This window comes from Thalia democratica, chromosome 7 (genome assembly GCF_965202585.1).
Source record: "Thalia democratica chromosome 7, ktThaDemo2.hap1.1, whole genome shotgun sequence".
NCBI classification, from domain to species: domain Eukaryota; kingdom Metazoa; phylum Chordata; class Thaliacea; order Salpida; family Salpidae; genus Thalia; species Thalia democratica.
In genome coordinates, this window is record NC_139171.1 from 32,460,101 (window position 1) to 32,532,189 (window position 72,089).

Consider the following 72,089-nt stretch of genomic DNA (forward strand, 5'->3'; position numbering starts at 1 on the left):
TAGAACGTGAATATAAAACAAAACTTCACTCGCTTTTTATAAAAGTAAAGAATTCTATTTAAATTTATTTGAAACGAGCCGTACAAACTACTTAAAAGAATTTATTGAGCTTGGAAACATCTTATTAATTAGTTTAATATTAAACATTATATATTAAATAATTTGAGGTTGTCAAACCGAATTGAAAACAGATATAAAATAGTATTTCAACTTTTTGCATATACTACGAAGTTTGATATGACTACGCTAAAAATTCTCTTAAACTGTTTAAAACAAGTTAAAATTACTTTTTCTGCTTTAAATACTATTAACTAAATAAAATAATGAATATAATTAAAGTAACAAGTAGCAAACTGTTTCATTGTATTACATAGAAAAACTAGTTCTGCCTCTAGCTTACTGCAATGATTTAACTAATATATTGATAGATGTAATTGTTCGAGAAAGTTTAAATACATTTACAAATAGTATCTAAGCTCATTTGACAAGACTTGTTTGCAAAACAAAAAAGTTTTTGCGTCTTAAAGTTCTTTAAATTTTATGTCTGGAATGATTAAAAAAGAGATTGTATTTATTTTAAAATAAAGCTAATTACTACAGTAAAGTAATAAAAATGTTTGAATACCGAATAAGAATAAGATTGAATAAAAATGCAAATCTATACAAAAAGATTTCAAAGATTAAAAATTAAACTATTAGTTTTTGATTTTCAGTTTACAAAAAATATACTTTTTTCCTAAGCTTTAAATTTGAATACTGCAAATATAATTTAAAGTGTTTAATAAATGTTGATAAATGGTATAGTATTAGGATTTATGGAATAGTAACACAGTTATAGTTATAGAAAAGAACCTTGTACACTAAAGTTTTGATAATATTTAAGTGAAAAAAAATATTTTATATATATGGAATCTTCTCCTATTAATTAAAATTTTATAGCACTTAGACAGAGATTGGCTCAAAACGCGTATACATTTGGCGCGCTTTACTCGTCGTCTGAACAAAACTTTACAAACTTTTTGCAACAGAGTATTCTAAAGCCGAACTTATAAAATAAAAATCTTTAATAAATACTGAAAGTTAATCTTAAAATATTATTTATAAAAGTAGATAAACAAAAAATAAAAAAACAAAAACTTTAAGAGTTTTAAAGAGAGATTACTTAACCAAATTTCAAAAAAAATGATATCTTTTAGAGTTTCACATTGTTATAAAACAAAATTTTTTATAATACCGACAGTTTACAATTTAAGTGGCTACGCAACATGTACAATAACTAAAAATAAAAAAAAGAATGAAAAAGGACAAGTTTTGTTAAGTTAGAAATTATGTTTTTTTTATCTCTTTGTACTTAAAAATTGTTTGAAATGGTTGTTAAACAAGATTTTGTCTAAAAAAGTACGTTTGTTCAGGTAAATATCAAATTATGTTGTATTTTTCGAAAACGTTATAATTTAAGTATACAGACTTAAACCTTTAACAAAATATGAAATATTTAAAAGCAATAAGCATTAAAGCAATAAGCAGTATGTTTAAAACTATAAGTAATTAAAAATGAATCAAAGCAAAAACTTGTGTTTAGATTCTTACAACATATACATTTTTTTTTTTATTACACAGGTTTTTTACATTTTTAACACAAACCTTTAATTTATATACTGTTTACATTTTCTTCCAATGCTAACAGCTATCTCTGACTATCTTGAGGTATTCAAATAAGTGCTACTTTTTAGATACAGCAAAAAAGAATTTAACAAAAGCTCAAGCAAATAAACAGTTTATGTAAATGCAGATTTAAGAAAAGTTATTTAGGCCTGATGAACATAGCTAACACAGTTTTCGCTCAAAGACTTTAAACTGTCTTGTTATAAATTAATTTGTAAAAAAATATTTTCTTTCGTTATTGATTATTGAAATTTCATGCCAACTTGTTTATATTTGCTTGATGAAATCAAGTTTTATAATAGTTAGGTATTGACTAGGTTTTATAAAGATTAAAAAGCTGTAAAACTTTATTTAAAACTTACTATATTATTTGTAAACTATTTTAGTTATGTTACTATAATATTAGCAAACAACTATCTCACTATTTTAATAAAGTTTAAAGTATTTCAAAACATTTTAAACTAAAAATAAGTTTTCTCAAAATTTTTTTGGTAATTGAATTTGAATTTTTAAACATAAAAAAACTAAAGATAAATAATTTACAAAAGTTAAGTAAAACTAGCAACAGTCAGTAAAATTTTTATTGGAAAGGAAACTTTTATATTGTAACAAAGTTATATTAGTATATTATTTTTACTATTTGATTTATTTATTGGACAAAAACGTATGACGTAAAAACATAGAAAAATGAAATAAGTATAAATTATTGTAAACATATCAAAAAAAGTTTTTAAATATAAAAAACGTATACAAATAAAGAATACATACTAGTCGGTTAAACTGTACTTATCTTTTTAACTTAATTAGTTTTTTTACTTATTACTATTTTTTTTACTATTTAAAATTAAATAACAAGTTACATTTAGTTTCACAAAAATATATTTAACAAATTTTAAAGACTTTGTCTAAAACATGTTCGACCTTAATGGAGCTTTTTTTCGTCAGTAAGAACTGAGGTTTATAAAAAAATAGCGAATTTCAACAACTTTTAAAAACATCAAAACTAAACTTGAAATTTGTTTGCTGCGAAATTTCTACGAAAAGTAAAAGTTCTAACGAGTAATGAAATGTAAACTCTTGTATTTTTACTTACGAATATGTATAGTTTATTTGATATGTAGAAAATGACATGTTTAAGAAAAAAACAAATTTCTAATATGTCCCGATGACACTTATTAAATTTTGAAGCTTTTATCTTGGAAAATTTAAAAAAAAGTTTAAAGAGCAGAGTGGGAAAATACTAACACACCGTGTATTCATATATATGCAAAATTAATATATTTCGAGGTAATTCAACCTACGTGTAAACAAGACGAATATCAGAGCCAAGTAATACCAGATACTAGCTTGACCTTAATTAAAAATTTTGTAACATTTTGGCAAAAAAGTATATTGTTTATAAACAATACCAGTATCAAAAAGAAAAAATATATTTTTTTTTTGTTTCCTACTGCATTTGAAAGGTTATTTTTTAAGTTTTCTTGAGAAAAAATTATATAAAATCGTAACTTATAGTTTCTGTATCAAATAAAGACTGATATTTACAAAAAATTAGTGTTTTTAGATAAATTTTAAAATAAAATATAAAGCTTTTCAATGAATTTCTGCCCTTTTAATTTAGTAAGCGCTAAAACAGATAGTTTTTGCACCATTTTAGGCAATTTCTATAATTTTCTATACTTTTAGTATATGTTTTAAAGTGGTAAAATAGAACAGTTTTTAAGTTAGAATTTTAAATAGATAAACTTAAAAACTATAATAACATAAAAAAATATTTCAAATTAGAAATGAAAATAAAAATTGACTATAGAAGTACTGAAGTCTGTTTTTAATTTTATTCTTTGGACGATAAACACCAAAAACGACTAATAAAAGGTTTAATATAAACATTACGTTTAAAAAGAAATATAGTTAGTAGTGTATATTTAGTCACTAAACTTAATTAGATATAAATTTTAGGAGTAATTAACAAAGACGTTTTTTAGATTGTACCGTACACTACTATAACACTTTATTGAATTGGTTAACGGTTTTATTTTATTTTTTAACTTTTATATACTTTTTTAGTTTTTACACGATTTTAGGATAAAACATCCTTAACGAAAAATAAATATTTTAACACTGGTATATTATTTACAAGACTATTAGTAAAAATTTATTAAAGCACTTAATCAAACTTATATGTTTATTATATTTTTTGTCTTAGATTCAACGAAAGCAAATTTTTATGATTATTTAATAATTAAAATGTTATTATTTCAAAGAAATTAAAATCAAAGTTTACCTTCAAAAAGATATTATTTCGTTCTTATGCGAAGAAAAACTATAATAAATATGACTTAAGCTTGATTAATATAATGTTACCTCATACATTTTCTGCAAACACCTGTTGACAGTAACGTAACGTCATTTAAAAATTAAATTTTGTTGTTTTAATATCGTTAACATGCGTTTGGGAATTTTCGAAACGTTTTAACGTTTAATTAAACGTCAAAACGTATTAAAAAATTAATGGAAGTTTTTCAATCTGATTTAAAAGACAACTTATTAGATCAAGAAAATTGAATAATCATCGTTATTAGACACTATTTAAAAAACAACTTTTAAAGGGAATTTATTTTATTGATCTAAAAATAAGTAAAAACTACTTTTTTAGCTGAAGTTGATGAACAAATACTAACCAAACTTATACAAATGGAAATAACTTCATGGTAAAACCATCGTAACATGAGCGGTAAAAAGAAATATAATATTTTTAGTTTTATTAAAATAGTTTTTAAAACTAAAAACTGGAGTTTTTACCACTTTTGAACGTTGGTGTTTGATATAAACTAACATAAAATATATTATAAACTATTTAATTTCATCATTTTACATATAATATTAAATTCGATACAGTATTCAAATTTTATGACTTTTGGAGTTGTTTTAGTTCTTAACTTAAAACACTTTTTTTTTATGCAAAAAATTATCTTAGTAGTTTATGAGGTTAAATTAATTAAGTTTGTCTGAAAAACAAAAGCTAAATTTTAAATTGCTACACATTGTTTTATTTAAGCTTTTAAAATTTTGATAACATAGTTAAGTAGTAACAATTTGATAACTACTTTTAAAAGAAAATATACTTTAACAATTGAAAGTTGATTTAAAAGAACTTTTAGTTACCTAAAGGTAGTCTATGACAAATTTTATTTTAATTGTATTTTATGCTGTAGCACCTATTTTTTGAAATGAACAATTTCTGACATATCCAATATACTTTATTTCAAAACTAAATAATCTTATGTCAACACATAAGTTTTTTTCAATAAAGTTTTGATTATGTTCAGCAATGTATAAGAATTTTGAACTTTTTAAAAACATGGATATGTAAGAAACTTCTTGGAATTTTCTAAACAGATGTTGACCTTAAATGTTTTCCTAGAATTTTTTGAAGTTGTAGTTTTTTGAAAGCATAAAGTTTTAAGTGGTGCGATGTAAGCTAGAGTTTTGATAAAAACGGACTGTTATACTTTCAAAGTGTATTGAATTATAGACCTTATAACTAAACACTAATGTCTTCTATTAGTATACTTTAAATAAAACCTTTTTAACAACTATCTTTCCTTTAACATATTTTATTTATTAAAGTAATTTGATTGATAATTATAAGATTAAAAACCGATGTACATCAATTGAAATGTTTTTATCGTAACTTCGACAACTAAACTGAATGTAATTTTTTTACTTTAAGATTCTAATAAGTTAATAAAATTTATACTCTAAAAAAAGTTTTAGTACTTTTACTTACTTCTGTTGGTGTTTTATAAGATATTAAATTACAAAAGATGTAATTTTTTAGCTGGACAACTAACTTAGTCTATTAAAAATAACTTCACTTCGAAATAAACTTTCATATTTTTAGTATTAAGGTCGTTTATAAATTATCACGTACATGTAATGTTTGAGTTGTTTTACAATTAAGTTTATATTTGTATGACTTGTAATAAAATTTAATATAGTTTTTTATTAATTATAACACATGGCTATAAATTTTCCGTTCAATTTAGTTATTTTTTATGTTACGTTAAGCAGCATAAAAACCTAATGCTGTATTCAAGTAATAAAATTGAGATTTACCATCAGTCTAAAAAACATATCTCTTATTGAAAACAGATAATGAAAAATATAAAAGTAGTAAAATTTTGTTCTTTTGACATAGTTCACACATGATAGTTTTTATCAACAATGTTGAATAAGGTGAAACTTTATAGATATAATGGATTTTAGAGTACGATTAATTTAATTTAAAATTCGACTAAAAACTAGTTTTAAAGTTAATACGGCCTTTTTATAAAAATAAATCTAGATAGTCTAAAATACGTTGAGATGTTTAGTTTTAGTCATTACTAGTCATCAAAAAACAACAAAGTATTGTTGTTTTTGTCGCTTTAGCATTTCCTTTGTTATTTTTAACAATGAAGTCTTTCTTTCTTTCTTAAAGTAGTTTTAAACATTAATTAGTTTATTTAAAACAATGTTTTAAAAAAAAATTGAAATAAGCTAAATAAGTAGGTCTAAATATTGTAATAACTAATAATAAAAAAACAATATTAAATATTACTTAGTTTAGTGAATAAACAATTTCTCAAGTAATATTGGTCTATATTTAGTGTTATATATTAGATAGTTTTATAGTTGAAAAATTAAAGCTTGATTACTATACCGTTAAAAGAAGAACAACTAAAAAATTAACTAGTTATTTTATGTAAGTGTGTTTAGTGTGTATTTTTGTATGTTAACCAAAACATTAAACACATTTTGAAAATATGGCTTTTATTAAACTTCGATATAACAAACAACGATAAATGTGATTATTAAACTTTTTATCTGACTACGTGTGCAGTGAATATTTAAAATGGTTGTTTTATATTTTTAATAAAAAGCTATTTAATCTGGCAGCTCTGAAGTCATTCCGATATGCTAATAGTTATTTTGAAAATATTGAAAAAACTAAAAATTTTACACTTGCTACCTTCATGCTTACTAAAGTAACTTTTCTTTTTAGACTTTGCTTAGTTCATAATTTTTGACAACCATTGCTGTAAAAGTATTTTTAAAGTGTAGACATACAACAAACTTTTAATTTTAGTTAAGTAGTTTAAAAATATGAAAAAAAAATTATGTTTGATAGTATTAATGAAAAAAAATTAAATAAAATTTTTCATTCTTCTGATAGTTGAAAAAATATTTTTCCGAAAAAATAAGTCAAATAATTCTAATTGAAAATATTTTTAAATACTAATATTAAAATAAACCACATCTCATTCATCTCAGTAAGCGATCATCCTCCTAGTGGTGGGGAAACTCTTCCTGATGCTCATGCACTTCTCCTGATCGATGAACAGCGAGTTGGCCTTCACCTTCAGCTCGTGCTCCAGCATGGACTTCTGGTTGACCAGACCCTGCAAAGTGTCCAGCGCCTCGTTCAACCGACCGCTCAGCACCTTGATCGTCTCGTCGATCATGTTCACTTCCTGAACCAACCTGTATTTTTTCGGTGTTAAAATGTTAGTGTGCGAGAAGACTCGCGTTTTGAGTCTTAAAACAATAGTTCTCATTAAAAACACATACATCGTAGACTTTAAAGTGATGTATTTATAAAATTGAGTTAAACTTTAAAGCCAAGTTTAACCAAAATACTTTTTAAGTCGTAGGTTGTTTGTACGGCAATTTTACTTTACAAGTTTTTAACTTAAAAATTTAATTTAATGTAAATTTCACTTTAGTTATTTTTATTTAGGAAATTACCAAGTAAATAGAAATCTAAAACAGTTGGTTTGTTCCACTAGAATAAACTTTCTAACCTGAGTTGAGTGGGGTCCCTGCAAAGCTCCACGTTGGGCCTCCTCGTTCTCTCGTCCAGCCTCGTTTGCGCCACCCTGAGCGGCATGTCCTTCTGGTTGATAGCTCGCTTGATGTCCGCCACCATCTGCTCAGTCTCAAATATCTCCTGCAGAGTCTGTCAGAAAATATTTGAATTTAAGAAACACAAATAAAAAGAGAATCTAAGTTAGTTAGTACTTTAGTTAGATGTATTTGTAGTTTGTGTTTGCTTTCGGATATTTCTGCTATTCTCGTTGTGAAAGCGATGTTAACTGCATTGAACTGTGACCACATTTCATTACTGTTTTTTAAAGTTTTAGTTATCTATGATTAATTTTAATTAATAAAAATTTTAATCGATAGCAAGAATCTCGATTGCTTTTTTTAAGTTTAAATTACTTAAAATTACTTTTAATCGATTGACTACTACATGTGATTTTCAGTTTCAATTTTAAAGAACAGACAGGCTTAAATTTAATAGTTGAATAAGTTGATGACTTCTTAGAAAGTATTTAACAGTAGTATTGATTTGTAATTAAACTATTTTTTCTCTAAAAACCTTACTTTTAATGAAAATCCTTCAGTTAAGATCTGTTAATTTATCATTCATTTAATAATAGGTGTCTACATTAGATAAGTCAGTTTTTCAAACTAATGCAAATAAAGTGCGTAAGAGGAAATACTTTAAAAATTACTAGTTTTTTTAAGTTACTTGTATAGTAGAACAAGTCGTAAATAATTCAATACTTGGTTCTAAAGTTATTTCAAATGTTCTTATAAAATCATTAAGTAATAAAAAAAAATTTATTTGTGTAGTTTAAAATTGTTTAAAAGTAAAATACCTTAAAAATTCAAAAAAAAAAACTAAATGTGTATTGATGTACCAGTAAATTATCACAAACATAATTGATTTCATTAAAATAGTATCAAATTATTTTACCACATAACTTTTGAAAAATTGAAAGTAAAACAAATCGTAAACTAAGTGAAATTATTCATTGCAACTACAAAAAAGGTCACCTTATTGAGGTCAGCAACTTTTCAATGTCGTCTCTCAGCTTGGATGAATGAGCTCTCTCGCTTTGCGACTTGATGAGATTGTTGTCGCTGAATTTCGCCCAAGTCTCCGGTATTGTTATCCTGCAAAAGTACAAAGGTCCAGACATTTTCTGTGTGCGCACAAAACAAAGGGACAAATGATGTTTTGTTTAGATAAAGAAAACAATGAAACAGTTACAAAAAAATCAAACTGCAGTTGTCATTAAAGCACACACAAAAGGTTACATTTTGAAATTGGTTTTAAACTCGTTAATTTTTATTTAAAAAATTTCCATCGCTTAAAATGTATTGTTCTGGACCTTACAAATCAAGATTTCTCAGATAACTCAAATTTTTTGGAATTAATTCTTTTGTTATTTTTTTATGAAAAATAAAGTTTTTAAAAGTAAGTTTGAGATATTTAAAAAACTTTTATATACTTTCAAAAAAGTTTTAAGCTCGTCAAATAAACTTAAAGGTAAAAATTATTTAATTATTCAAAATCAAATCAATTAGACAAATTTTGGAGGTAGTTTACAAGTAATATTAATAAAATTTTCAACAAACTTACGTAGCATCGATGTTTTCCACTCCTCTGAAGTTGTGGATGCCGTCAGACGCGTTGTTCAGCGACCTGCAAGTGTTGTCAATTCTCCACGCTGAAAATTTGTCGCCGTGATCGCTTTCCAACTGGTGCTGGGCTGACCTGCTCTCACTGATGACAAAAAAATCGTGTTTAAGTGTTTAAAAAAAAAAACAATCACTTGTAAGTTAACTAAAAGATAATACAAAACATTGTTTTTGAGTGGTCTCTTTAATAGTGTTTTGACAAAAAGCTAGATAAATTTTTAAACAGTGTAGTTTAATAAACTTGATCTTAATATTTCTATGCTTTTAAATAAGATAAAATCAAATTAATTTAAATTTCTATTATATTTATTGATTAATTATACAAAAAAATAAGATCTTAAAAAAAAATACAAAAATTTTTTTTTGAAGTTTTAGAAGTCTCATACTATCTATTGTACGTTTTGTATCAATACTTTAAAACAAAAGTTTAGGCTTTTTACTTTTTGAACTGTAAAAACTATAAATACACTTCAAAGATTTAAGGAAAAAATTATAAATTTTAGTAAATTTGTGAGTATGCATTTTTACGACCAGCCCATACTCGTAAACATTCAAAGTTTAAAAGATTTGTTTAAACTAAAACCGCTAAACCAATAGTTAGATTACAAGTTGTCATGGTGTTTATTCTTTCTCTAGATAAATTGCTTTTATTGTCTTAGTTTACTTAAAAAAAAACTTCAAGTTTTGTTCAATTGATGTTTCATTAGAAAAAAATAGTCGATACTTATTATTAAGTTTTAAACAACAAATGAATTAATAACTTTTTAAGCTAAACTCATAAAATTAGTTAATTTATAAAACTTTGCTGCCAAAAAATAAATAACAAGTACATAAAACACAAAGATTACCAGGTTTATAAAGCAAATTGTATTTTTGTTCATAATGTATTGAAAACTCACTTAAGTTGTTGTTTTGCTTTTTCAATAAAGTTTTTGATGCGATCTTGACACGAATTGATCAAATCAACTTCCTGTGTTGTTTTAAAAATTATAAAGTAGATAAATTATTTCTTGATAATTTGTTTTTATATATTATTTATTTATTTTAAACATTCAGCATAAATGGTAACATTTATTTCTATGTTAACTTTCTTATTTTTGACTACGATTAAGTATTTCTCTAAAAAGTTTCGATTAAATCAGTTTAGATTTTTTTCATTATAGTACATTGTGTAAAAGATAAAGTTTTAAATTGTGAACTGCTAACTAATTAAGTACACATTGTATTTACATACAGATTTACCTGAATAAGTTTTTTTTCAACATCATCATGAACAAGGTCGTTACCAGTTCTGTTTTCTCTGTGGTACAGGCACTCCTTAGCCACCTACATATTTTTTCGTTGTTTAAAATAAAATAAAAGCAGACTAACTTTCTAAGAACTATTTTTGCTTGTGTGTACAAAAAAATCACTTTTGCGGTATGGAAGTCTCAGTAAAGATAAACTTATCGTTTAAATTTTAATTTAGCTTGTTTTAAGCAACTATAGTTCAGAAATTACAAAATTACAATTAAAAAAACATTAAAAGCTAATATTCAAACAACTGAACTCAGTTAAACCAAAAGAAGATTTTTTTCAATAAAAAATGAAAAAATAAAACTTAAACTTGATTTTTTTAACAATGATGAAAATTACATACAAAAATTAAAATTACCAATCATTTTTATTGTAGAAAAATTACTAACTATCCGTACTAAAAACACAAAAAACATGCAAATGAGCTTCGGTTTTTAGGCAAACATATAAAATTGTTATTCTTTTATTGTACAAGTGATCAAAAAGTTTCATACAAACATTAAGTTTGTTAAAATGTTCGAATAAAATTAATAAGTATTTTCGAACACCTCTTAGATTATATCAAATACACAACAAACATTCAATGGAGCTTCGGTTTCGTCGAGGAACTGTTCCAACTTCTTCTTTAAACCCTTTAACGCGTTGATCTCAGCCACCTGATTGGACGTTTCGTGCTGAAGCTCACTCTTCCAGAACGCGATGTTCGACACCCTCTCGCCCAGGTTCTTGTCGGTCTCCCTTTGCACCTTAAAAGGATTGTTTAATTTTCCTATTTTATGTATATATAGTTTATGTAGTTTAATTGAAAACAATTTGTGTTAAAACTTTTTATTAATATATATTTTTTGTAATCTCTCCTTCAACTGTTACATTTATCAATTAAAAATAGAATAAATTTCAGTTTAAAAGAAAAACTAAAGAAAGTACATTTATCTTGTTTTATTTTTAATCAGATTTATGAGTTCAGTTAAAATCGTATCAGTTAAAAAAAATATGTTACATAATAGAGTATACCCTCTCAGTCAGCTGGTCTTTTTCCTGCACCAGCCGCTTGGTGTCCTCCCTCAGCCTCTCCGCCTCCCGCCGCGACGACTCCGCCCCCTTGTAGGTGCTCACGTTCGACTTGAACCAATCGGAGGGCGTGTACCGCGAGAACAGCGACGTCCTGTTGGTTTGCTGAATGGGCGGCATCCTGGTCTGGTGGCCCACCTCGTAAGTTCCGAGTCGGGGGTTTACCCGCCTGGACGTCCGGTAGTAGGTGTCGGGTCGCCACGGGAGCGTGGTTGCGGTGTACGAGTAGGAGGCGGCCTGCCTGGGCGGAACGTGGTTGGTGTAGGTGGCCCGGTTGGTGCTCACCGAAGGGAAAAACCCCACACCGGAACTGTTGCCATGACGACCGGTTGCGAAAGTTGAAGTTTGAACTTTCATGCGCGTTAGTTTTCTGAAAAAAAAAGTGGGTAGAGTTAAAATATGCGTGGTTAAAGTCATATATTTTATATTTTGGCATAATGCAGTGTTTAAGGTGTTTTTTGTAATTTGATAACATTAAACAAAACACAAAAACTTTTTACACTTTGAAAAATATATTTTACAGTGGGCTTTATTTATTTTCTTCACACTTACAATAGTTTTAAAACTTTTTAAATAAAGTAGGTTTGGATAACTAAAAACTTTAATTAGATTGTTAATAAATGAAAATATTGTCTTTGAATAGAAAAGTCATAGTTTCAATTATTTAATCTCAAAAAACAATCTAAGAAAAGTTCTTTTATTAAAACCTTTTAACTTTAACTCTTTTTTTCTCTTCTAAAGTTTGCTTATAGAATTGCTTTCATAAAAAATAACTGTTTATATCGTTTTTAGAATTTTATATTTTTATTTTAAGTTATTTAACTTTTAAAAAAGTATTTGAAATATCAAATATTACAAAAAAGTTAAATAATATAGTTGTTTTTTTTTTTGAAATAACTTAATTTTGCAATCAATTAAAAAAATTCTAGAACTATTTTATAACTCACAAAATTTATTTAAATACAAAATTATAAAAGAAAGGAATTTATAAATTTAAAACAAAGTAATATAAAAAATCATTAACAGTAATACAGCTGTTTCTTTTGACAATAATTTTTAGTTTTTTGAAAAATGTATACAAAGCTTATTTTATACGTAAGAAAATTACTTTATCACTAAACTAATATACATGAACAAAAGAGCAAATAATGTATTTTTACGCCTTACTTAAATAAATGAGTAAAATAAAGTGACACACTCAAAGTTTAAGTTTACTTTTTTTTAACTATGTTGTTACTAAACTTATCATTTCTTAGATTTAACAGAGAAGTTAATTATAAATCAAAAAGGACTAAACTAAAGTGACTGTGAAAGTTTAAGAACTTTGTAGCAGTATTCGGAAACTTTTTTCTTTTTTTACAGTAGCAATTAACATTGAACAAAAAAGAAATTTTCGTAACTAAGGACGCCAAGCATTGTCAAGAAAAGTTTACACAAAGAAAGGAAAAAAGTTGTAACTTAATTTTCGCCGCTAAACGTGAGGGTAAAGAGAATTTCAAAGCAAACATTCGACAATTGCCTGCGACACACTTAAAGTGTGGGCAGAAAATTTTAAAGCATTGTTTCCAGATTTATCTTGTTTTGTAAACAAAGAAGACTTAAAGCAAACAACGTAAGATAACATAATTTGTCAGATTAAAATGTTTTGTTGAAAAAAAAACTGAATTAGTCATTTATCTACTTTACAATACTCAAAAAAAGAACTTTATATTATTTTTTTATCCTAGCATTGCAATTCAATTAAACTATGTACACTTTGTTTGAAGTTTAAAATTTAAATCAAAGTGTAACGGTGTATTTATTTAATTAATGTTATTTATTTATTTTTTTAATACACATCATAATTTATCAAACATAGAGAAAAAAACTAATTATGAGAATAAACATTTCAAAAATTATGTAGTTTTACATATTTTGTATAGGAAATAAACTTCAATTCACTTTTTAATCACTACACTTTGCTATATTCGCTATATTATTTTAGAAATATTTTTATGACTATATTTAAAAGACGTTATGTTTAGAATGTTTTAAGAAATTATTTTATAAACGTTTTTTTTACAAAAAATAAGTGGTAAAACAAAAAATAAAATTGAGTATACCAGGCTGAGCTAAATAAATTAAAGTTTTTTTACTTAGCATGTAAATAATAAAAGATAAGCTGATAAACGTTTTTTTAATTGTTTATGTTATTTCACATATTAACCTTTTTTCTTAAGCCTTTCATATGTTTCAGGTAGTAAAACTTCCTAACATTCTCTGTCATTAAAAATACTGTTTGACAGTGCTTTTAAAGTAATTAATCTTGACTAAGTAAACAGTTTAATGAACTTAGATAAGGAACTAAGTGCATAACAATTTTTATTTTTGTAATTTTTAATTGTTCACTAAAAGTTGTTTTAAAGTGTTTAGAGAATATAAACTTCCTAGAAAATATAATAATTTATAGTCTTTTTATTGTAGTAATTTAATTAAATGTTGATTTTAAATTTCCGTTGCCCTTATCACACATTTACAAAATATATATATTTCTATGAAATTTTGAGTTTTGACTTTTTATCGAAAAAGTTTGTTAATATACATACAAACACATTCTTATGCGATTATATTAATATTTTATATAACTAATAGTTTAAAAAAAAAACTTGTTTCAAAAAAACTGTGCTAACAAACTACAGTCATGAATTTATACATTTATAAATTTGAAACTTAATGTTTTTATGTTTTTTTCGTAAAAGTGTAGTTATCAATGCAAAAAAAACAAAAAATTAATTAATATAAAATTTAACATCATAGCCTAATGTCTTCTCTTAGTTAAAAAGGGTACGTACAGGTTAGTATTTTTGTTTTACAACTTATGTATTAATATTATAAAATTACACAAGAAAATACTTAAACTATATTACAGAATTAATATAAAAAATATTTATTTATTAAAATATTTTTCTTTTAATTAAATAAACGATAAAAAACAACTATTTTGAACAAAACTTAATTTTTTGTTTTTAAAACCAGTAAAATAAAGAATAACTTATGTTTGGTAAGTAATATAAAACAAGCAACTACTTTTACTACTCTTATGACTAAAAGAATAAAAAAACTCAGAATTTTTTTATGATAATTAATAAACTACTTAATACGTTTTTCTTTAAAATAAGCATCACTTATTAAAATTATTATGTAACAATTTACCTTTAAAAAGTAATGAATTTTTAATTGATGTTTAAAACTAGGCAGCAACAAGAATGTATTCGAATTTTCTTAAAAAAAAAGCCTCGCTAATGCTTTTAAGGTTTGAATGTTTAACAACAAGACAAAAAAATTTACCAAACTTTACATTAACAATGATTATCTTTAAAAACCTTTTCTTAGCAAAATTGCAGTTGTTTAATAAGAAGGAAAAGCTGGTTTTTAAACCAATAACAAGAATAAAAAGATAGTAAAAAGCGATAGTTTTCTATATGATTCGTTGTGTAAAGTTTAAGAAAGTATAAATGTGCTACTTCAATCATTTAAGCAATATCTAATTTTCTTTAGATAACAGATATCATACATTTATTTATTATTTGTGCATTTTGATCTTCCTGCTTTTTCCTGCTAACTTATGTCTAAAATATAGTTGCCACTTAGCTTAACTTTAACATTAAAAAATCGAATTTTCAGCAGAAAATTCATACCTATATTGCAAAATTAGTCCAGCAGATACCAGTTAAAAATCAATTCTTTTTTACAGCAATATAAATTGTTGTGTAACTACTCAAACCTTTTGTCTGTATGTTACTGGTTCTTTAAGTCTATATGATTTAAATTTTAACGACTACAACGATACTTAGTAAATATCAATGACTAAAAAAAAATTCACTAAGATTATTAATAGTTATGTTCATTGCAACAAAATATAAAGATAAATACTTGAAAAACTTCAATACTTTTACAATTTATAGTACAACAACCAAGAGCCATTGCAATCTCAAATTTTTAAACTAAGTTTTTTTTTAATACTTTTTTAAATGGTACTAGTCTAGAAAACTGTTAGTTTTACATTTAATTTTTTACTAACTTTTAAATTTACACTAAAAAGCCGAAGCTTAAAAACGTTAAAAACTTAATACTATACTCTATAGGTGTCGAAAATGATGCCTTGCAACCTACTTCTACCTAAAGTTTAAACAAGGTTAAATTTTTTCGACAAAAGCTAAACTTAAGCGCGGTTTTGGCTTTCAGAGAGTAACAAAAAATGAAGGGAAGAAGAGTAAATGGATAATTATCTAGTGATATCTAATAAAGAGATACTTTTTTTCGAACTTCTGTTTTGGGGGCGATTATAAACTGAGTTTGAGAAACCCTGGTTTAAAGTAAGCTAAAAGTTTCACAGCTAAAAATGGTATAAACAACTATATTTTTTTTTTTAAACTTTATCTCAAACTAAATTCATCTAAAACTACTTATCCATCAAGTTTTTCCATTTCTTGACAAGACATTTGACTCTATCCATGATGTATGACTGAATAACCTAAGATTTTTCGTACACCAGGATTTTTAGTAGAATTTTTGAGTGGTTATGTTTTGTCGTTCAGTAAAAAATTTAAAGTTTGTTTAAAAAATTTATAGTAAAAAAAAAATTAAAAAGGGTATTAAAATTTATTAACTTCAACTTATAATCGTTGATTAGTTAATAGACCTAACTTTTATGTACGTAGCTTTAGGTAGAAATGTTTGAAGAAAAACTAATGTGATTTTTAAACTAAAGAGTGTTTGATAAATAATTTTACTGAAATTTTTGTTAAATATAAACTCTTGTTCCTAAAAACACATGAGTAGGAAATAATAATAAACTTTTACAAACTGCTTTATTAAAAGTGTAAGGTATGCTTTATTACCTTTATATAAAAATGCGCTTGCTTTTTGGTATCTGTTAGTTAAAACAATTTAAAAAAAAACTGGTTTTTATTATTTTCAAAACATATACCTTTACTAATCAGTATATAGTAAATTTAATCACTAGTTTAAAAAACAAAAAAATATATACACTTTCTAATCTATTAAGGCTGTTCGTACAACATACTTAAAAAACATATGAACTTAAAGAGTAGTATTTAAATTATTTTTTAAAATACGCTAAAACTTACGTCAGAAAGATCAAGTCTACTTTGATTAAAAGTAAAATCGTGTGGACAAATTTATTATGAAGTTTCACGGAAAAACATATGTTGATGTTTTCCAAGAATAATCTTTGATGCTGTAATTTAAGTTACACGATTTTTTTAATTACAAATAAAATTTCTCGAAAAACCCATATGTTACCATTGAAACAAAATAAATTTCTCTTTTAATACTATTAAATTTTTATTTTCAGATGTAACCAAATTTGTTCTAATTAGTTTTGTTACTCGAACGATACAAGTTGGTTGATAAACAGTTTTTAAGCTCTAAGTGATTTAACAATAAGTTTTATTAATTAATAATTTTTATTAATTATTTTTATGGTTTTTTGTTAGAATTATTTTTTTAAGTGTTTTTAAGTGATGGTTTATGTTAAGATTGTAAACTAAATAAATATTTTTTCTTCCCTTTTAAATTGTTAACTTTTTATCTTTAACTATGTTATATATACGAAGAAACAAAGTTAACTAAATTATGTTTAATAGATTATTAGCATTTTTTCATGACCAAACTTTATAAAACAATAGGTATTTTATAAACTATTTATAAGCCAATTCATGTTAACTTAAAAGTTATGTACAAAAAAGTATCTTCTTACTTACTAAACTAAATCAGTTTAAGATTAAAATAAAAGCAAGTTGTATTCTTTACACTTTTCCTTGAAGTTTTTAAAAGGGATTTTTTACTTATTATTGCGGAAATTGATTTTTGAAAGAGATGCTTTACCATGCTTTAGAAATAAAATCGATCTCTTGTTTGCTGATTTCTTGTTTTTAAAACGTAGTCGTTTTCAAGCTTCAGTTTTTATTCAAGTTTCTGAAACAATTAATGTTTCAAATAATGTTTTTTATTGTAGCTTGCTGTTCAAATAAGATTATATGAAACAAGCTTGAACTTAAACTTTATGTTATTCATAAACTTTAATTCAACAAAACCTCTTTTTTTACAAAAAATTATAAGGCTATATATACTAGAATACGTTCAAGATAAATGAAAGGAGTGTTTTTGTTGATAGTTATTAGATTATTATTATATAACAGTTGTTTTTCATATTTTTTTTTATAAATACTTTTTATAACATCATGCCTAGAAAGAATCGAAAATTGACTAAAACGCATACTGATTTACAATTAAACATATGTTTTTCCGAAATAAAAAATCCATATGCGTAACAACATTTTAAACTCCACAAAATTTTATATTAATTACACCGTTATTTATAACAGGTGTAAGCTTAATAACACAGCAAAAAGTAGAAACAAATCTAACTTAACTATTTTTTAGTTAGAACGGTTTCAAATGTTAACTTATATGTTTAGATCCAGTTGTTTGTTATGGTTCAATTGAAAATTGTTTTCATTATTAGCACAATATGAAGAAAAAGCTTCAAAATTAGTTTTAAACATCTTGAAGTCTAACATTTAATGTTATTGTTTAATAAACTGTAAAAACTATATATTAAAATTTTAAGGACAATGCCTACAAAAGTTTATTGTGAAAACTTAGTTTTTAACATACTTTTTTATCTATTATTAATCTGAACAAATTGAAAAACGATAATTTTTATCTAAAAAATAGACAAAATATAGAAAGCTTATAAAAAACCTGAAATTAGTTTGATATAATGCGCTAGAAAACGGTTCAATTATTGTACTAATTTTTTTGTTTTTTCTTTAATCACAAAAAAAAGTGAAATTATTTAACTAACTGAAGCTTTTTTCAAATTATTTTTGCAACATCAGCAAAAACATCAGTTTCAAATAACAAAAAATTTTAAAAATTAAACGTTATTTTTATAGTCTTGTTTGAAAATGTTTATACATGTATATCTTACAATGGTCAAAAAAACTGTAAGTTTAACTATAGACAAACTAATTTTTTTGATAATATAAAACATTAGTTTTAGTAGTAGTTTGTACAATCTTCTACAAGATATTAATCTTCGACAACTCAAATTTCAAATGTTAAAATTATTATACGAAAATTATATAGCCGTACCTGAAAAAATAACTTGAACAAAAACAAACCGACAATCTCTAATTATTGATAATAATATGATAAAAAAATTATACATATATATATGATTTATTGAAATGACGATTTTATAAATACTGAAACACATGTTTCATAAAGACAAAAAAGATTGTCTTTAATCTTCAGCCAGTTCAAATTTAAAATAAAAAACACTTTGGTAAACAAAGATGCAAAAGTTTACAAAAAAAAAATACAATATGACGTAAGAATTGAACATTGTACATTACAAATATTCAGTACAAAAATCGATCTACCAACTAATTAGTCAAACAACTAAAATTAACGAAAACAACAGTTAATTGACTATAAAATACTTCAAACTTTGTTGTATTTTAAGAATTTTATTTTATTTTTAGTCGTTTGATTAGTTAGATCAGGGGTCGGCAAACTGCGGCCCGCGGGCCAATTGCGGCCCTTGATGGGTAAATCTGCGGCCCGCGAGCACGTTTTTTATTTGAATGGAATGCGGCCCGCGAAAGAAAATTCTGCGGCCCGCGAACATGTAAATGTGGCCCGCTGAGCAAAAAATATATTTTCAAGTTTCATTTTTTTATGATTAAAATGCTGTAGTTTGTTTAAATTTGATTAGTTTCATTTGAAGGCCTGTATAATACTTTGAAACAATTGAAAGGCTTTACTGCTTTAGGTTAAAAATATAAAAAATACAGATTAACATTCGAGCAGGTTTTTTTCTCAGTTTTATAATAACTTTCTTCTTACAATAACAAATTATGATCTGAACAAACAATATTAAAAGTACTTAAACCCATTAACATAACATATTTATATAACACCCATTAAGGAACAAAATGCAAATGTTTTCCCTTGTGTACAAAAGTAATGCACAGTAGTTAAGAAAAATTTCATTTCTATACAGTTTTATATTTTGTTTAATATGTAACTTTTACACTATTATCACTTACATATAGTGATATTTTATCACTATATGTAAGTGTTCACAAAAACATTAAAGATAAAATAATAAAAAGAAATAGTGTTCACTTTATATTGATTTTAACACATTTTGGATGTTGTATAAATTTTCTGTTCACTTTAAGATAATTCCTATGAACACCAATGTACAGAAATGTTCATTTTTAAACCGCTTTTAGAACATTATTTAAGTTAGATTAAGTTCAATTTAAGAACTGTTTTAGATTATAATTGTTTTTACATGCAGTATCTAAGAGTGTACAGACACATTTAAAACAATAAATATGACATAACTAATTTAGTTTTTGTTCAGTATACATTTTTTTTACAAACAAAACTTTTTGGCATTTAAGTTAATTTCTTTGCATTGCAAAATATATACACAGATGCTATTTTTTGATATACCTATTTAATACAAACTAAATTTAGAGATCATAAATTATTAATTGAAAAAGTTTTAATTTGAGCAAATAAACAACTTAACATTGCCATGCACTCAGACTAAGTCAGGCTAGTTTATAAATTTTTCCAATACCAGACCAATTAAGGAGTTTTTAAGTTTTTGACTTAAGTTGTTTTTTATTCTAAAATGTAAGGATAGATTTTCGATCAATCAGCCAGGATTTTTTGCTTTGAAGAGTGGCAAAATAAACTTATCATGTATGTTTTGTTAATTTCACAGTTTTGGTTTTAATTATGATATATGTTAAGTTTTAAGTCTTGCGGCTGCTATAACTGGAAGTATTATTCTTATTATTGCTGCCAAAAATCCTTGAATTTTAAAACAACTTGAAGTTTGACAATTTAGGCTAAATAAGTATAGAACTTGAGAATTTTATTCATTAAAACACATTTAAAGTCGCCTAACAGTATCTTTTTAATATTGCTTTACTATTTGAGACAGTTTTTTTTTATTTAAACCTAATTTTATACAAAAAATTGACTAAAAAACTTGCACTTTTAAAAACATGAAAAAAATTCAGAAATTCTGAAATAAAAGTTTTTTAAAAACCTTTAGCAACCCTGAAACTGTTTACATTCTTTCTAAGAGTTAAAAATAGCACAAATATTTTTGTTTGACATATGTTATGTATATACAAAATAGGAAAATTCTTTCTTACAAAATTAGTAATTTCAAGTATAATGACTAACTATAACTACTTTTTTATCTTTAACACCCCTTGAAGGTTATCAGATTTATATGATTTCGCATTATAATTTTCATAACCTTCTTAATAATTGTATGTAAAACCTTATACAGAAATTATCATAGTCATTATTTCAATCACAGTAATTAACTAAAATGCGATTTTTATACAACTTAGTTATTTCGTTTGATATGTAGTTTATTCTTAAGTTTCTCTTATAAATGTTTTATAACTACATGCTATACTTGAGTGTACATGAAAGTATTTACAATAACACAATAATAAGAAATAGTGTTTATTTCATTTGGGTTATGACACATTTGACTTTTTTAGAAGTTTTCTGTGTATTTTAAATTCATTTATACGTACACCAATGTAAAGAGATGCTCATTTTTATACCAAATTTTTTAATTAATACTTAAGATAGTAAAAACACCTCAAATAAATATCCTCAGATGATCAGCATTTGTTGTTGTTATCGATCAAAATAAAAAGATCGATTAAAGTCCTAATTTGATTTATCTGACTTTGAAATATCAGAAATTGCCTAAAAGCGACTTTTTGTTGTCACTAAAGAGATTAAAAAAACTTTTACTACCTCCAACACAAGTTCTTTAAAAAAGTTTTCAAATCTAAACGGTGTCTCCTTTAAAGTATTTAGTTTTGCTACTTTATAACTTACTTTGAAAATTTTTTCTGATAAGTATGAAGTTACTGAAGATAATCATGTGCTTTGTTAAAACTGACTTAAGCGACTTGTTTTTTTCGTTTCTCGCAACAACTCCTTATTAACGTTTTGTAATTCTTGTAATCGTCTTTTTATTTCTAGTTTACTGTTTTTTATAAGCAATACTTTCATTGCAACTAAAGCAAAAAATAATTGCTACAATTATCTATGAAAAATATTTTTTTCTACTGCATTATTTGCTGAAATTTTTTTTATACTTTCCATAACAATATTTAATAAGCTTAACTGTCCATTCAAGCTGACTTGTTATAATACTCTTTTGCTGTATATATTTATTTCACTGTAAAAAAAAACTTCGTTATTTCTTTATTTCGTGAGTTATATTTAAAACAGGGTTGCCAAACAAACTAGTTGAAAAACTCACACTTGGTTAGACATATTTAATTCATTTTAGAAAACTTAGGTGTACGTGTGAAATTTTTATTTTAAAAACTTTGAATAAATCTTTAAATTCTCAGAACAGTTTTTATGACTGTAGTGAAGTTTATTAATTATAATTTTTACTTGTCGTTTTAAATATTGTGTAATTTTTTATGATGTTACTTTAGTTAGGTATTATAGCTTTTGTTTTTTCAAACAAGTTTTTGGCTTTTTTTATTTTTAATAAACTCAGACTGGTTTTATGTAATTCAGACATTTTGCTTTTTTAGTGGCAACCATATAAAAGACTAACTAAATATTAATAAGATATTTTGTTTAAGTATTCAAGCATTAATTATGTTAGAAAATTGTTATATTTTTTTCATAACATATAGGTATAAAATTTATTTAGTTAACTAGTTACCGAATTTAAAAAAAAATGCAAACTATTTAAAACGCAAAAACTATTTTTAACAGTTAACATTTTTAATGGTATGAAAAAGTGGTTGACAATACAAAAATTATATAAAAGTGACTTATAGATAGTTTTCAAGCTTGGTTTTGATAGAGAATTAGGTTGTAAGTATAATAAAAAAAATAATAAATTAATCTTATTAATTTTCTAAAATACTACATATTTTATTAAGTGTACTTACATGTGTTAAGTCTATGAAAGTTTTATTTCAGTAAATATGTATAACTTAAATAGATGTTTTATGTGTAACTAAAAGTCATTAAAAGTAATAAACTGAATAAAAATAAAAGTTTTATATTAGTGTCACTAAAACTAAAACTGCGGCCCGCGAAGATTTTTGAAACTTGAGATTTGGCCCGCGAGCACCAACTGCCTGCCGACCCCTGAGTTAGATGGTAGATCGATTTTTGAACTGAATATTGTAGTGTACAATGTTAAATTCTTACGTCATATTGTTTTGTTTTTTTGTAAACTTTTGCATCTTTGTTTACTAAAGTGCTTTTTATTTTAAATTTGAACTGGCTGAAGATAAAGACAATCTTTTTTGTCTTTATGAAACATATGTTCCAGTATTTTTAAAATTGTCATTTTAATAAACTATTTAAAAGCCCTTCAAGTGGGCTCAGTAGAAGGTGTTCAAGTTTAAATATCAACCTTATTATATATATATATATATATACATAATTTATTGAAATGGCGATTTTAAAAATTCTAGAACATATGTTTCATAAAGCTTTAATTTTTCATAAAGCTTTAATCATCAGCCAGTTAAATTCAAAATAAAAAGCACTGTACTAAACAAAGATACACATCTTGTTTACCACATGGAATGTTCTTAGTCGAGTGCTTGATATAAAACTTTTTAAAATCTGACATTTTTTATGAACGTGTTTTTGTTTACTGTGCTCGACAAAAATTTGGAGCATAAATATAAAATAAGGTTAATGTTTAAACTTAAACACTTTCAACTGAGCCCACTTGAAGGGCTTTTAAATAATTTATTGAAATGGCGATTTTAAAAATTCTGGAACATATCTTTGTATCTATCTTTTGTAACGTTTGTAACGTTTGTAACTTATCTTTGATTAGTACATTGCTTTTTATTTTGAATTTAACTGGCTGATGATTAAAGCTTTATAAAAAATTAAAGCTTTATGAAACACATGTTCCAGAATTTTTTAAAATCGCCATTTCAATAAATTATTTAAAAGCCCTTCAAGTGGGCTAAGTTGAAAGTGTTTAAGTTTAAACATTAACCTTATTTTATATATATATATATATATACAAGAAAGGATTTTTTCCTACACAAATAAACATATTTCAATAAGCTTTAAAAATAAATTCTCAAAACTTCAAGGTATTGGTTTAATTTGAAATAAATTTAGAAAAAAAAATAAATTAGTAGTATTATAAAAAAATATACTTATTTAAAGAGTATAAAAATGACTTAAACTTCAAAATAGAATTTGCTAGAGTTTAACGAGAATACCATTTAATTGGACATATAAAATTTATGGCTTTTAAAAACTTATCAGTTTATAAAAATGATAGTGTTGAAAAAACTTTTATCATACACTACTTAAAATCATAAAAAAACAGTTATTTCAATAAAACTTTTTGAAATATATTTGAACAACTATATTCAATTTATACTACTAAACATTTTTTAAAAGTTATCAAAATTAAAAGTAATAAAAATCTAAAAGTTTGTCGTAATCAAACCTTTTTATATAAAAAACTATCTAGCAGAGTTTGCATGTGTATCCTTGTATTAATGAAGCACTTTTTTTTTTAAAACCTCAAGAACTTACAAATAATATAATTTTGCTAGAATTAAAACTATATATTAATTAAGGTCAAGATAGCATCTGGTAATACTTGGCACGAAATATATTAATTTTGTACATGTATTAATGCATGGTAAATTAGTATTTTCCTACTGTGCTCTTTGAACTTGATATAATCTTTCAGAAGGTTTAATAAGATCATAAGGACTTTATTAAAGCTTTTTGGTTTCTTAAAATTGTGATTTTGTACATGACAAAGAAACGAAAATACTGTTTTAAGATATTTACAAAATTTATTTTGTTTAACTATTCAGAAATTTTGCTTTTCGCAGAAATGTAAAATTGTATTAGTTTTGAAGTATGAATAATTTAAAATTATTATTTTTTTAACTTTTCAAAATCTTTTTTTATTTTTATAAACCTCAATTGTAAAAAAATAAAAAGTTAACGCTTTTTATAGGTTCGACAACTTATAGACAAAGTCTAAACTATTTTGTAAAATAATTTTTGTGAAACTAAATGTAACTTGTTGTTTAATAATAAAACAATGAAAAAGTCAAGTAAAATTAAAAATAGTAACTGCAGTCTTACCAATTATTAGCTTAAATGTATTAGATATTCCTGATATTTATATTTAATTAGAAAATATTTTATGTTATATTTTAATATAATGTATACTTACTTTATTTATCTATGTTATTAAATCATATGTTTTTGTACAGTATAACGCAAAATATTTAATTTAAGGTACAAATACTGAATTGCTTATAGAAATATGGTTCCCTTTCAAGTAGAAAATTAACAGACTAGTTTTAGTTTTAGTTGCATTTTGTTGATTGATGTTTATTAGTTTTTAATATTAGTTACCAAAAACTTTTTTATTAGTTTGACAAAGTTTGAGATATTTAAAACTTTATTACAATAGTGAGATAGTTGTTTGCTAACAATATTAACATAACAAAAATAGTGATGAAACACTGAGTAATTTTTAACGTTGTTTCAAAGATTTTTAACTTTTATAAAATCTAATCAGTGCAAAACTATTATAAAACTTGATTATTTTAAGAAAAAAAAAAGCAAAATAGCATAAGATTCTGTTAAATGTTAAAAATATTTATTTACCAACTAATTTTTAACGAAAAATCTTAGAAACTTTCACCAAAAATTTAATTTAATATAATCATCGAACTTAAATTAGTTTTGTAGTAGTTGGAATTTACCTAAATTGCTTATTTACTAAATATTTTCTATAAAAAACATGTAACTTGAAGTAAAAACATTGTTTTTCTTTTCAAAACGCAGTTGAATTAACACTATTTAGAGTAGCTAAGAAACCAAAAATATCCGTAATTAATGAAACAGTTTCTAAGTAGAAACTTTTTATTAAAAATACAGTAAGAAGTTTGTAATACAAATCTATACCAGTAATGTAAAAATCTAAACGTAAGTTTATTTAAATTCATAGTTCAGACTTTGAAATATAAAAGCTGGAGATTAAAGTCATTTCTAAACATAAAATGTTGCTTAGTATGTTAAATAAAGACTAAATACTAAAACTGTAACAATATTAAATGTAACTTTTTTATTGTATTACTGTTATTCTAATTAAAATTTGGGGAAATAATTAGCATAATTTTTTATAACTAATCTAAAGAACGATGAAGTCTAAATATATTTCACAGTGTTTATTGTTTTAAAGTTTTACCAAAGCATTCTACTTATAATTTTTATACTTGTTGCGTAGAAACGAAAAAAATTAAGTAACAGTATAGCACAACATCTAATTAAAATTTAATTCAATATTCCAAAAAAAAAAAACTGCTATAAATATTAAACATTTACCATTTGTTTTTCAAAATAATTTTTTTAATGTCTCGCTAAAGCTCTTCGATTTTTTGTAATATCTAATAGTTGTTATTTATTGTCACAAACAACTGAAAAAACTAAATTTAAAATTTTATTTATTATATTTATGTTAAATATTCGACGTAATAAAATTTGTTTTTATCAAACGAAGAACATTAACCAAACATTTGCGCATTTTAAGCCAATCTCTGTCTAATTCTATCATTTTTTAGTGACTCGGAGAACAGCAAATATCGATTCAAGATTCTTTAAAACTTAAGTAATATAAGATTAAGTTAACTATGGTTTTTATTGTGTTATTTCAGTTTTATTTTAAAACAGTACTTCTAATACTTAAACACTACCAACACTTAGTGTTTCGAAGCAACATACTTACGGTTTCAGAGTTATAAGATTAGTTTTTGTTAAATAAAAATCAATAACTTTTTTTTTCGTTTTTTAAAACTATGATTGATCAAACTATGATTTTTATATAATTGCTTAAATTTGCTAAATAAATATAAAAGGAAATACAAGTTTAGTAAAAAATGAAACAAAATCGAATTGTTATCAGCCAATCTGAAAAATATATTTACAAAGTTTTAATGTTTTTTTGTAGAACTAATCATTAAACAAACAAAGTTCAAACTAAATGCTTAAAAGTTTACGTTCAACTTGCTTTTAATTCAATTGATTGAAAGTTTACATTAAGTTTTGTTTAATCTTTTAGATGACTCTAAAAACTTTAGAATAACTATAAATTTTTAGTAATTAATGTAATTCGCACCATATTGTTACGAGAAATATTAGCAACAAAGCTTTAATTGAAAAAGTGCTAAGTCGCTTTCTATGAGCTGTAAAGTTAATATCATTTAGCTTACTTTTTGCATTGGTCTCTGAGGTATACTATGCAAAAGCTTTCTTTAACAACTATTCAACTCTCCTTTCTTTTTAGAATTTGGCGCTAGGAATATGAGATATCTTTCTTTTTGAAAAAAAAACTGTTCTTTTTTGTTGCCTCTTGTTTTAGATTTAAAGGAATATATAAACACGTTCAGGTTAAAACTGAACTAAGCTTTCAGCCAACTACATAAACTTAAGTTTTAATTTAGAGAAAAAGTATAAGGAAATTTTCTGAAGTGCATTAATCGTTTTTTCATGAAGTTTTTTATTTGATTCTTGTTATAGTAATAGTACTTATGCTTTTGGGAACAAAAAAATTAAGAACATCATAGTGTTTTATTTACAAAAAAAAAAAAAGAATTTTTGTTAGGAAAAAAATTGTTACAAAATGTTTTATTTGAGAGCAAAAAATGACAGTAAACTGGTAAAACTTAAATAAAATAAATTTATTTGGAATCAGTAAACGTTATAAACTTAACTTAATTAAAAACTCTTATCTAAACTTTATTTAAAGATACGCTATAATAAACTAAGCAACTTTTTGATAGTCTTTATTTCAAACATTTGAAATAATTAGAGCATAAATAAAATTGCCAAGTCGTCTTCTACTAACTGTAAAGTTATAATCGTAGTTCTGTTATTTGTTACTTGTTTAAAATTTATTAAAGTAAATAGTACTTTTAGCAGCTTGACTGTTTTAGTTTGAATTAACGATAATAAAGAAAATTTTATTTTAGCTTAGTGTTGTTAAACTTCATAGCATGTGTAAAAACTTGAAATACTATTTTTTAATTGTTTTCAAATTGGATTGACATACAACAAAAATAAATACAAAACTTTTAATATTAAACTTATAAATTATCTAGTTTGTGTAGCGTGTTTTAAACTTATTTAAATAAAATTCTTTACTTTAAGACAAATTACGATAAGTTTTGTTTTATCTTCACGTCCTATAATATATTTTTTATATAATTCTTAGAAATTCAATTGACATTTAATAACGAGAGATTCATTTAAAGCAAATTTGTTATTCGAGTTATTCTTAAGGTTGTTACAATAAAAAAAATTTAGTATATGAGTAAAAATTTTAGGAAAATTCCTGTAAATTCTGTAGAGGTATTTGAACTAAATAGTGCTTTAATTTAAAATTGTTTTTCACTAAAATTTAAAAAAAAACAAATAATGTTTCTAGTACATACTTTTGATATAAAAGCAAGTAAAAATTAATTTAGTTTTGTGTTTTTTATTTCAACAATCTTTAAAAGTACAATTTTATCAAATAATTATATCTTCAAATTGACATTTACATTGCATGCAAGAAAATATATCGCACTAATGTTAAGATCAATCGTTTAAAGCAAAAATAAAGGTTATCAAATATATAATTGTTTTGACGTTTTTTTATCATTTAATTCAAATATTTAAGTTATAAAAACTAAATATTATTGTTTAAATTGTTTTTGGATTTTTTACATAAATTTTAAATTTAAAATTTTTAAAGAACAAATCGAAAATTAAAACATATACAGCTTTTTAAGTAAAAAAAAATGTATCAAATAAGGTTAAATGTTTTGAAAATGTATTTTACCTATAAAAAATAAGCTTATATAGATTTTAATGAAACTTCATTTTACAAATCCAAAATTACAGGTTTTTTAGTTAAACAAATGTTACAAATATGGTTCTTTTTTATGTTTTAAAATACCTACAAAATATAAGCTTATATAAAATTTATAAAACCTTTTTTTTACAAACCGAAAATTCATTAGAGTCTTTAAACTGTATTAAAATAACGCAAAGTTCAAAAATGTTTAAGTTTTTATTATATTTTAGTTTGACAAAAAATTCTTAAGCTGAAATTATACTTTACCTCGGTATTTCTTATGCTTAAAAAGGTATCAAGACGGTCTTTATATAGTTTCATAAAAACTTTAATTTACTACTTAAGTGTATATATTTTTTAATATTAAAATTGTCAAACATTAGTTTATTAATGTTTTTTACCAATTTTTAATTGAATATATCGTTTTACTATCTGGAACTATAATACTACATATATTTTAGATTTTTGTTAAAGACACGGATACTCTAACTTTTCTTAGGAAACCAATAAAATATTCTTCACCTTTTAAAAAAAATGGGACAACAACTAATTTAAACCACTTATTCTAAAAAATAAATAACAATATAACATAGTATTTATATTAGTAAAGTATTTGATAGGTAAATTAGTAGCTCTAAATTAATAAAGAAAGTTAAAAGTTGAAAAACAACTTTTTTTTTAGTTATGTGTGTTGTAAAAACTAAATAATGAGCTTAAACTTGTTTGAAAATTTTATTTTTAATTTTATTCCATGTTTTATATCACCAGTAAAACTGTTGTAGTTTTAAATTGATCTCTGTATTACACTAATCTCTCAATGGTATACTGTGCAAAAACAGTAATTTGGAAACAACTTTATTTTATCTTGTTTTAAAACTCTAGCGCTAGAAATATGAGATATCTTGTTTTGTTAGAAAAAAATTCTTTTTTCTTCGATGCTTCTCATTTAAGATTTAAAAGCTTACAAAAGAAGGTTTAGATAAGACTTTTATTTTGCATTTAGGTGATTTGGGTCTTAAGTTTTTAAAATACAAAAAATAGATATTTGTGTTTTAATACATATATATAAACATTGCACTTAGGTTTTTCAAATCCACTTCGATTCAAGAAGTTTTTATTTATTTGTTTGTTTGTTAATATAGAAAAAGTGTGAAAGCGTTAAGGATCATATTTTTATTTTTTATAAAACTAGTACATAACTTTTAAACAATTTTATCAAACACTAAGTTTTATATTAGTAAATAAAGGAAGTATATCTTAAAAGTAAATAAATGTTTTGCTCTAAATTATATAATTAATAATACTTTTAAAAGAAATATATTTCAATCATATTAAAAATAAAAAACTAAAAAAGTATATAAGTATATATGTAAACTTATAACTTATAAAAGTAACCGAGCTTTTTACAAATACTTGAAGGTATTTGTAAAATCAAGGTTTAGTTAATTGTTATTCTAAAGATATATTTTTACTTCAAAAGCAAACGTTTGAGCAAAATTGTTTAGAGTTTTAATTTTCAAACAGTTAAAGTATGTTTTTAAGCTTAAATAAATGTTAACTTGTTCACTTTAAACTAAAATATTAAACAAATTTCAATTCTTTTTTAAATTTCAGTTTTCACAAAAAATGTTTGATCAAAGTCAGTTGTAAATTTTCTAATCTTTTTAAATCTGAGGAAATGATTCTTGTTGTGGTAGATTGAAAAAAATAAAAAACTTTTACATTTATGATCATTTAAAAACTTTATATATTTATTTTACTAACATAGCAAATCCTAAATATTGACAAATTTTTATCGAGTTGTATTATAATCGATATTTATAAGATTTTTAAGTAAAAACTAACTTTTTTTTATCGATCTTTTTTCGAAACAAAAAAATATTCATTTTCAAAAAAACATTATACTTGGAAAACTGTTTAAAACAGAAAGCTTTATTTGCTACATCAGTAATTGAAAATGTTTTGTGCAAAAAGTTAATTTCTATAGTAGGTTGCTTTTAGCTGGCTTTTTAAATTTAAATAAAAATAAAAACTAACCTTATAATATAAAAATTGATTTCCAAGTTTCTATGTTGCTGGTTTAAAAAATAAGAATTTTTAAGAAAAAGATTAATAATAATTTTGTTTGACATTTAATTAAATTTTTATCAAGAAGCTTTTTAAATTCAAATAATAATAAAGTCTTTATATAAGTTTTCTATAAGCAAACTTATATCATAATATACGCTTTAGAGTTTTAGATAACATACGGACATTTAAAATTTTTCAGAAGTAGTAGCATTTTAAAAACTTGTTTTTATTTTTATTTAAGTGATGTATTGTTGTAGCAGTTTTTTTTAATGTAATAGTTAACTAACTTATTTTCATTATTGTTTTAAATACTTCAAAAATTGATAATAGCCATAGTAATATGCTAAGATAATTTCAGTTTGTATTAAAACAGCTTTAAAAAATTTATATTGCGTTTAGTCTAGTTAAAAGCATTGGCTATAAGTCAGATTTAAACTATGTAAAATTAAATCGTTCGCCAAGCTTATCAGTAACTTTTGTAGCATTTTTTAATTGTTTAAGATCTATAATTTCACTTTAACAAAATTCAACAATCTAATGATCTTTTATTAATAATGTACATTGTAGTTTCTGTGAAATTTCTTAGAAACAAAGTTAATTTTTTTTTTACGAGATATAATAGTTTTTGTGATTAAATCAGTCAAAAAGTTGTTACAACAAATCATTTGTTTCTAATTTTCAGAAAAAATGCAATAAATTTTGAAGGCCTTTTAGCAAAAAAAAAAAAAAAATTATATTTAGTTTGATTTAATATAAACTTAAATATTACATGTAAAATAATTTTAGGAAGTTTTCTTTTATGCAACAATATAATAATTAAGTTTTTTATAAACTTTTTTATAACAAACTTTAAAAAGTTTATTATTTGAAAAGTTTTAATCCTAAGAGAACACTAGCTTTTAGTTAAGATAAAATCTCGTAATATTCTTAAGATTAATCGTTAAAGTTTTATTTAGTTTTTATTTTTCTGGTATATCTATTTTTCAAACTAAGATGTTTTTTCTATTTAATTATAACATTATAAATCTTTAAGGAAAAATAAATAAAAGTTAGCAAAAAAAAACTTACTAACATAATTAAAACTTTAAATGAACTTTTATATACGTATTGAAACTAAGCTAATAAAATTTTAAAAACATGATTTTATTTTAAGTCTTGAATTGTTTAGAACCTTTTAACTGTATCAGAATTTGACTAAACCTATGTTGTTTGGCTGTTAGAAAAGACCTTATATTAAAAAAACATTTAAGTTTACTTTAAAATACACTGTTTTTAAAGTTTAAACATAAAGTTGTTTGTAGCTGATTTTTAATTTAATTTAGATAAATATTTAATGCACTTGTATAATTTTATCGCTTTCTTAAATTCTAACACTCAAATTAAATAGTTTAAGAGATATTTTAAAAATTCTGAACAAAACTTCATCGACACAAAAATGTATATAGATTAATTATGAGTTATCCTTAAAAGTTTAAAAAATACTGTTTTATTGTGATAAGTGTGTTAAAATTTGTTTCAAATAAGTTTGAAATATCTATAACTTTAACGTAAAGCTTTTATAAAAAATAAAACAAGCAGGTTCAATAAAGAAAAAATAATATTTGAAAATATAAAGCTCTTTTTGCGGTATAAGAAAACAAAACTTTTAGTTAAACTATTAGACCTATTTATAAAATTCCCAGTGTTATAAAATGTGTTCAAGTTAATATTAATTTAAAGTTAATTAATTCGTATGATAAAAGTTTTTAAATATGTACCCTAAGTGATGAAAACAATATTAGACGTAGTCATTAAGCGCGCAATATAACATTCATTGACATTAATTAAATAATCTATAAAGCTATACAACTGCAATTCATTTATTAGCTTTGACATCTACAAGCATAATTGAAGTATACTGTTAACTATATAAGCTCATACAAATTTAAGCTTACTACTAATTAACAGTTGCCAGATTTGCTTTTACACATCTTTTATTTTTCATTACACCTTGCTTTTTGTGTTTTACAGTAGTAGTTTGTTTTATTTTGTTTGACGCACTTTTAAGAAGTAGAGATTGAAGTAACGATACACAGAGTTTTGATGTTAATACATATATACTGAAATCTCGGTTTTCTCATATACCTAACGACATATAAATTATGTTGTTCTGTGCTTGAAAGTCTTTTTTTAAAGATATATTTGTGATTTGTGTATTAGAAATTTAAAGAAAATACTTTTCAATAAACGAAAAGCACCATATTTTACTAATATTTGAAAATTTCTTAATGTGGTTTGAAGTACAGCCTTTGAAGTCAAGTTTTATAGTTTAACTAAAATGAGAACACTAAATTAAATGTAAAAAACAAATTAAAGTAACTTATAAAAAATGAATTACGAAATTTATAATAGATCGTATAAGTCTATATATGTAGACTAGGAAAAATTATTAAAATGCAATAATCAGATTCGAGAAAGGAAAAATTTAAACTATATTAAATATTTTATTTGTTTCTAGAAGCTTTAATTTTTACACAGAAAATAAATAAATAACTAAATTTTGAATAAAATTTATCCGAGATAATAACTAAATTATTAAAAATTATTTAAATTTATAAAACAATGTAAAATTATTATCATAACAAAAATAAAAAAACAAAACTTTATCATTTTATAATTTTTGAATTCAGCTAAGCTTTCTTTTTATGAATTTAATTGTAAATTTCTTTAATTTTCAGTCAATAATTAAAATTAATACTTTATTTTGCAATTTTTTTTTAAATATGCATTCAAAAGATTTCACTCAAAACCAATGTCATATATCATTTATTATTAGTTTTATAAAAAGATAGTTGATTATCAGTGCTTAAACTTCTTGTTTAGTTATATAAGTATTGTCTTTTGTAAAAAAGTCATACCTGTTATTCATTAAGACAGTGCATCTTATTTACAACTTGTTGTTATTGACAGTTTAAATTTAAAACAGTTAATAATACAAGTAAAGCTTCGAGTTGAGTTTGAAATTTTTTTTAGAAAAACAGCTTAAACTTCATTTAAGAAATCAAAATAAAAAATTCAGAATTTGTTGAGTGAATTTTTTATTCCATCCAATTAACGAATAACCTTTATAGCTACCTGCAATATGCATATAACATACTGAACAGTTTGTTGCTGCATTTATGCTGCAAATTGACAATATTTTTTAATGTATGTTGCGTACTGATGTTGTTGCAATTAGGTAGAAAGAAATAAAATAGATTTTAAAGTTTCTTCAAGTATTACATAATTTACACTTTTTATTAACTTTTAACCCTTGCAACTTCTTCTTGTATGCAACTTATTTGTTAAAAGTGTTTATTTATAATGATTTACAGTTATAATATAAACTTTAGTAATTATAACGTTTTAAATTAGTGATACTTAAAAGATTTTTTTGACTAGGTAAGTCAAAGAACTTGTGCAATTCTAGTCTAAATTTATTAAAAAAGCTGGGATTTTAATAATCTGATTCTTATTTAAAAGTGAAAAATTAATATTTTTAAACTTAGTCAGAATTCAGCTACAATGAAAAGTTTTATTTGATACATGATCAATTAACGTGCAAAATTTTTAGTATACATGTAGAAGAAGTGTTGTAAAGTTTATTTACACTTAGCCAATGGTGTTTTAAAAATTTTGATAAATATAAGTGACAAGTTTGTTTTTGTATTATATATTATAAATTTAGTTCGTAAGCAGTTAGAAATTATTCAGTATTTAGTTTAGTAGTTTACATTTTTTTCTAATTCAGTAACTTTATACGTTTTTATTAAAACAAAATTTAGTTTTAAAAATTTCAATAAATCGATTTTATTTAATATGTAAATGAAAATAATTATATAAGACTTTATCACTCTTTATGTTTCTAAAAAAAATCAACAACGAAAAAAAGCAGTTTACAAAAATTACTTTAGTGGTTTAGTAGTTGATGGGTTTAAAACAAAATAAAAATCATAAAAATTTCAATTTTGTTACAGAAGTTACAAACTAATTTAAAATGACTTCAAACACATTCATAGAAACAACGCCAACTCTACAAACTTCGTATCTGACGGCATCTGATATTTACAATAACACAAACAATACCTATCCTTATTGTGAACATTTTAAGGTATTAAATTTCAAACGTAACTTATAATTTATATAAAATATGTTTAAATTTTAAGTTATTAAAAAAAAATTAAAAACCCAATATAATATAAGTTTAGATTTTGTTATAAAATTCTTCATAATTTCCACAACTAATTTGTTCCAAAAGTGATAAAATCTTTGGTCTCGAACAAGTTTTTGTAGAGTGGTTTTATATACTTTATTCTTTCCTTTTTAACTCTTTGAAGTCTCTAAAACTTTTTCATTGTTTTAAAATTTAATAAAACAACTAAAATATAGTCAATTTTTCATATGCGTTATTTAAAAAGATAGTTAAATGAACAAAATATTAAATTATTTTAACATAGATATCATATAGTTAACTTTTTTAATACTAGAATGTTTTTCAAGCTTACGAATTTTGTATTAGATAATAAACAATATTGTATCAACTTAAACATTTATAAACTTATAAACTAAATGTGTTTACTAACCAAAAGAGACCAATGAATAAAAAACATTTAAAATTTACTTTTTATCACCAGAAATCGTTAATATTTGACACGCATCAGTGCATTCGAGTGATGATGACGTGGCTGATGTTTCTGATGAGCGCTGGAGGCAACTTGTTCATATTGTACTGCGTGTTGAGCAAGAACCGGAAGTCACACGTCCACGTCATCACAATGCACCTCGTCCTCGCAAACCTCGTATTCACTTGTTTCAGCATGCCTACAGGTAAGAGGGAGTTTTATGAATATAATATTAATGATTTTAGATTTTTTTTTTCCATTGAAATATTTTATTTAGTTGTATGGTCTTTTTAGTTTGCATGTTTTTAAAGTATATAATATTTTTATAGACATTTTGAAGGTTAACGACGAAGCAAAATGTTTGTAATCTATTTATAAACTACTTCAATTATAAAACATTTTATGGTATTTAAAGTGTAATAGAAAAACTGTTTAGAGGTCTTAAAAATTTCATGTTTACAGTTTTTGGAACGTTTAACCATGCTATATTTCCTAAATTAAATTTTCTGTTTTATTTTTTATGCGTGTACTGTCTATAAAGCGACTATTTATAGATACTTATTAGCTTATTAAGCTTATTCCTCATTTTTAATGTTATTTTTTTAACTTATACTGCTTCATTTAATTTTTAACTAAAGCATCAAAAAGTTAAAACTAAAATATTTATTTTGTTTACCCTATCAAACTAACGTTTTGATAAACCAAAAAATACGAGATAACATTTGATTATCCTTAAGAAGTTTAAGTTTTGTAAAAGTATTCCTTAAAAATAAAGTATATTGAGTATTATACATTTGTTCTGCTACAAGTTGTACTTACCTTATCAACGCGTGCCGTAATATACAAAAATATTTTAATAAGCTGTTATTTTTGTATTATCATGTATCCAATAAAATTATATATCTTACTATTACAATGAGTTAATATGTAAATTATATGCATAGAACAACCTTTAATTCACGTTTAAAACCCGTGCTAAAAAATAATAACCATTATAAAAAAATCAAACAGTTCATAACCACATAAAAGATATTTAATTTAAAATAGCTTTATCCGATCCCTAGTAAATTTTTACTTTGTTATACAAATTATTTTACACATATATTAATTAACATTTTAAAAAACTTGTACTTTTTACAAGATACAACATTTGACCTCGAATAGTCTATTATACAAAAGAAATAATGAATTAATTAGAAACTGCAATATCCAATTTATCATATAACGTTTACGGAAGATTAGTCTAGTAATCGTTATGTAGATATGTTAAGTTGATAGCACACAATAATATAACACATTTATATTGTTATCCTTAAGGAATTTTTGAAAGCATTCACAGACTTGTAATATACTTGTTTTAACAACCTCTCTCAAGCTTGTTAAACTAATGCAGAAAATTGATACTTTACTCATTTTGTTATTCATAGTACTTAAGGATTTTTAGAAGCAAAATATCAATCAAAACAAAATATTTACGATAAATTATATAGTTTTCAAAAGTTCACCATTAATAAAAACACTAAATACCATTAGTTTTATCTCTTAAATGTTATAATAAAATATTTTTTCTAAAAGAAAATAAATTATCTAAACATTAGCTTTAATTTCTCAGTATGGCTTTTGGCTTTAATTATTCGCACGCTTAATCGATTACATTTGAGTGTGCAAAATTTTTCGCATTATTACGTCACAACAGAAGCGATATGGAATGTGACGATGTCATGGAAGGGAGGCACCGTAATGTGCAAGATTTGTCAGATGCTCAAACAGTTCGGCATGTACGTCTCCTCACTCATGGTTCTGGTTAGACTTGTTTAACATTTTCTTTTAAAATTAATAAACAAGTCAAGATTTATTCTATATTTTTTACAACGCCAAAACTTTTTTGTAATAAATTAATCAAGAACTTTCCTTACGAACAAACGCTAGCTTTTAATATTTTTTTGGGATTAAATAAAAAATTTTTTAGTAAACATTGCAAAAGTTTTATAATAATTTAATAAAGCATATAACTTTTTATTTTTATAATTTCAACAGAAAAACACATAAAAATTGTAAAATTTATTTCGTTTATAAACTATATACTTCATTATTTTTTTAAACTTTTACATCACTACAACAGATGATAGCAGCAGACAGAGCAGTAAGCATTCTTGCGCCGATGGCCAACGCTAATACACAGAGGAAAAGAATAAAATTCATGATTTTTTTCACTTGGATCATTTCATTCTTGTTCGCCGTACCTGCGGTTAGTTAGTTGCTAGTTGATAAGCTGCGTACTTCGTTTTTACTTACTAGAACATTCATTTACCATAATATTTATATACAATCTACACACTTTAAAGGTCATAAGTTTTGCGTAAACTTTAATTTTACGCATGACCAACATAAAGTTTTTTTTTAAACAAACTCCGGCTTTATATGTTTGAGTTTGATTATTTTGTAAACATGAACACAGCACTTTAAATATCAAAAATTTCCTAATACTCTTTGTTAATTGTATATACATTTTTGTTTACGTTACAAATATTATATCAAGCTTTACGCATATCAGATAGAAAGTAAATTCCTGAAAGCGTGTTTTTGATACGAGTAAAAACTCAAAGCTTAATATTTTAATATTGTCGCTGTGTTTTTATTTTGTAAGTTGTTACCTCCAACATTGACATGAGTCAACAGTTTTTATCGTTCCTAGAAGCGGATGTTATGTTATGTCGTCATAAAAACCGAAATTTCAGAGTTTTTCTTGAAAGCTGTGTGATCCAACGTAATTAATTCTTTTTAGTTTGCCAATGAATTATTAATAAATCACGAACAGGCATTTAATTGACTTGTTTTTTTTTCCACTAACAAGAGTGACTTTTCGGTTACTTAATTGCGAATTTACGTAACAGTTTATATAAGATAATGCGAAATTGTATCTATTTTGATGCGCAATTTCTCTGTAAGAATTATTAGACCAACGCATTGAGTTTTTATACATAAATTTGGTTATAAAATGAAATGTAAGATATGTACTTATATAGATAATCCGAAAAAAAGAGTTCAAAAAATACTGTGCAAACTTCAGTTTTTAGTCAGGAAAGATTAGATAAATTCAAAATAAATTAGAAATACCATTTTATTTTTTTTTAGTTTTGAGTTGTTTACAGAAAGTTTAACATATTTGTTTCAAACAATTCTCAGTTATTGTTTAAACTATAACAAAATTAAATTCCATAACTTAATTTACATGTTTAAAAGAAATTTTTATTTTTTGCTTATTTGTTTGTATACGTAAACATTTATGTACTTCTAATTCTGTACTTGTACTTGTTTTCACAGATATTAAGTATCATTAACTATGTTACGAAACAGGCGGTGTTCTTTGATCTCACATCGAAGGTGTTTTGTGAGGGAGACGAGCCTTTCAAGCAGTGTGTGGACTTCGCTTGGATCCAGCAAGAGTACCTGAAGCCTTACTACGTCCACACAATGTGTTGGAGCTTCATAGTGCCTTTCTTTGCCACTCTGCTGTCTTATTCACTTGTGCTGTGCGAAATCAACTCCATGCAAGTCAGGGATATTCGTGAGTTTTTTTATGCGTTTATCGTTTTAAGGTACAGTTCTTGCTAGACTTAAACTAATTGAAAACAGTACTACTTCTTAAACTTTGATAAATTTATTAAACTCAAAATTTATAATGAAAACACACGATAAATATCGTTATTAGTAGTATAAGTAAAACATTTAGTTTTTGTAGTTAAATTTTAGTATATAATATTTTAAGTTAGACTATAACAGTAAATAGAGTAGTTGCTCAAGTATTTTGGCTATGTTGTATATTATATATTGTTTATTGAATGATAAAAAAAGCGCTCATTGGTCTAAGGATCTGGTGTACAAAGGAACCTTTTGGTTATCGAACTACATCACATGCTTATAAAGCTTATGGGGAGCTATTACACAATTTTTTTTTATCATTTGTATATTTCAATCTTTAGTAATAAAACAATTAATTAAACGAAATGGAAGAAAAGAAAACTAAAAGAAAACTAAATTAATTTTATGTTCGAAAATGTACATAAACATTTTTTTAACAACATAAGAACTAAAATAAATATATATATATAACTTTAAATTAACTAATAAAAGGAGATAAATAATACTAACAGCAAACACGTGAATACTTGAATGGCAGGTTACAACTTTTTTAAATAAAGTAAAAATGTAATCCGCTTAAATAATTGTACGCTAACTTCTAATAGTTATTTGTGTTAAAAGTGTAATTTTTATTTTATTTAATAATTTTACTTAAGCAGTAAAAATAATTTTACATTCTAATAGATGAAAAACTACTGTATAACTTTTTAATAATTTTAAAGAAGTGAACTCTATCATAACCGAACTTATCTTATACAAATGAAAATGTAAATATAAGTAATGTAGAATTTGTGCTTTTAATAAGAAAAACAAATAAAAAAAACAAGTTTCCTTCTTTTTTAGAACATTTTTTTTTCAATACTGTCTAAGTCTAAAATTACTATAATAGAAAGCAATTATTATTTGCAAAAAAGAAAAAGAATTACTTTTTTTCTTTGATTTCTTCAGAAAAAGAGTTTTTTTAACAAGAAAATGCTTGAAACAGTTATCTCAGATTACTATTTAAATACTTAATTTTCGTCAAAGTATATACGTCTATAAAAATGTTTCACATTGGCATGCTAAAAAAACAAAAAAAAAAGTTTGTAAGTATTCTAAACTTAATTCAAAATAGTTATCTTAAAAAATAATCTAAACAATATCTAGACTGGAAAGCATAATGTCGTTTCATAATACTGAACCAAGTTATACGATGTTTTCAAAGATTAGATTTAAGATATAGGTTATGAAACAAGATTTATATAACACTAAATCATAAAGTTGAAAAACTTGCAGTAATTCAAAAATAATCAGAATACACATCACATGATGCATAACATATTTTATAGCTAACATGTTTTGCTACCGACAGGAATTGAAAAGCATAACCTTTTCGCATTTATTTATTTATTTCTAAGCTGTTTTAACACGAGCTACATAAAACGTGTCTAATCATGTTTTAATTGTACTTGTTATATCGATTATTGAAAAATCTACGTAAAGTAAAATTGTTACTTTTTTTAATATACGTAAAGTTTGCTGCTGTTTGTTATAATTAGAACTTTTTCTAATAAAACATGTATTTTAGCTAACATATATCTAATATAAGTCTAAATTTATTTTTATTACACTAAAAATAAGTTTACTTTTGTTGTAACTTAGTATATTAAATTTTTTTTAAACTAGTTTAGATATTTATTTTTTTATCTGATTAAAATTTTAAAAGTCTAATTTAACTTAAATACTTAATGCAATGTCTCAGAGCTTAATTTTATTTAGTGTTTGAGTAAAAAAGTTTATAGTTTATTGAACGACAAAAAAAATACGCTCAAGACATTTTGTCCTAGGACCTGGTGCACAAAGAACCTTTCGGTTATCGAGTCGCACACCACGAATACCTTTTAACGTTTTGTCCAAGACTATAATAATTTCAATAATACCTTCAAAATATAAACTTAAACATGTTTTAAAGTTTACTAATTGAACTAATATAGGAATTTTTATAATTTTCTTTAATGAGGGCGGGCATGTAACTTCTTTAATTAAAAATTTGTTAAGTATATAGAATAATTGAATAGTTGTAAGAGTAGTAAAAGTTTCAAGTTTTAATTATATCGGATTTTTGACACTATATAAACTTTTAAAGAGATGTTCGAAAGGTTATTCAAATAAATATATAAAGTTGCAGCTTTAAAGGGAACTTTATTTGTTGGTTTTCGAACTATTTAAAAGTAGAAGTATATTTTAAACTTTTATGTAGTTTAAATATTTGAACAATTACAGAATAAAAATTGGGTTTTAAAGTCTAAATAGATATATTAGTTTAAAAACTAATTTACGCATTTAAATACTAAAAGTCACTATGTTCAATTAAAAAAATCAACAATGTTATAACTTGTTGCTTAAATATTACAGCAGTATTACATAATACCTGCAAATAATTTTAGGCATGGTTGGTAGAAGATCATCAAAAACTTCAAACATTTCCAAGGCAAAAAGGAAAACTTTTTTGCTGATGTCAATGGTTTCATTGGCGTTTATTTTGTTTTGGGGTCCTTACTATGCCGCTGCCCTTGTTTATTGGTTCAGACCTGACCTTCAACAAAACGTTCCTAAATCGGTAAGGATATTATTAAGTTACGACAAGTTTAAAAAAAAACCTCACTAAAAAATATTTTTTTGCTTTTTAATTAGTATAGATAGTAAAAAAGCCTACGATTTATATAAATTTTATTTTTAGGTTTCAACCTTTTTGTACCTACTTCTTTATTTGAACCCTACTATTCATCCTTTCATATACGGGACTTTTATGAGGGACGTTCGCGCCATATTTTTCAGTATTGCCAATAAGATAGTTTGCTTACGGAAAATATGTCTCTCGTTACGGTTAGTTTGTATCATAATTAACTATACTTTGGTTTGAATAGAAGAAATAGCAAAAGAGTAAACCACCGAATAACATACTTATCATTACAGGGTTTTTGTACATATTATAGTTTTTTATAACTTGTTATCAAATCATTTTAACCAAATTACAAAAAAAACTTGACTATAATATCAATAAAGCAACAGTTCTTTTGGATGTCATTAAAACTAAAATACTAAAATTCACAAAATATAAACTTTTAGATTTCACGTCATATATCCATAGTACAACCAAACAAAAAAATTCATCCTAATGTAAATATACTAACAGCTTTTTTTCACCATAATAATTTTAAAAACAATTTGGAACTAGTTGAAAAATTTTTTTTTGTATGCACTAAATTGAAAAGAAAGTATATTCCTTATAAAATATTAAAAATAATAATTTTCTAAATGTTGACATCACTTGGAAATTAAATTGGTTACTAATCATTGTGATGTTATTTAAATTTTTTTATTTAAGTGACATAATAGTTGTAGAAATAAATTTTTACTATTTAGATAAATAAAATTACCTACAACTAAATGTCATAGATAGTATATCTAAAATTTTCTTGACATTAAAATTTATACAGTGAATATTTAAGAGTAATGTAAGTAGTTTTTAAAAAATGAAAAATTAAATGATCAGTTTATATCAACTAAATTGTCCTAAATTTATTATCCTTAACAAAATCGTTAACTTTCTTTAGTTTTAAACTTTCAAACATAAAAATCTAACAAAATTAACCAAATTCATTTAAACACGAATATATTTGAGAAATTTTACAAATTACTATAATCAGTTATTTACCATAAAATCTAATAATTAAATAAATGTTTACTATCATAAACAAGTTTTGTGTAAAATAAAGTGGAAACTAATTATAACACTGAATTTATTTATGCATTTTTAGTTTGTTACAACACAATAAAAAATCTATCTTAACACATTTAAAAAAATGGAAGTGAATTCATTACTTTTTGCTTCTGTTAAAAAAACATCAAAGTACTTATTGTTTAAATCAAGTATTTTAAATTTCATGTGAAACATATGTCTGTTATAAAAATCAAACACTATTTAGTACTTATATACTTAATCTTATTCTAGTGGTAACAAACTACATCCCGCTTGCATAAGTTTCCGATGCGTTTAGTTCTAGATAGACATTAAATTTTGAATACTAGGAAAACTTTATTTGTGAGGGAATACGTTATCTAACTCATATCATTAAATTACAGTTCAACTTTAATTAAGCATTGTTTCAAAATTTAGTGAAATAATAATAATAAAGGGAATCATAAAACAAAAATATTAAGTTTTAGCTAACAAACTACAAAACGATACTGACTCTTAGACTAATTTCATTAATATTTAATTATAAAGATGTGAAGTATTATAATATTATAAAATACTACATCCAATATAAGTAATATTTTGTTATTTTGTTAAAAATACTTTAGTTTTTTTTTTTTTTCACAAGTAAAACGGTATTTTTTAAACTATGTCTGCATAAATTATCTGTACACTGTTCGATTTGTTTTTAATTGCGTAAAAGAACACTATATTTGTAGTCTATTATCTTTCAACTTGTTTAATTTACATTTATTTTATTATTTTTAATACAAATTTGTGTTTGAAAGTTAGACTTAGTTTAAAAAGTTCTAAATGTATACAACTAAAACAATCAATAACCTTTAATTGTTGACATATTGAATGCAAATTTATAAGTAATATTTTGTTATTTTGTTAAAAATACTTTAGTTTTTTTTTCACAAGTAAAACGGTATTTTTTAAATTATGTCTGCATAAATTATCTGTACACTGCTCGATTTGTTTTTAATTGCGTAAAAGAACACTATATTTGTAGTCTATTATCTTTAAACTTGTTTAATTTACATTTATTTTATTATTTTTTAATACAAACTTGTGTTTGAAAATTAGACTTCGTTTAAAAAGTTCTAAATGTATACAACTAAAACAATTAATAACCTTTAAATGTTGACATATTGAAAGCAAATTTTTTCCCTTGGAATTAAAAGCTTATTTCTGTATTTAAAGATTTTATCTTAAAAAATTACATAAGTTGCATAAAAATCAAAACCAAAATTTCATCACGTTTTAATTTAAGTTACATAAATATTGTAACGTTGATTAGAAAGTTCACTTAAACTTAATTAGATTATAGACAATCCTTCCAAACAAAAACTTGGAGTTAAAAAAATATGTAAGCTTTTGAAAGTTTATTAATCGGTTTAAATGTCGTTAAGTAATTATAAGACGTTAAATTATGTTTGAAGAACAAAGAAAATTTAGGAATTTGTTTATAAAAATTGATATTTTTGTGGTAAAAATCAAACAGGTGTCAAAATTATAGTTTTCTGTATATGACATATTGTTTACCATGTGTCGACAGCGTACAGATACAAAAGTTTTTGGCTTTCAAACAAATTTAAATCGATTAGATTAAAAGAACAGTCTTATTCTGTAAGTGCAGTAAGACTTTAGACTTTAGTTTAGAAACTGTTTTTAATTAAACTTGTACAAAACAAAATAGAATGAAGAAAACTAACTTAATATAAAAATTTACTATAAAAGGACTAGTTTGCTAAATTTTATATAAACTGTACAATTTTCATCTTATGTTTGTAGATTAATTAAAAATCAGTTAGTAAATGTGTAAACTTAAAGTTATAATTAGTTTCTTTACTGGTTTGATACGTTCAATTTTGAAATTTTAAATGTTTATGTTAGTTTCTTATCATATAAAATACAAGTATAATTTTTTATTTATTAACTCTAGTTGAGATAGATAACTTATAACTTATATATAAAGTTATCACATAATATGTGTTTATTTAAGCCCAATGTAAAAGTACGAATATATTGTTTAAAACATTAAAAAGTAAAATTGTAAAGCTCATCTTTAATTATGTTATTTAAAAGTTCTTAAATTGTAAATTAGTTAAATTATCAAAACAGTTTTCAAAACTAATTTAACAAAGAAAATATGTTTTAATAGTAAAATACAACATTAACAATATATCTTGTTACAATACAGAAATTTACCATACAAAAAATTTTTATACTAGTTTATCTTTTTTTAGTTTATGGCTTTTAATTTCTATTTAATAAGATCAAGTAAAATATTATTTAAAAGTAAAAACATAAATCTAGTCAAAAAACTATAAGTACATTAAAAGTTTTATATTTAAAGAAAAAATAATTTTTCTGTAGTTTTCCTTTTAATAAGATTCAAACGGTAGTTGTTATGCATTTTTGACTTAGCTGTACATAATAATGTTATAACATAACAGAAAATGAAAACTTGAAACTGTATTATCGAGAAAAAAAAAAAAGTTTATCTGATATTTAATAAAATTAACACTAAAAGTTATGTCGGTTCAGTTTATTTTTCGAAAATAACTCTTGCATACCAATCAGTTTATAAGTTCTGCAAACCCGATATGATATTATCTTGTGTATTGTAAGTAAAACCGTATTCAATTTTAGAATAAAATTGTTAATACTTGATTAAACTTGAATACAATCGTAGTGGATTTTGAACATATACCCTGGTAACTGTTTAAACGAGTACGGGTCAAATATGCAGTAAAACACTTTTGTACGAAGGAACATTTTTGCACTAAAAAAATAATAATAAAATATTTGCATTAAGACACTTTTGCTGGACGGGTAATTTTTAAAGTAGGGGTAATTTTTACACAAAGAGTCACTTTTCTATGAGAATAGAAAAATAAATAAAGTAAAAAGAAAATGAGATCAAAAAAATTAAAAGATAATTTTGCAAAAAATAAGTTACCAACCGAGGTAAGGTTTAGGTGTAACAGTGATAGTGATAAAAAATAACAAAAAAACCTATATTAAAAAAAATTGAAACAAAAAATAAAAACAAACTAATATAAAAGACAAAAAAAACAGTTACCAACCAAGAGTAACGGTTAGGGGTAACAGTGATAGAAAAAAACCTAATAAAAATAATTAATCAATCAAAAAAAACAAGAAAATTAAAAGTTAATAAAATTTAACTAGTAAAAAATCAAAATTGCCGACATTGGGTAAGGGTTAGTGGTAGTAAAAAAAGTTAATAAAAAATGAAAATATTTTTCAACACGTGCGAAATTGTTTTCGTGCATTCTTGACCCTTTGTGCAAAAGTGTCCCTTCTTGCATATTAGACTCCTACCCGTTTGAATGTTTTTGAGTAATATAGTCTAAAATGAAAGTTAATTTTTTTAACAGGAATAATAAAAAAAGGAGCAAAACTAAGACAAGCAAAAAATTGATGTCAAAGAAGCGAAATAAATTCAATTGTCTTCAATGTTTTATTGACGAAACTGATGACGTCATATACGAGCAGCAGTCGAACATTATTACGTCACCGTCAAATCGCGATCACGTCATCAGCGATTCTACGTCATCGTCCAGTCATCCAAACGTTACCATGGTGACGAGAGCCATCACTGTCGACTCCAACAGCTTCGACTCGGCGGCTTCGAGTCCGAACGTTAAAAAAGAAAAACTACTCGCCGTAGCCGAATCTAAATTGTAAAAAGGTTTCCAAAAGGTGTTTTTTCCGCATTTAAAACTTCTCATTCAACCATAAACTGCCTTTTTTGAAATCCGTAAATATCATAAAAAGCATGTCCAGTAGATGGGTTTTTAAAGAGGTAAAGAAACGCCTTGTGTTTTTTATTTATTTTTTTTGAGACCAAATTTTATGAAGTATTTTCCCTAACTTGCCTTTTAGAAATTGTAAACAATTATTAATGTTTAATAGAAAATAAGTTGCTGCATTATTGCAATATCGCTATTCTATCAAAGTTAACATAGCTTGTTGATAACTATTCTTTGTAATTATTTTCATTTAATTTTACATTTTCTAAAGTGGTACTACTTGCTTTTTAAAACTTGTTTTAATTTAATTGTTTATACTTAAAAACTAAAATTTTTAAGTTGTTTATACTGCATACCATAAACACAACGTCAAAAAAACCCTTAAAGAAGGTATTTTTATTTTTAGTCTGTTTGAAAAAACTTTTTCACTGTGTTTTGTGACTATCACAAATGACAATATATTAAAAAATATATGACAATAAACTTCCAAGTATTTATATTTTAAATTATATGCTAATTGCTGTATTATAGCATATTAATGTTATGGCTTTGTTTAAAAAACGTTATTCTTAACCTTTAACATTTTCTTGCTTTTTAGCTTTGGTGACAATTTTAAATAGTGTTTAACTTTTTAAGACAACTATATATAAAATTAAAAGAAAGTTGTTCGGACAAAATTAGACTGATTACAAAAATTTTTTTTTTTTAAACTTTTATGTTTAATTTGATTATTCAAGTCATCAACCTTAATGTTTTTAAGTTTCTACAAACTTTGAAATTTTAATATTTTATAATGAATAGATGTATCTGTATGTATTTATATTTATACACTATACTTATAAATATTACGATAAATACTCTTCAACACATAACAAAAAAAACTTTATAACAATTTTCTATTCTCCAGAAAAAAATTTCTAAAGGTTTTTATTCTTTATAAAGAATTCCTAATTATTGTTTTAGCTTTTTACCACGTAAAAGTGTATGAAGAAAGTAAAATTCCGTCGTTTACTTAAATTTTGCGGCAATTGATTTTTTTTAGAATGTTATTTTAAACCATGTCTAAGTAAACATAAAATCGATTGCTTGTGTTTTAATTTTTTAGCTATTTTATTGTGATTTTTTTAAGCTTGTAAATGAAATAAGGTTTTAAATAAATGTTTGTTACAAAAGCCTACTGTTTGAAATAAAATAAAAAAATAAATTGTATTTAAACTTTTTGTCTTTAAGTGAATTTAAATTTAACAGTATTTCTTTTTAATAGAAAATCTCAAGGATATATATGCATAAATAAATTGATTATTAATACAAGGTTTGTTCTTGTTGATTACATTTACTTAAGTTTTTTCACCTAGTAACTTTTTTATGACGTCACACTAAAAAAATCTAATAAATGTATTGACTACTTTTATTTTTAAAACTAAACTTACTATAAGTTTATATTTACTGACGTTACGTTAATAAAACAAATGAAAGCTTTTAATTGCAAAAAAATAGAAAATAGATCATTTCAGTTTTAACCTTAACTATTTTATATATAAGGGAATTACATAGATAAAACAATATTTTAATAGGTTTAACAATTCTGTTTAGCTGTTTTTCTAAGCATCAATTAATATTTTAATAAGATTAGTTAGAAGTTCTAAATAATAAGTTATTTTCACAAACATTTAGAATTATCAGAACTTAAATGTAAAAAACTAAACTGTCAGAATTTTAGTTATTGTGCAGCTGTAAAATTTATATTGAAAATAAAAAAAGAAACTTTTTCTTATAATATTTTTTTTTAAGTAGGCGAAATGTTTTTTTGTTCACAAGTTAAACTTATATTCTAACGTTTTTTGTATTAAAGATTTAAAAATTTATATTACAAATGAATATTTAAATACAAATAAATATTATACAAATAGTTATTTTAATAAACCGATAAAACTGAAAACTGATCAAGGACACAAAATTGCACCAACATGAAAAGTTTTTACGTAGAAAAACATTTACTTAACACATATTTTGTATATATCCTGGTTTTTATGACGTATGTTTAATTAAACTAGTGTATTTTGAATTTAAAATTATTAACAAACAATATCATTTTTATTTAAGTTCAAGATAGCATCTGGTATTTCATTGCACTGGAATGCGTCTTGTTTACTAGGAACTCGAATTATCTCGAAAAGTATTAATTTTGCACCCATGTTATTGCACGGTGTATTAGTTTTTTCAAATGTGCTCTTTGAACTTACTTTTCTTTTCTTATATGTTACGAGATTAAAAATGTGTCATCACGACATTTTGGTATTTGTTTGTTTCTTAAAACTGTTATTTTCTACATGAAAATACGTGGTTTGTGAGATAAAAAACAAAACTTTATTCTGTCTTATTTTTAGAATATTTTCTTTTCTCAGAAAAGTAATATTTTATAAAACTCGAAGTGAAAAAACTTCGAAAATAGATTTTAATGTCTTTTTTTTTTAAACTCTTCAAACTAAATTGTAATTCTAAAAACATTCTCTTTGTGCTTGAAGATTCAAAAAGTCTAAACAAGTTTTACTTTAACAAACATATTGTGAAACACCCACATTAAACGAAATGTAATTTGATTTTTGATGTTAAAACATTAAAAAATTAAGTAAAGAAATTTTAAGTAGTAACAGGTACTTTGGTTAACCCTTAAATATTTTTATTTCAAAAAATCTTAATATGATAGTTTTTAGTAAGATTACATATTATTTTGTTTGTTTTTAAATCATATGCATTTGTTAAGGAAATGTATACGACTTTAATGATTGCAAGTGTGCCAATATATTTTTGTTTGTAATATAAGAAATTTTCTCTAACTGAAAGTTAGTCGGTTGTTGCTAGTTTTACTTGTCGTTTACACACTTCTATTTTAAAGACTTTTTACATAAAAAAAGAAAAGAATGTCATTGAATTATAAAAACATTAGTTACCTGAAACTTTATCATAATATTATAGCAGCTATTTGCTAACAAATATTGACTTAACTAGAAAAAGTTATAATAATTGAGTAAATTCTTAATAAATATATATTCACGAAATCTAGCTTTTTTAGAAACTAATTTGTACTTAACTATTAATATTTTTAGTTTTATAAGGAAAAAATGGCATGACCTTTTTATAATCTCTAGCAATAAAACTAAACTAGTAAAAGCTTCTTTTTTTTTAAATTTTCTTAATTTTTTCCTAAAGATAATTTATTCAAGTTTGCTAACTGAATTTATATTCCTACTTAATGGTTACAGCCTTAACTTATAATGTTTTTTTTTTCTAGAAATATGTCATAAAGAACATTTAGGTGTAAATCAAAAATAAATTTAAATATAAACTTAAACTACACATGTTTAAACCTCTTATGAAACAAAGACATTGAAAAATGTAACAAAAAGTGACTTAAAAAAGTAGGGAAGACTGTTATACATAAATAGATTTTTTTATCTATTTTTTTTACATTTTAGTGTAATTTTCTCATAAAAGTTTTTTTAACTTGATTGTTTTATGTTGATTTCTATTTTATAATTTTTTTGAACACGAGTAACAGCTGTTTACAGATATATAGCTTTCTACTTAAACTGTAACAAATTTGAAAGTAACAAAGAACATAATTACTTGAATTATCATAATTTTAAATCTAAAGCATTGTTAAACAACCATTTTAAACAACGATAAGGTACAATTAAAACAAAAACAGACTTTTTACGATTAAATTAAACAATTAAATGTGATTAAACTATTTCACCTAATATTAGACCGAAACGTTTTACTTATAATTTTTATACACGTTGCGTTATTTCGAAACTTATTAAGTGTCGTAATGTTTAAAAACTTATTTTGATAAAAGTTTACAACTTAAAAGCTTAAATAGTTACTATAAGTATAATGTTTTTGATTCAAAACTATTTTAATTTTGTTTATTTAAATTGTTTATATTTACACATTGTCAAAAATGTCCATGTTAATATTGATTTAGTAATTTTGCATGGAATGCATTGTTGTAGAAAATTTTGTTTTTATCAGACAAAGAAAGTTAATGCGAGCCAAATATTTGCGCATTTCGAGCCAATATTTTCATAATTTTTATAAATCTTTAATGTTTTAGAAAAATTTAAATAATACTTTATGACACTTAATGTTCTTAAAGTCATTAAAATTTAAAGTGTAAGTTTATTAGCTACTACACTCAAAACATATCTAAATACTTTTAAAACTTTTAAAAGAGTATTGATACTCGTTTTAGAATATAAAATGAAAATTTAAAGTTGCCACTTAGGGATAAAAGATTATTGTAAAAAATGACAAAAGATTCTGCACAATCAAAGTAAGCAGTTATAATTAAAATAAAATTAACTTTTTAAAACTGTAAAACCACAAAGTTATTCAAAATTTTTGATGTTTAACAATTTCTTTAACTTGTTTGTTTACTTAATAACACAATAAACAACGAACTTTACCGCAAGATAAACAACAACAGCATCCGAGACAATCCTACGACCGGTTTCGTCCTTATTAGGACTCATCAGGCAGGAATAGTCGCGAGAAACCGCTATTGTGATCTTAAACAAGCGGGCTTAAATAGGAAGTACTGAAGCGACCGTTTGTGGGCAAAGTTGAAAAAATGACACAGCTAAATCATTCACAGCCCAACGTCTCAGACATTGTCAGCTTGTTGTGAGATTATAGTCTGCGCTCTTCGTTGATGATGGCCGAAATAAATACTGGCTAAAACTGATCAAACGAGCGCAGACTATAATCTCACAACAAGCTGACAATGTCTGAGACGTTGGGCTGTGAATGATTTAGCTGTGTCATTTATTCAACTTTGCCCACAAACGGTCGCTTCAGTACTTCCTATTTAAGCCCGCTTGTTTAAGATCACAATAGCGGTTTCTCGCGACTATTCCTGCCTGATGAGTCCTAATAAGGACGAAACCGGTCGTAGGATTGTCTCGGATGCTGTTGTTGTTTATCTTGCGGTAAAGTTCATTGTTTATTATCGATTGCATAATACATCTCAACTTCGTTGATGATGGCCGAAATAAATACTGGTTAATAACACAATAAAATTCATTTATAAGAATTTATAAGAGTTTTTTATAAAATTCAAAAAAAAAAAACTTCTGTGTTGTTGGGTTGACAACTTTTATTAACACTTTTTGTTCTTTACAATTCATATAGTATGTTAGTAATTAGGGTAGTTTACAGTTTACCTTTAGACCATTATAAAAAGCTTGTTATACAAGCTAAATGCATGTATAAGATTTGAAATATATTTTATACTTTTTTTACATCGGTTCGACAATTTATAAAATAGTTTTAATAAACTAGTTAGTTTTTGAACATTTAAAATTACTCTACAATCTTTTAGAAGTAGCTATATTAAAATTTGTACAAACTATGTTTAAGTTTTTCAAAACAAGTTCTTATTTCACAAAGTTTCAAATTCACTTATGTCCAACAATGTAGTTTAGTAACATATATCAGAGGTGCACTTGATATTTATTAACGAGTTGTGCGTTTATAGAAAATTTTTACGTGAAATATTTTTAGGGTTATCACGATAGTTATACTTTTATTTTTATGATTAAAGTATTTAGCAAAACTGTTATAAACTTTGTAAAATTTTATAGTAAAAACAAGTTTGTGTTTTAATTAGTATTTATCTGAATTTATAAAAGAACGTAAAGCATTTCTTGCACACATTTTACTAAAATTAAAGATTTTTTCTAACCAATTTCGTAACAAAATTCTAGAAGACATTTTTGATCAAAAGTTTTAATCTTAAAAATAACATTAACATTTAGTTCAGATAAAAATGTCGGAAAAAATTTTGATCAACCATTTAAAACTAAAAATATACTTTATTTGTTTTATCACAAGCATTATAACAAAAACTAAAAAAAAATTAATGATAAAATATATATTAATGTTTTTTTTTAATCTGATTTTTATAATAAACTTTTGTTAGATCAGTATCTTTTATATCGTTTAAAGGATATAGTTAAAAATATACTTCATTACTGCTATAGTAGATTTTGATTTTTAATTTAATTTTTACACGTTACTCTTTTATTATTAATATAATTATAAAGTAAATATTTTTGTACTTTTTACTCAAATAATGCTTTATTTTACCATTTAGAAACATATAATAGCAATAATCATGAGTAAGTAATTTAAAAAGCTTGTTAAAAATTTTTGAAATACACTAAACTGGTGCAAAGGTAACTACTTCTTGCGTTTACTAAGTTAAACGGTAAAGAACCACTAAGTATTAAAAAAAAACACCGAGAATGTAAATCTAATGGAGACTGGTTTTTGAAAATTTACTAGTTTTAATGAAATACTTTTGCTCAAAAATATTACAAAAATATTCAAAAAGAATTTTGAAATAATAAATTTGTTCGTTTTATCTACTTTGATGATGGGATTAACTTTAAACAATAGATTTTTTTTCCAAATTATATAATTTTAATTAAGGTCAAGCTGGCATCTGGTAATGCTTGGCTCTGATATCCTTCTTGTTTACACGCAGATTGAATTACTTCGAAATATATTAATTTCGCACATACATTAATGCACGGTATATTAGTATTTTCCCACTGTGCTCTCTGAACTTAATTTAGTTTTTTCAGATTAAAGTTTCAAAGTTTAATAAGTGTCATCAGAACTTATAAGAAATTTGTTTGTTTATTAAAATGCTATTTTGTGCAAGACAAGTAAATGATACTATTTTGTGAAATAAAATGCAAGAGTTCACGTTGTTACATTCATTAGAACTTTACTTTTTGCAGCCGTTTCGGAGTAAACAAAATTAAAGCTGAGTTTTGATATTTTTAAGAGACGTTAAAATTCTATTATTTTATATAAGTCTCAATACTTTCTGATAAAAAAGCTTAATTTAGATCGAGAGTAATTAAAGCTTTTTTATTTAAATTGGACAATTTCTTAGAAAAGTGAAAAGTAGTGAAAAATATTCTCGGTAGTTAAAATGTAAATAGTTACCTAGTATTAAAACAAAAAGTATAAATATGTTTAAAGAGATAAATATAAGTTAACCAATCATTAACGTATTAGTTACTCGTTATGTGTTTTTGAAAATCAAAAAGACTTTCTTTGATATATGTTATAAGTTATACCTAGTTACTTTTTTTTTATTTTTAAAAACATACGTTTTTGTACAGTAAATGAGTAAGATAGTTAATTTGATATACTAGCACAATTTTGCTTATAATATGAAAGTTTCCTTTTATATTAAAGTTTTACATACAATTTTTAGTTTTATTTAAATTTTAAATTATTATATTTTGCTTATCTGTTTTTCAAGATTAATCTTAATTACCGAAAAAATTTGACAATTTTTTTTGTTAGTTTAACATAGTTTGAGTTACTTTAAATTTTATAAAACTAGTGAAATAGTTGCTTGCTAACATATTGCAACATAAATGAAAAAGTTTACAAATACTAAGTAATTTCTAAACAAAATACAGCTTTCCAACTTTACGAAAACTAGTCTGTGCTAAACTATTAGAATATTTGGTTTCATAACGAAAATATAAAAAATTAGCATCAAAATTCAGTAAAAAATTACAAAAAAAAAAGTCTCTTAGAAACTTATGTATAACATAACAAATTAAAGTTTTTGAGCAAAAATTTTGTTAGGTATGTTCATCAAACCTAAATTATATTTCTTAAATTTGTATTAAGATAAACTGTTTATTTATCTTATGTTTTGAAAAAAAAAATGTTAAAACTTTTTTGAATTCCTCAAGATAATCAGAAAAAATTGTTAGCATTGGAAAAATATGTATACAGTGTATAAATTAAATAAAATTGTAAAAAACTTAGAAACGCACGTAAGAAATTTTACACACTTGTTTTAAAAACATAAACACAAGTTATTTTTATCTACGTTTTGCTTTGAAATATTAAAAAATTTACAAATAATTTCCTTTATTTTGCAAAATAGTATGCTGCTTATTTTGTTAAAGGTATAAGAAGGTTTACTTAAATAAAAACATGTTAAAAAAAAGTTGATGTTTACTTAAACAAACGTATATTTCAAGAAAAAACCTTCTTTAACAACTATTTTAAACAGCATTTAAGTACAAACATATCAAAAAACATTAGTTTTAACTCAGCAAAGTTTGTCCTTTTTATTTGTACCAATTATTTTATTTACAGTGTTTGTACATGTTGCGTAGCCTATAAAATAATTAAATGACGCTATAATAAAACATTTTGTTACAAAAAAATTGTAAAACTCTTAAAATTAGATAATTACTACAAGTTTTAAATATTATCATTTGTTTTTCAAATTGGTTGATTAATGTCTCTTTAAAGTGTTTACCATTGTTTATTTTTACAAACAATATTTTAAAATTAACTTAAAACTTTTTTTTTCAACATCTATCTTTTATAAATTCGGCTTTGGAATGTTTTACTGGATGAAATTTGTTTATATGAAAAGACAAAAAGTAAAGCGCGCCAAATATATACGCATTATAAGCCAATCTCTGTCTAAGTTTTATAGATTTTTAATGAATAGGAGAATACCCGATATCTTTTAATAACGTTTTTCTTGTTAAATTTAAATAGTATAAAACTTAAATTTTTAAGATTTTATTCTACAACTACACTTCCGTAAATTCTAACACCATTACCATAGTATCAACAGTATTTTAAATCCAACTTGCAGTATTATCACTTCAAGCATTAAAATAATTAACTATGTTTTTGTAAACTTTAAATCAATAACTAATAAACTAATTTGCAAACAAACTTTTATTTCTTCAGATTTTCATGTACGATATCCTTTTGCATAGGTTTGCGAAACAACTTTTATTTGGTTTCTAAAAGTTTTAACTATTTTACTGTAATAGTTTGCTTTATTTGTAAATTAATACAATTTTTCATTTATCAATCAAGATATAAAGCTTAAGAAATTTAAAACGAATAGAATTTTTATTTTGCAAATACACTTTATCAAATAAGCTTAGATATTTTTAACAAACGTATATAAACCTTCTTGAATAAGTACATCTATTAATAAATTAGTAACAACATTTAAGTAAACTAGTGCCAAAACTATTTTTTATGTAATATAATAAAACAGTTTGCTACTTGTCATCTTCAATTGTATTCATTATTTTATCAAGTAAATAGTATTCTAAGCAGATAGAGTAATTTAAATTGTTATAAACAGTTTAACAAAATTTTTAGTTAAGTAATATTAAACTACGTAGTATATCTAAAAACTAAATGTTCTATTTTTTATTTGTTTTTAAATTAGTTTGACAAGCTATTATTATTAAATATAAAAATTTTAATGTTAAAGTAAAAATCACGTCGTTTTTAAAGCTTGATGCGTTCCTTTATAACTATTTATGTAAACATATTTTATTTTTATTTCAATAAAATTCTTTAGTTCAAGAAAAAGTAAGTAAAGATTTGTTGTACCTTCACGTCTTATCATATAGCTTTATAATGTTTCTAAGAAATGTAATTGACATTCAATAGTGAGACATGCATTCATAGAATTTTTATTACTTGAATTATTTTAAAGATTATTACAACAAATTGATTTTAAATCTATGATTAAAGATTTCAGGAAACCTTCAGTAAATCGTAGTAGAAAAATTGCTTGTTTTTTTAACTTGTTTTGTTTAAGTATACAAAAATAACATTAAATACTTCTAGTACACACTTTTATAATAAATTATAAAAAATAAGTTGCTTTTAAATTGTTTTAAAATCACTAAAGTATTAGTTTAGAACACGTTTAAACTTACCTTTACAGGAAGTATTAAGCTTCATAGTTTTTTTTGTAATTCCAGGTTTGATACTAGCAGTAAAGTTGCTGTTAAAGTAATTAATTAGTTTATTAAGTGTTTAGTATGCCAGATGTGTTGAAATTATTTTATATAAGTTAGGAAAATATACAATAAAAATGTAAAGGTTATTACATAAAAACAACAGTGTTTAATAGCTTAAAAAGTAGAATACAAAAATTTTCTGCTTTAAAACTATATATAATTTTTATATTTCGATGTTTCACAGGAATAAACTGAAGATTATTCAAAAAATGTATTTTACCTGTGGTGGTATATTGTAGTACTCATTTTGAAATTAATGATCTTTATATATCTTGTAAATCTTTAAAAAAGTAAGAATACTAAATTTAGTAGTTAGAAAAAATATTTGGTTTAAAGTTTTGTTTTATTTTTTTGAAAGTAATAGAAAACTTTTACATAAACTGTCTATTTATAAATCTTACTGCAATGTTATTAGTGTACAAGATTTTATGATTAGTAAATATTAGAATAAAAGTTTGTAAATATAATATAAATGAAATAAAGAATTTTATAGGTAGTTAATAAAACAAACAATATAACTTAATCAAATTACTTTCTTTAGCAGAATGATTGCAATTTATCATTAGCTTTGACAATAACAAGCATAATTGTAGTTTATTCTTAGTTTTATATGGTCATTTAAACTTAAACCTTATACTAAACAACAGTTGTGTTATTTGATGTAAACATGGTTTAACTTTATATGTTTGCATCTTTACAAACAATTTGTGCCTTGATATGTGTGCTTAGTAATGTAAGTAAGGTTTATTTAGTTTGCGCACCTTTAAAAAGAAGAGATTGAAGTAAAGATACAGAAAGTTTGAATATCAGTATATATATATATATTAATCTCGGTTCTTATATAACTAATGACATTTGAATATTGTTATTTTGTGCTTGAAAGTTTTCATATACACATTTAGTGGTTTTTTGTGTATTAGAAATTTTAAAAGATACTTTTTCAATAAACGAAACACACCATACTAGTACAAACATTGAAAATTTCAGAATTTGTTTAAAATACAGCCTTTAAAGATAAATGTATTAAATTATACCTATTTGAAAACGCTAAACTAAATATTAGAAATAACTTAAAGTAAAGAATAAATAAAACAGTTACCTCGTGCAGAAATGCTATGTAGTAAATTTTAAATTTATTGAACTTTTTTTTGGAATTTATTAAACATTTGAATTGGTAATTACGTTTTCTAAGTAGGTTAAAATGTAGAGATAAAATGCAAAAGTTAGTTAGTTGTAAAAATATTAAGTTTGAGACAATTGGCAATTAAACTACAAAAAAAAGTTTTTTAAAAGCTTAAGTTATTTACAAAAATAAATAGAGAACTATTATTTTTATATAATTTACCCGAGCTATCATCATAGAAGTTAAAAACAAAAAGATATTATTTTTCATATCTTCATTCAGCTTAAGCTATTTTTAACTTAGTTGTTAATTAATTGTTGAAAACTAACTTATCATTTAAAACTGAAATTTTGGTTTTCACTTTACGTTTGTTTATTTAAAAAATCCATTTCACACAAAATCTATTATATATATTTAATTATACTTTTATACAAAAGTTTTCTAAGCAATATTCAATAACTAAGTTTTATTGTTTAGTTTTAAAAAATATCTTTTATAAAAAATGACAAGTTATACCTATTAATAATTAAGATAATTTTCATTTTCAAAATTGTTGTTTTTTGACGGTTTAAGTTGAATATCAGTCAATTATAAAGTTACAGCTTTTAGTACTTAAAAAAATTTACAAGAAATTAGGTCAAACATCCTTTAAAAGTTCAATTAACCTAAACTCAGACGCACAGCTTTGAGACTTTAAAGGTGAAAAGAAAATATTTATTACTACCTTTTACTTCAAACTTGTTCTTTGTAGTTTAATGCAAAATGCATATATCATGTTGAACTAGTTCATTGCTGCGTTTCTACTGTAAATAATCCCTTTATCTTTAGCATATTGGGAATTGACAAAGTTTTAATTTGTAAATGTAAAGTTGTTTAAACTTTTTTTTTCAATTGAAACCTTTTATGCAGTTTTAATGAACACGTATAAAACAAATCAGGGGCGTGTCTAGACTTTTTTCAAAGGGTGTTCGTAATTTTTTTTAGTTCTAAAATTGCCGCTTAAGTACGCATTCCTTAGGTATGCACTGCCAGGTAAGTACGCAATATTTAACCGGAAAACTCTTTGTTTAAAATGCTTTTTTCTTCTCGAAAAAAAACATTTAAATATCAATAGAATTTTTTGTTTTTTTTGTTATACTGTATTAACTTTAGATAAATTAAAACTAAAAGAATCCGAAAAAAAGTTATGCACTTATAAAATTTGCTTTAAATGTTAGTAGAGATGGAGTTCTTACAAATTTTATTTGTAATTTTAAACTCTTTACATTTATATATCTATTTATAATAAAATAAAATTTCAAGTAACTTAAGCTATAAAATTTGAAATTTCACAAAAAAAAAGTTTAGACTTATACAATTAAACTAAAAAAAAATTAAAATATAATTTAATGTTTGCCTAATAGTGCAGGGATTGTAAAGATGGTTTTGAAATCTCCCTGAGTTGAAAATTTTAAAAAATGAAGAATCAACTTTGTGGTCAACAGAAAATCAAAATAATTTAAATAAAAACTTTATAATACAATTAAATGATAAAAGAATAAATTTCCAAGTGGTGTGGTGGTCTAAAGCTGATTATAAAAATATCTGAATTGAAATTTAAAAGCTTCATACAACATTATTATATACAATTAACTAAGTAAAAAAAACTTTAGTAATTATATTGGTCATTTTTTAAGTAAAATTGTGTTTACTAGTTGAAAACAGTACTTAGTCAAAAGTTATTTATACTAATTAACAATTTATAATAGGAGCTAAGAGCATCTTAGTATAAAGTTTCCTAGAAAAAAATGCTACTTTAAAACTTTTATCTATTATCACGTCAAAATTAAAACTTTAATTGAAATCTATTTCAGCTGGGCAACAACGAGCATTTTTTGTTACTGCAACTTTTTAATCTTTCGGTGTTATAAATTTAACATTCATTATTCAAAGTTTATCAAATAACCTAAACAAAATCTATAAACAACGTTTTTAGTGATATTCTAAGAATCTTCTTTTCTTTGTCTATGTTTTTTCAGGGGGTTCACAGGAAACAGAAAACCAGTCAATACATGCCCCTGTAACAAATTCTTCATATAAAAAATGTTTTTTGTACAAAATATTTATTTTAGATGACGCGTTATTGTTTAGCTTTTAGTCAGTTTAGAAGTTCATTTTATATAAAAATATGTTTTAATTAATTTTAACGTAAAAGATCATAAAGTATCTTTTCTTGTTGGTTTGTTTTCTAACCTATTTTATCTTTTATTTTCTAATTTTACTAAAGCACTGTTTTTATTAGTATACGAAATGTATACAGCATAAGCAATTAGTTAAATTTTAACATTCAATTATTAAGTCAATTTATATTTTAAAACTTTGTTCTTCAGTATAATTTTACTTCAACTTCAATTCATTTTTAACTTAGCAAGATACAATTTCTGATGATCCTTACTACGAAAGTACTAAAATAAATTTAAGAAAAATGAAGTGTATGTTGTTATAATTTTAAAACACTACTGTTTAACTAACTAAATACTGTTTAAGTTAGTTTTCAGAGTTAAATTATATGCATTTCTGTCCGGGTTTGTCAAAGAACTTATGTTATTTTAAACTTAATTTATTTTAAAAGTTTATAGAGGTAGACATTTAATGTTGTGACTGATATTTAAGTTTTAAACTGAGCTTTATATCATTTTAGAAAAAATGCAAAAACTTCATCAATTTAACATTAAGAAAATTTACATTATTAGCAATTATTTTTCGTTGTAGGGTTAATTTTCATATCAGTTAATAATGAAAGTACAGCTTTGGGTGAATAAAAAGAATACAATAGGTTGCACTTTAAAATTATATCTAAATTAATTTACCTCAGGCGTCTGCGTTCAAAGATAAAATAAAACTGTTTTATGAGCTCCTTTTAAGTAACACTTGTTCTATATAGATCCCCCAACTTGCATATATCATATTTAACGAGTACATTACTGCTGCTAATTAGTGCATGTTTCGAATTTAATTTGTTGTTTTAATAATTAGTCTATTTATTTACCTGTGATATTGTTGTTTTTTTTTTAATATTTAAAATATTTTTGTAAATGAAGCTTTATGATTTTATTTTTACTTTATTTGATTATTTAATAAAAAAAAAATTTAATTAATTTGACATGAGGAACATTAAAGAAATTTCTTTTTATTTCTGACATTTGTAGCGTTGCTTTTCGTGTTTAATTAAATATATACGGTCTATATTAATCATTTATTTCAAAATAAATAAAAATATCATTTAGTTACTATCAATGCATTCATGTTTTTTCAATCTAAAATTACTTTTAATGGACATTTAATAACCAGTCTTGTATTAAATAGCTTTAAGGTTACGTATTTTAAACGTTAATAGAATCCAGCTTGTTTCCAAACAAATGTTTAATTTGATACATGATAAATTAACGTGCTAAGTTTTTACAGTAAATATGTAAAAAAAATGTACAGTTTATATAACTTAGCAAAATATTTTTAAAAATTTGTGATAAATGTTAGTGTTCAGCTTTGTTTTTGTATTATAACTTTTCAGTTTGTAAAGAGTTAAAATTTATTCAAAATTTAGTCTCAAAAATTTGCTGAATATTTTTTGAAGTTCATTAACTTTCTGTAGTTACTTTTATATGAAAGCCTTTTTTTAGTATCATTTAATTATTTTAATTTTTACTTTTATAAAATGTATAAAATGTAATAGAGTTTTTATGGTAGAGTTTTTTTTATTGTAAAAAATATAAAGGATTTTGGAAAAGCTGTTAAACACGTAAAAAAATTAAAAAATTTTAGTTTAAAATTTTTTAAAAAATCATGATAGACGTTAAATAAAATGTATGGGTTTCATTTATTTAAAGTTAGTAGTATTATATTTGTAAAATCTAGAAAAAAAAAGTTGCTAAGAAAGTATTTCTAAAATCTGATTAACAAATGAAATATACCATAAACATAAATGTTTTTTTTTACTTCAGTTAAAATCAAGTAGACGTGCTAGGTCCGTGCTATATAAAACTGAAAGCAATTTAAAAATTTAGCTGAAAGCATTTGCTAAACCACATAATTAAAGTTTACCGTGAAAAGTTAAATGAAAGTTATTTGTAAATTGCTACTTGTTCAAACCAAATATTTTATAATTATTTAAACTAATGTTCTTTATACTTGCATTTGATGTTATGAAACGATATTCGAACTCAAGTGCCTTGTTATACAACATGAGAGAATAAATCAATTAAAATTACTATGTTAAAAATGTTACTATCTAATGCGACTTGTTAAGTAGGATTAGCTTCTTAATCTTTATGTAGATATGTTAAGTTGATAGTTCATCAGTAATGTTACACACTTATGTCATTAACCTATAAAAAGTTTAATTTAAAATCACACGCTTTCAACACTTTTGACATATTAATTTTAATTATCCAATTAAGGTTGTTAGTCAATTGATAAGGTCAACAACCACTTTCTTTTTAATTTGAATTTAAAACAGTTTTACAACAAAATTAACGTTGTTGGTATTTTATTCTAAAAGACTTTAATGGACTAATGTAGCAAAGACTGAAGTTTGTGGTTATTTTAATTGTTTTTTTATAAGTTTAAGTTTAGATAAGAAAAATAATTGACTTAGATCGAAAATGAAGGCTTTAAAAATTCAATAAACGCAATCAACAAATTTATTTTTAAAATAAATAAAATATCGATTAAACTGCAACTTTATTTTATTATTATAATTTATTATTTAAGAAAAATAAAAATTGCGATTTTTTTTGCTGATGTCAATGGTTTCTTTGGCGTTTATTTTGTTTTAGGGCCCTTACTATGCCGCCGCCCATGTTTATTGGTTCAGACCCGACCTTTAACAAAACGTCCCTGAAACGGTTAGGAGATAAAAACTTAAAAATTTAAAACTGTTAACATTTAAAATATAACGTAATTGGGTAAAAATGTTTTAACGTACTCTAATAATTTGTTTATTTTAAAAATTTTTACTTAATTATTTTCTTCAGGTTTCAAATTTTTTGTACCTGCTTCTTTATTTAAACCCTACAGTTCATCCTTTCATATACGGGACTTTTATGAGGGACGTTCGCGCCAAATTTTTCAGCATTTCCAATAAGATAGTTTACCTACGAAATATCTTATTTACTTTATATAGTAAAAAATAACAAAAAAGTAATCACCAAACAATAAAAGTATCATTATTAGGTTTTTTGGTATATATTATAGTTTTCTATAATTTGCTATTAAAATCAAGGTAATTAAATTGAAAAAAAATAACCTGACTGTAATACCAATTAAGCAACAGTTCTTTTGAATACCACCAAAACTAAGAAAAATTAAATCACATAATATAAGTTTTAATGGTTTACGTTTTACATCCTTAGTAAAACCAAAACAATAAAAATCGCCTCAACGAAATAATAACATATTTACAGATTCTTCGTAAAATACATAATTTAAGAAAAAATAAAGCTAGTTGGAAACAATTCATTTATAAGCACATTATAAAATAAAGTATATTCCTTTAAAAAATATAAAACAATAATTTTAAATAATGATACCATTTAGAAATCAAATTGGTGACTAATCATTGTAACATTACTTTAGTTTTCTACTTTAAATAATATAATAGTTGTAGAAAGCATATTCATGCTATTTAGGTCAATAAAATTACACGCAATTTGTTAATTTTAAATGTCACAGATAGTATATCTACAATTGTTCTGGCATTTAAGAACATTTTTAGAAGTACATTAAGCAGGCTCTAAAATGATAAAGCTTCTCTAAAAATAAAGTTTGCAGAAACAATTATGTCATTTACGTATTATTATAACCTTTTAAACTTTTAAGTTTTAAATTTTTATGCATTGAAAACAAACAAAATCAACCGAATTCAGCTAAACATAAAGTATTGTTGTGATTAAGTTTTAAACAAATGCTTACAATATTTTTTTCCTTAATAAATGTTCATTTACAAAAAGTAGAATTTTGTAACAACTTTTATTCATAGTAGACAGGAAGCAAAATTTAAAACAAATTAGTTTCATTTAAAAATGCGTTTTTTGTATATTTTAACAAGTTTTAAAATATTCATATTTAACCAAAAACCTTATATATACTTTTAAAAAATTTGTTGTAGTAATCATTTCTGTTTAAACACATTAGACAATTTAAACTTATTTACTAAGTTATGTTTAGTAAAATATGAATATGAATCTTCTATGACATAATTACTAGTTATGATTAATTACTATTTTCTTTTTCTAGCCGAGGTGTCACGAAGTTACGATTTGCAGAAATTTTCAGCCCGAGTAGTACTTTTCGATCGATATAAACTTGTGAATAACAAAAAAAATATAAACTTTTTTAAATAGTTTTTACAAATGCGCCATTATTTCATTTTGTAGAAAAACGTTCTGCAATGAACATTAGAAAATACAGTTTAACTTTATATAAACAATTTTCCAGAATTAAAGTTTAAGTTTGAATAGTGTTGACCCTAAAAACTTTTTTTTAGTAAGATCTTGCTTAATAATTACAAAATGCTGCTGATGTTAGTTTGTTTAATCTTAAATTAGAAAGATCTTAAGTTTTTTCTTGCTGTTTAAACATTACAGCCAAAACCAGTAACGTTTTAATATTGTGTTAAAAAATACTTTAGTGTTTTCGACTATTTTGTGTATACATAAAACAATACTTTTTTAGTTATGTCTAAATTAAAATTCTACTTCTCGGTTTTGCATAAAAGGTAACTGTATAAAAAGTCTAGTCTTTAAAATTTAAATATTTTAAGCAGAATGTATAACGTTTGCACAAATAACTTGTTTTCTAAATTACAGTTTAAAATAATTCATAATTTTTAAGTTTAAATAGTTTTATTTATAAGTACAAAAATATCTTAGAATGAAGATTTTGATATTATAAAAAGTTTTATTTTTTTTACAAAAATAAAAACGTTATACCATCACGTTTTATGTCCTTAATATAAACTTGTTTACGATAACTACAAAGTTCACTCAAAATTTGTTTATAGACAACATTTTCAAACAAAAACCCTGGTTTAAACGTTTAATAAGCTTTAATAAATTTTCAGGTCATTTTGAATAACATAAACTCGTAAATTATGAAACGACAAAATATGTTTGAAGAACAAAAGTCTTTTGTGGTAAAAATAAAAAGGAGTCAAACTATAGTTTTCATTTATATGATATTATGTTTACCATGTGTCGCTAGCGTAAAGCTACAAAATGTTCGAATTTTTAACAATTCTAAACCGATTACATTATAAATAACAACACAAACTTAAAATGTTACCTTTATAGAAACAAATTATAAAACTCAACCTGAATTGTTAAGAAAAAATTAATTATTCTATATACTCATTGATCTATTTATAAGTACAAAGTAATTGTAAAAGCTTTAATTGAATTTTTTTTAACAAAGTGACACGTTACTTTTTTGAAAGAATAATAACCTTTGTTAGTTTCTCATATTAAATAAGAATATGAATTTTTGATGTGTAAATTGTGACTAAGACTGAATGAAAATCATTAGAAATTATACTGATAAACATCACAACATAATTGTTTATTCAAACAAAAAACGAAATTGCCAGTATAGTATTTTTAATTTATTAAAAAAAAATTATTAAGTACGTGTTTTAATTTTAAAATTTACTAAACCGTTTTAGCTGTTTTTATACGTTGCAAAGAAAAAAAAATTAATTATATATTAATTTTTAAATTAACTGTAATCATTAAATAGAAAAAAGTATTTGGCGCAACGTCTACTTACAATATGGAAATTTTATATTTTAAGTTAATGGTTCTTTATGTTAGTGTAAGTAAATCAAGCAAGATTCAGTTGTTTAAGAGTATAATGGTTCAACTCAGTTTAAAATAAAAATAAAATGTTTTTAGTATAAGGAAAATGTTTAAAACGTATGTAATAAAGAATAAAAAATTATAAACAAAGATAACAAAAAAGTTTAAAAATGTTATTTATAACTTTTGTTCAATCAGTTTTCTTTTGTACTATTGTATTTCAACAAGAATTAAGTAAACTTTTTTGATGTTTTTGACAAAATTATATTCTAGAATAATTTAATAATAACAAGCATTTATCAAGTAACTATTCATTATTCAGTTTTGAAGCATCTGTGTTTATTTAACTTATTTATTTGATAACTATTGTACACTAAGAAATCTATAAATTCTGTAAATCGGATATTATATATGCTTGAATAACCTAGATAAGCTAAATAAAACCTGTCAGTTTCTGGAAAATTGTTTTTACTTCATTAAAACTAGCTTTTAATCGGTTAAATTAAATTACTTTTCTATACTATTTGCACAATTCTTTTTAATGTACAGTAACTTCTCGCATCTTTACGCACTCATGACGTTACGCACTCTCGTTTAGTTACGCATTTTAGAATTCTAAAATATTCGAAAAATAAATATTTTGATTTTTTTTAATATTAAACAAATTTGCTTTATTATATATTTTTGATTTAAAATATGTTTTAAAATGCTAACTCACCTCTCTATATATCTTTAGACTTTATAACTTATGTTACTTAACACAATTCTCAATTGTTTTTTTAGTACGCATATTACTAATTTTAATTTGATAATTTTTTTTAGTTTAAGTTCTTTATTGTAAACAAATGCTTAATATATAACTGTATTTGCTAAGTAGAATAGAATATACATGTTAAGTATCAAATATGTCACGTAAGGATAAAATATACTTATCATTAAAATTAGTAAATTTTTTTCAACAAGTATTATTATTTTAAATAAATTTAAATCATATTTTTTTTTAATGTATGTATAGTTATATCTTTTCTCCTCATATTTATAAACAAAGTAAAAATTTTCAATGGTAAGAAAGTCCCCAGTCTGCGTTTAACTAGAAGCAATATCAAAAAAACAGCCATTAAAGTAAGTATATTTAGTACCTCTCGTATCTTTACGATCTCTCGTATATTTACGCATTTTTAATGTGGACACAATGTGCGTAAATAAGCGACAGGTTATTGTATTCATTATTGTTTCTTTTAAAAAGTGCATTTGTACTTTTGTTTTACATACATCTAGAATGTTTTAAAATCTACCTGCTAATTTTTGTATTAAAATTATCTAAAATTTTTCAGAAAATACTTTCCAATTTTTTTTTAAACTTTATTGACTGATTTTCTTTACTCCATCTAATTTTATTATTAGTTTTTTAGAAATTCATAACTAGTTAGTTTTCTAGTTATTAAAAAACAAAGTGTTATAGAATAGCAAAAAAAAACCGTTTACTTAAAGTTTGCGGCAATTGATTTTTTAGGCTGCTATTTTAACTGCATCAGAGTAAAATTGATCTTTATCGAACTTTAGTTATGATAAAACGTAATCATATTTTAACTTCACAACTTTCGAAACTTTGATAGCTTCACAACTTTCGAAATAAAGTTATGTGCAAAAAGATTTGAATTAGTTTTTATGTACTTTAATAACAAAAAAGTAGTAATTCTGTATACTATTTTAATTTACTGTTTTAATAAAATATGTTAAAACTTAATTTACTAGAGCAAGTTTAGTTAAAATACAAGAAGTGTTCCTAATAAAGTTGTTTACTTTATTTTTATTAAACAATTGTTCTATGAAAAAATAACTAAAAAGAATGTTAATAAATTTCCTGTTTACGTGCATATGTACAAACTAAGCTTACGTTTTTCCAAATAAAAATCCAAATGCGCACTAATGTTGTTAAAACCATATAATTTTATATTTATTTATATTACATTATTTATAACAATCAACAAAAAATCGGCGAAAGTCTGCAGAACAGAAGTCTGAACTTTCGTATGCCGTGAGACAATCTCGAGTTCATCATCGAAAAAGGTTCATCATAGCAATTATATCATTAGACCACTAGCCTACAGTAGACTGAGACGGGTTTCGTCCTGATTAGGACTTATCAGTCAGTCATAACCGAAAAGCTTGCAGCCGTTAAACTACAAACGGTTTATCATTGTTTCACTTAAGTCTTATCACATTATCTATAATAGGTATATACTCGATATTGCAGCAAATAAAAATAACTTAATGAAAAATATTTTTTGTTTAAAGTTTAAAACTGTTTTGCATACAACTAAATTTTTTGGATCTAAATTGTTTTTATGGTTTAGTTTAAAATTCAAATTTTATTAATACACTATGAGTAAAAATCTTAAAAACTTTTTAAAAAATTAAATAAAGTTAAACACTTAATCAGATTATGTAGTGAACTAAATAAAACATTTACTTAATCTTTTAAGGACTACGCTTTAAAAAGTGTACTGTAAATTTTGTCATACTTTTGTATATTTTTAGTCTGAACAAATCAAATAACCTTTAATAAAATTTTGAAAGCAGAAAATAGCTCGAATACTTATAAAGAAGTAGTAAAAAAAAGTAATTATAATCTAAAATAAGTAATTCTAAAATAATTAAGAAAATAATATTTTCTCACTAAAATTTAAGCAAAAGGAGCAAACAAAATCAATATTAATTATTAATACAAATTTAAAACTAAGTGTTTTTTTTTTGTATTTTTTTGCAGAATCGCATTTGTATAAGTATATCTTAAAATGGTTTGTAGAACTATTAGTTTTATTGTAGCCAATCTAAGTTTTTAATTAAGTCAATATTAATCACAAAACAGTTCAAACTAAGAAAATTTGAGTTCTCATATACACATTTAAGTTTCAAGACTTTAAAAACATCTTAAGATTAAAAAACAATATTACTATAATGTTTAGTGCATATAATTATGATGTTAAAAAGCAAAATAAAAAATTTTATAAAGAAAGCTTATATTAACATAAGTAAGCATATAAATAACAGCTTAAATTTATTCCTACTATACTACAGGTATATTAATTTACTTCCAAACCAATTTTTCAAAATAGTTAAGATAATCAAACAATACTAAAAAATATTTTCTTAAGAGATAAAATGCAATATATTTATCAAAATCTGAATTATCATGTTCCAATTGAAAATAGATACTTAAAATTAAAAAAAATAAAACACTTTCACAAACTTTTGAGCTGGATAAAACGTTAAACCATAAACTACTTAATATCTTATAAGAAAAGTTTTATTTTGAATACAAAGTATTTAAATTCTGTATATTATTAAATGTATTATATTTTTTAGTTAATATTTAAAATACTATACCAAAAGCAAATTTAAAAAATCTCTAAGCAAAAATAATATTGAAGAAAAAAGATTTATAAAACAAAAAATTATGGCAGAAAATTATTAACAAACACGGAGTTTGTGTATATCCTGGTACTAATGATTCACTTTTGAGTTAAAAAGATGTATATACATTATTTTTTCCAGGAATTAAAAATATGTTCAATTCCTTCAAAAGCTGGTAACTGGTAATGCTTTAGCTTTTTCTTGGCTCTGAAATGCGTCTTATTTCTGAGCTGATTTAATTATGTCGAAAAGTATTAATTTTTCACATATATTTTCGTACGGTGTATTAGTATTAGTATTTTTCCACTCTGCTTTCTGAACTTAATATAAACTTTACGTGATTCAATAGCATCAGGGCATAATAAAAACTTTTTTGTTTCTAAAAACTGCCATTTTGTACATAAAAAATAAACAAAATCGTTGTTTGTGAGATAAAATACAAGAATTTATATTCTTTTGTTCTTTTGAATTTTTGCTTCGCGCACAAATGTACGACTTAATTAGATTTTAAATAGAAATATCACTAAACTTATTTTAATGTTTCTTTAAAATTTTGAAAATTCAATTTAGTTTTTCAAAATATTTTTGTTATTTTTCTGAACTAAAAAATTTTAACAAGTTTAAAAAATTTAATATATTATGAATTATTTATATTAAATTAAATACTATTAGTTATTTAATATTACATCAAAAATGTTTGTTAAGAAAATGTAAGTAATAACAAGTAGTTTAGTTGTTCTTTACACATTTCATTATTTAAAATATTTTTTTTGATATGTTTTAACTGTGCATGCATGTTTTGAACAAATAGTTTTTCAAAATGTATATGTTTATTAAGGACAAATAAACCGATTTAATATCTTTCATCAAAGTATGTCAATATGTTTTGTTAATATAATATACATAAAAGTATAACATTATTTTTTTCTCTAATATAAACATTTTTGTTAGTTTACTAACAGTTGACACATTTCTATTGAGCAGCTTTTTTAAAAAATTTAGAATACAAACATTTTAAAAACTAGTAAGTTTTGAATAACTTAAAAATTTTCATAATAGTATAGTTTCTGTTTGCTATCATATAATAACTTAATTACAAAAATGTATACAAATAACTGAGTATCTCATAAATATGTTTCTAACTTTTATAAAAACTAGTCTGTACTTAACTATCAAAAGTTTGGTTTATTAGAATTAAAACTATTTTTTTTCATAATCTCTTAGAAACAAAGCAAATTATTAAGTTTAAAAATATATTTCAAGTCTTTATAAAGAAGTTTATTTATGTATGCTCTATAAGTTTACATTTTTTCTGAACATTTCGGTCTTAATTGATACATTTTTTCGTTGATTTTTTGTATTGAATGGTAATTTAAAAAACAACTTTGGGTATAAATAAAAATACTTTTAACTATAAATTTTAACTATATTAGTTTGAACCTCTCAATAAAACAAAAATATTTACATATCATCGGGCACAAATGTCACAAAATTTAATTTAAAACAGTAAGAAATGATGTTATACAATACATGAATTTTGTTGCATTTTACTTTCTTAACATTTTAACGCAACTTTTCTTTACAAATGTTTTAAAATTGTATTGTTTTTGATACTTAATGGCGGTTTCATTTTTTCTTGGAAAACAATACAAGGTTATTTTCTTAGAGATATCAAGGTTTTTACTTAAACTGTAACAACTTTGAAAAAATAATTTAGAATATAATTATTGTAAATATCTCAATTTTTAACCGAAACCTTGTTAAACAACCAATTTAAACAACGATAAGATACAATTAAAACAAAAATTGAATTTTTATATGTAACTTAACTAGTTTACTCGAAATTACAATATTTTTACTTTTAATTTTTGTACACGTTGCGTTACCTCGTAAATATTTAATTGACGTTTTGTTTAAGTACTTATTTAAATATAAGTAAAAAACTTTAAAGCTTAAATTTTTGCTAAAAGTTCTAGGTATTTTTTTTCAAAATTTCTTTGATTTTATCTATTACAATCGTTTATATTTGTACTTTTTACGGTAATTTATTTTTTTTGTCAATAACCATGAAAAAAAACTTATTGTTATTTTTGCATTGTTATAAGGAGTTTGTATTTATTATCAGAAAAAAATTAGTACGATCCAAATATTTCCGCATTTTTAGCCAATCTTTTTATAAAATCCATAAATTTTAAATGTTTTGGAGAAATATACATAATACTTTATGACACTTATTTATTATTTGAAATCTAAAAAACAAGTATTAAAAACCGTATTTTATCTCATCATTTCCGATTTTAAAGCAGATGATTACTAGATATTGAATTTTTTAAAAATAAATTGATTTTTTATAATGATCAACTTTTTTTTTAACTGTTAATAAAAGTTGATTAAGAGCAATGAGAAATAAGGTTAATGAAAAAATTAAATAAGGTATTAACTAGTAAAAAAAAAATCCTATAGCAAACGAAGAAAAAAAAAAGTTTTACCTGGAACTATAAACATAAAAATATAAAAAGAAAATTATTTTGATATAATTTAATACAAAAATTGAAATATTTATACTTATTCTAACTTTTATTTTCACTTTTTCAAGTTTAATTTTGAATTTTTTGTTTAAAAATGTATTGCTTACTGTTAATTATTTAGTTTAAAAAAATCTTATTACTCAACTAGATATTTACAGAAAAAAAAAATATATATTTAAACTATGAAACCAACTTTTATATATCTGAAGGTTTTATATAAGAAATCTAAACTAAAGTTTAAAACAGTTTTAGTTTTTACATTTAAAGCTTTTAAAGAGCTTTTTTTTATAAAATTAGTTGTATATTTAAAAATTTTTAGAAGCTGAAAATTAGCCTAATTTCCTAATAAAGTAAAAATTCATTGCTTAGTAAACATTAATTAAAACAACTTATTGTAGTCTAAAAATTAAAAAAAAGAAATAAATTGTAATGATACATTTCAGAGTAAAAACTTGTTTTTTTATGACTTAATGTAGTTAATTGCACTAAACTAGTTGTGATCATATTTTAAAACAAAAAGCTATGTCTTTACAAAACTTGTCTGTACTTGAAAACAGTTTTAAAAAAACTATATTACATCATAAGAAGCTCACTAGGGTTTCGGTTTAAAATAGTTTCCATAGTAAATTTTCACTAGCTTACTAATTGAACATGAATATTAAACGTCTAATTAGTTTAGTAAAGTTTTATACCAAATTAATTTCTGAATCTTAAAAATAAACTTGTAAAATTGCAAACAGCATAAGTTTGTATTATACTTATTTCCGATCGTTTTTGAAATTTTAACACTTGACTTGGTCAGTAATAAATTAAACAATTTGTTAAAAAATCCTAAACAATAACATTTTAAAAATTATAAGCTTGT

General features: G+C 23.5%; 2 protein-coding genes across 2 annotated transcripts; one reads left to right on the plus strand and one right to left on the minus strand.

Annotated features, from left to right (window-relative positions):
• Positions 1 to 6,608: 6,608 nt before the first annotated feature.
• On the minus strand, positions 6,609 to 11,931 carry LOC145840247 (tektin-3-like). Its single transcript, XM_082947438.1, has 9 exons — positions 11,509 to 11,931; positions 11,073 to 11,240; positions 10,441 to 10,524; positions 10,098 to 10,168; positions 9,140 to 9,283; positions 8,551 to 8,670; positions 7,729 to 7,831; positions 7,512 to 7,666; positions 6,609 to 7,191 (listed from the first exon to the last, which is right to left on the minus strand). The coding sequence occupies exons 1-9, from the start codon at positions 11,920 to 11,922 to the stop codon at positions 6,978 to 6,980; spliced, it is 1,473 nt and encodes a 490-aa protein (XP_082803564.1). The 5' UTR covers positions 11,923 to 11,931; the 3' UTR covers positions 6,609 to 6,977.
• Positions 11,932 to 34,627: 22,696 nt separating this feature from the next.
• Positions 34,628 to 46,920, plus strand: LOC145840678 (gonadotropin-releasing hormone receptor-like). The gene is made up of 8 exons (XM_082948000.1): positions 34,628 to 34,763; positions 35,287 to 35,479; positions 36,971 to 37,077; positions 37,397 to 37,522; positions 38,632 to 38,842; positions 41,343 to 41,515; positions 41,636 to 41,781; positions 46,063 to 46,920. Exons 1-8 carry the CDS (start codon positions 34,650 to 34,652, stop codon positions 46,370 to 46,372), a joined length of 1,380 nt encoding a protein of 459 aa, XP_082804126.1. The 5' UTR covers positions 34,628 to 34,649; the 3' UTR covers positions 46,373 to 46,920.
• The last annotated feature ends 25,169 nt before the right edge of the window (positions 46,921 to 72,089 follow it).

Coding starts and splice junctions, on each gene's coding strand:
- LOC145840678 (XM_082948000.1), top strand. CDS start 34,650: ATGACTTCAAACACATTCATAGAAACAACGCCAACTCTACAAACTTCG. Junction 41,516..41,635: donor AACAAAACGTTCCTAAATCG/GTAAGGATATTA, acceptor TTTTATTTTTAG/GTTTCAACCTTTTTGTACCT. Junction 41,782..46,062: donor AAAATATGTCTCTCGTTACG/GTTAGTTTGTAT, acceptor TTTTTTTAACAG/GAATAATAAAAAAAGGAGCA.
- LOC145840247 (XM_082947438.1), bottom strand. CDS start 11,922: ATGAAAGTTCAAACTTCAACTTTCGCAACCGGTCGTCATGGCAACAGT. Junction 10,169..10,440: donor TTGAAAAAAAACTTATTCAG/GTAAATCTGTAT, acceptor AAAACAACACAG/GAAGTTGATTTGATCAATTC. Junction 7,192..7,511: donor AGGGACCCCACTCAACTCAG/GTTAGAAAGTTT, acceptor GAAAAAATACAG/GTTGGTTCAGGAAGTGAACA.